The sequence below is a fragment of the Lolium perenne genome, chromosome 7 (genome assembly GCF_019359855.2).
Source record: "Lolium perenne isolate Kyuss_39 chromosome 7, Kyuss_2.0, whole genome shotgun sequence".
In the NCBI taxonomy this organism is placed as follows: Eukaryota; Viridiplantae; Streptophyta; class Magnoliopsida; order Poales; family Poaceae; genus Lolium; species Lolium perenne.
This window is the reverse complement of record NC_067250.2, coordinates 86,441,624-86,513,712: the sequence shown is the minus strand read 5'-3', so window position 1 is coordinate 86,513,712 and position 72,089 is coordinate 86,441,624. Positions and strand designations below refer to the sequence as shown.

Below are 72,089 nucleotides of genomic sequence, written 5' to 3'. Positions count from 1 at the left end.
GTAAGGGCCAAGCCACGGTGACTCGAGTTTTTCATGACTTTTGCGTGAGCCGAAGAACTAGGTCGCCCACTGAAAGATCTTGGCCGCAAACGTCGGCGTGGTAATTCTTCAAGTCCTGTTGATATTTGGTTACCCGAGATAATACTTCATCTCGAGCTTCATCAAGTGCGTCGACGTCGTCCTCTAGCGCTCTTCTCGATGTTTCTTCATCATATTCAGCGACACGTGGAGAGTTGTGCTCTATCTCGATTGGTAGTACTGCTTCTGCTCCATGAACCAGAAAAAACGGAGTTTCCTGCGTTCTTTGTGTTTGGTGTTGTTCGGATGCTCCACAACACGCTTGGTAGTTCTTACGGCCAGGTATGTCGAGCTTTTTCCAGTGGTCCTAACAAGCGCTTCTTGATGCCGTTGCAGATGATACCATTGGCTTTCTCGACTTGCCCATTGGTTTGAGGATGTGCAACTGACGCAAAGTTCAGCTTGATACCCACCTCTTCGCAATAATCTTTGAATTCATGGGATGTGAAGTTGCTGCCGTTGTCTGTGACGATGCTATGGGGCACTCCAAATCTAAAGACGAGGCCTTTTACGAATTTTACTGCGGATGCTCCATCTGGTGAATTTATCGGCTTCGCTTCTATCCACTTTGTAAACTTATCGACAGCCACTAGCATGTACTCCTTTCCTCCTGGCCAGGATTTGTGTAACTTACCCACCATATCAAGTCCCCATTGAGCAAAGGGCCATGACAATGGTATTGGTGCTAGCTCTGCTGCTGGAGAGTGAGGTTTTGCGGCAAATCTTTGACATGCGTCGCAAGTTCTTACTATGTCCTTAGCGTCCTTGATTGCTGTCAACCAGTAGAATCCTGCCCGAAAAACCTTGGCTGCGATAGCTCGACTACTTGCGTGGTGGCCACATATTCCTTCGTGTACATCCTTCAGGATTATTCTTCCTTCTTCGGGTGTGACGCATCTTTGCAAGACGCCTGAAATACTTCGCTTATACAGTTCTCCCTTGACCACCGTAAAAGCTTTGGAGCGTCGAATTACTCGCCTTGCCTCAACTGGATCGTCGGGTATTTCTTTCCTCAGGATGTATGATATGTATGGCTGCATCCACGGTACCTGTATCACCATGACCAGGTCCTGATCTTCTTCTTCGTCCTCTTGCTTTTCCTTGGTAGCCCCTGGGGGTTTCTTCTCCTTCTTTTTTGATTTTGTCGACTTAGTGGATCTCTCTGTTATTTCTTCCCAGAATACACCTGGCGGGACTGCAAGGCATTGCGACCCGATGTTTGCAAGAACATCGGCTTCGTCGTTGCTCAATCTGCTAATATGGTTTACTTCGCATCCATCGAACAACTTCTCGAGTTCGTTGTATACCTCCTTGTATGCCATCATGCTATCATTGACTGCGTCACATTGGTTCATAACTTGCTGTGCCACCAGCTGTGAGTCGCCAAAGATTTTTAGTCGAGTTGCACCGCAGGCTTTCGCCATCTTCATCCCGTGTATGAGAGCCTCATATTCTGCTTCATTGTTAGATGCGTTAGGGAACGTCATCCGAAGGATGTACTTCAACTTGTCGCCTTCAGGTGATATGAGTACTACTCCTGCGCCAGCCCCTTCTAGTCTCTTGGACCCATCAAAGTTCATGGTCCAGGTTCTCGATAAGTCTGGAGGTCCTGTATTTTGCAACTCCATCCACTCTGCGATGAAGTCCGGCAGTATTTGCGATTTTATTGCTTTTCTTTTTTCATACGTGATGTCCCGAGGGGAAAGTTCTATTCCCCAAAGGGAGACACGACCCGTAACTCTGGGTTGTTCGGTATATTTGACAAGGGAGCTTCATTGACCACTATGATCGGATGTGCCGAAAAATAGTGGCGCAATTTTCGTCTTTGTCGTGAACACTCCATATGCTATCTTTTGGTACTGCGGATACCTTTGTTTTGATGGCGATAAAACTTGTGACGAAGTATCTTGCAGCCTCTCTGTACGCCGTGGAGTTTTCCTTCTTCTTCCCTTTCGACAACTAGCACCGTGCTCACCACTTGTGGCGTGGCTGCGATATATAGCAGGAGAGGTTCCCTTTCTTTTGGTGCCACCAGAATTGGCGGTGTCGAAATTGTGCGCTTCAAATCCTCGAAAGCTCTGTCGGCTTCTTCGTTCCACTGAAATTTATCTCCTTGTTTTATCAAAGCGTAGAACGGCAGTGCTTTTTCTCCCAGCCTAGCGACGAATCTGCTCAGAGCTGCGACTCGCCCCGTTAGCTGTTGTATCTCCTTCAACTTTGTTGGCTTCCTCATTGTTACGATAGCCTGTATTTTGTCGGGATTTGCTTCAATCCCTCTTGCTGAGACTAGAAACCCCAAAAATTCTCCTGCTGGGACGCCAAAGGAACACTTCGTCGGGTTCAGTTTGAGGCAGAACTTATCAAGGTTGTCGAAGGTTTCCTTGAGATCCTCGATCAGAGTTGCCCCCTTTTTTGATGTTATGACAACATCATCAATGTATACTTGCACATTCTTCCCAATCTGTGTCGCCAAACACTTCTGCATCATCCTTTGATATGTTGCTCCCGCATTTTTTAGACCAAAGGGCATTGTTCTGTAGCAAAACACGCCGTAAGGTGTAATAAACGCGGTCTTTACTTCATCTTCTTCTTTCAATCTGATCTGGTTATAACCAGAATAAGCATCCAGGAAGGAAAGACGTTCACATCCAGCCGTGGAGTCGATAATTTGATCGATCCTCGGGAGGGGAAAGTGATCCTTTGGACAATGTTTATTGAGACACGTAAAGTCGACGCACATGCGAAGGACCTTAGTGTTTTTCTTCGGCACCAGACACGAGATTTGCTACCCATGTGGCTTCGTGAATATCTCTTTGATAAAACCAGCTTCTTGTAGTCGATTGATTTCTCGACGACATGGCTTTGCGGTTTGGTTCGAAAAACGCCGCAAAGGTTGTTTGATTGGTCTCGCTAGTGGATCCAAATTTAGGTGGTGCTCGGCAAGTTCCCTGGGTACTCCTGGCATGTCAGCTGGACACCATGCGAAGATTTTCCAGTGCTCACGGAGGAACTCGACGAGCGCGCTTTCCTATGCGATATCCATGTCGTTTGCGATAGATGTCGTCTTTTTTGGATCTGTCGGATGAATCTGCACCTCTTTTGAATTTTTCTCGGTATTGAAAGTTGATTCTTTGTTTGGCCTTCCAACGTACAGCGATGCGTCGTAATCGGTCATGCTTTTTGACGCCAAGTACTCGGCTTGCATCCCGAAAGTTTCGACAACCGGTGGAAATCCTTGTCGCATTTATCGGCTAAGGCAAAGCTTCCTTTAAGCGTGATTGGTCCCTTTGGTCCAGGCAACCTCCACAACAAGTATGTATAGTGTGGCACTGCCATAAATCTAGCATATGCTGGTCGTCCCAACAGAGCGTGATATTGCGACGGAAAATCCACGACTTCAAACTCGAGCCTCTCGATTCTATAATTTTCTCGGGTCCCAAACTGAACGTCGAGATTGATCTTTCCCAATGGATAACTTGGTTTCTCCGGTGTGATGCCGTGGAACCTTGTGTCTGTTGGTTTCAAGTTTGCTAAGGATATGTTCATCTTTCTCAATGTATCTGCATACATAAGGTTTAAGCTGCTGCCGCCGTCTATGAACACTCGAGAGACATCAAATCCCGCGATAAGCTATTTGCGAGAATAAGTCTTGACTGCCCTGGTCGAGGAACTTGTTGCGGATGATCTGCTATTGTGAAGCCGATATCTTGTCCTGACCAATTAAGGTACTCAAGCTTGTTGGTGGAGGCATTTTCTCTGCCATAAACACCTGTCGTGAGATTACTTTCTGAGCTCTATTGGACGGCCTTCCCTTCGAATCATCGACACTTTGCTCCATTGGAATTAGGATCAACATAAGGTGGTGGTGCGAGTCTTGCCGCTATTCCCGAGCTGATGCCGATTGTCGTCTGTAATCGCGGGAGGCGGCGGCAAGTGAATCTCGCTTATGGGTTCTCGAGGATTTCTCTGTGCTGCCCGCGCATTAGCGTTCTCTGCATACCGCAACATTGCTTGAAAATTTCGACAATCCTTCTGCAAGTGCCCTGACTGTCTTTTTCCGTTGCTGTCGAGGAAAAAATGCATCTGGCACGGTCCGTTCATCATCTCTTCAGGGGACACGAAAGGTCTTGGGAACCTAGGCCCGCTATTTTGCCTATTGCGTGAATCATCCCTGTTATCACCTCGCTGTTCACTGCTTCTCTGGTAATCATCTCTGTTGCTTCCTCCTGTATTTGTCCGAAAACCTGCCGAAATTTGTCCTGGAGCGTCGTAGTTCTGGTACGTCCGAGGAAATCTTCGCCTCGGTTGATAGTTTCGACCGCGGTCCTCCTCTGGCGACCTGTGTCGTTTGTTGTGGACAGCGTCTTCTCCATCTGCCCATTTATTTGCTATCTCCATTAACGCGGATACTGTCTTTGGATTGGTCCTTCCCAAGTCTTCGACGAAATCTCCACGCCTGACTCCTGCGACAAACGCATCTATTGCTCTCTCGTCAGATATATTTTCTGCCGAGTTTTTAATGATATTCCACCTCTGGATGTACTTCCTCATTGGCTCATCTGGCTTTTGTCGACACGCCCTCAACTCCTCTAACGACGCGGGTTTTTTGCACGTGGATCGAAAGTTCTTGACGAACACATCCTCGAAACTTTCCCAGCTGTCGATGGATCCTGGAGCAAGTTTCTTTATCCAAGATCGTGCGGCTCCACTCAAATGCACCTGGATGCTTTGCATGGCTGTTGCCCTAGTTCCTCCTGTCAGCTTCACCGTCTCTAGATAGTCGACTAGCCAGTCCTCTGGATCTTGAAGGCCGTCGAACTTCTTGAAATTATCGGGTAACTTGAATCCTGAGGGGACTCGAGTTTTCCGGACTCTCCTCGTGAAGCATGGCAAGCCACACATATCTTCGTCGGTCAATTCCGGAGATTGCCGATGATCCCTTCTGCTTTGCCGCGCTCTGTCGACTTTTGCTTGTGCTACTGTGTCTCTTGCTCCACTTGGCCCTTCAGGTGCTGCCGCTGTTGCTGCTACGGGTCGTGGACTATTTTGCCTTGCCGCTCCTTCGGGAGGCGTTGATACAAACGCTGTCCCCATAGCTCCAACTCCTGCTACCGCCATATTGTACAATGTTTCCCTTGGATCACCTGGAGGTGGTTTAGACGCAAGGATAAAAGCATGTGTCGCCATATACCCAGCCTCTGGTGTCTTAGGGATGATGTTTCCTCTTGTATCTATCGACATGAAGGACATGTCGAGGTTTACAGACCAAGTGCTCTCTTTACGCTTCGGGTATGTATTGCAGCCTTGATCTTGCTCATTCCGCGCCTCCCGATGGCTATCACCCGTAGTTCTAGATTGTCGACTTAAATCTGCCCTTCTCTGCTGGATGCGTAAGCTGCCTCCTTTCTCTGTTCAACTCAGGTATCTGTTTTCCAATTCACTGGCAGCTAAATCGTGCGAGCCTATATTGATATGCTTGCAGTTCTTACAGTGTGGCCGTGGTAGCCATTGGTTCTGTGCCGTTCATGGCTCTCGCGGCTCTGTCCTATGCTGCTTGTGAAAGTTGAACTCTATCTCGCGGCTCTGGCCCGACGTATTTGTTGCCCAGGCCTTGTCGCAGATTGGAGGGATCGACGTATGGATTTCCCAGACTGTCGAAAGCCTCAGATGTTTCCTCTTGATCTTCAATGGCGTAAATCTGATGATACTTTGTACTCAGATCTACGTTGGGTTTGGTGACATCATCATTGAGATTGATGAAGACCTTGCCCACTGTGAGAGATTTGTCGATGAAGTCGTAACTGTCGACATCGCTTGAGCCATCGCTTATATATGAGTCCGCGGATGACTCAAATGACATGTCGTTGAAGATCTTGGCGAGTTTCTCTCTTGTTCTGGTGCTGACGTAACGTGTCGCCGAGGTTTCTTCTTCTCCTGACTCGGTTGACGATGCATAGCTTGAAAAATCTGAATCGATCACCGACAATCCCGACGAAATCGGAATCTCGACACGATACGATCCTTCCTTCTCGACGCGAAAGTGAAACCTTCCGAACGTCATCTCCATGGGCTCCGCCAGATACGCATATGCATCCAAACGGGAGGGTGGGTGAGGAACAAAATCGACAAGACCAGCAGCGATCTGTTTACCTCGATCCATTGTGTTGCTTGCGGTTGACGATGTCGAAGATCTTGAGCGTGCCATCGAGATCAGCTCCTTACGCCTCTAGTTCCCACAGACGGCGCCAATTGACAAGGTATCAACTTGTCAATGCCTATGGATTGTAGGCTAGGGTTTAGTTGGAAGTAGAGGGTAAGTAGATCTCGAAGGTTTCAGCCGAAAAGTACTCGACGAATATGAAAACTAGGGTTCGCAGACAATGATTCGATTGATTCTTCGTCCCTCGACTCCCCCTTTATATAGGAGGTGGAGCCGAGGGATTCGTGCTATACAAGTTTACAGAGTCCGGGACGGTTTCTAACTCATCCCGCCAGATTACAAATAACACTTCCTATTACAACTCTATATTTTCCTTAAATACATCTTGGGCTCTCGAATCTTCTTATTCTTCGGGTAGTGGGCCTTCAATAAACCCCGGGTACTATATTCGGCAGGCCCATTTGGGATGCCTATGTCACCGCGTTCATGAGACTTGTTCCTCGTTCGACATGCAACTAGTATTGCATAAGAGGCTTTGCGGGTGTCTGTCTCTCCTACTATAGTGAAGATTCAATTTACTCTTCTATTGACAACACTAGTATCACCGTTGTGGTTCATGTTCGTAGGTAGATTAGATCTCTCTCGAAAACCCTAAACCACGTAAAATATGCAAACCAAATTAGAGACGTCTAACTTGTTTTTGCAGGGTTTGGTGATGTGATATGGCCATAATGAGATGATAAATATGTATGAGATGATCATTATTGTATTGTGGCAACCGGCAGGAGCCTTATGGTTGTCTTTAAATTTCATGTTGAGTAGTATTTCAAAGTAGTTGTAATAGTTGCTACATGAGGTGAACAACCATGAAGACGAAGCCATGGACCTTGACGCTACGCCGACGATGATGGAGATCATGCCCGTTGATGATGGAGATCATGTCCGTGCTTTGGATATGAGGATCAAAGGCGCAAAGAAAAAAGGGCCATATCATATCACATATGAATTGCATGTGATGTTAATCCTTTATGCATCTTATTTTGCTTAGAACGCGACGGTAGCATTATAAGATGATCCCTCACATTAATATCAAGATAATAAAGTGTTCTCCCCTCGTATGCACCGTTGTACAGTTCGTCGTTTCGAAGCATCTCGTGATGATCGGATGTGATAGACTCAACGTTCACATACAACGGGTGTAAGCCATGTTGCACACGCGGAATACTTGGGTTTGCTTGACGAGCCTAGCATGTACAGACATGGCCTCGGGACAACGGAAACCGAAAGGTTGAACACGAGTCATATGGATGATATGATCAACATGTTGATGTTCACCATTGAAGCTACATCATCTCACGTGATGATCGGTTTTGGTGTAGTAGATGTGGATCATGTATCACTTAACAACTATGAGGGATGTTGTATTAAGTGGGAGTTCATTAGTAATTAGATTAAAACATGAACTAATTATCATAAACATAGTCTGAGTAGTATTTTGAATTAATTTTGTAGTATTGGCATCCGTTTTCTACCATGCGCTAGTCTTGTAATTGAGATAGAAATACTGTTAAAATCTGATAAGAAACTTTACGGATTGGTACCGTATTGTTAATGAATCAAGAAATGATTAAGTCCTATTGCAAACTTTTAGTAAACCTCACATTGTTGATTCAAAGAACTATGGTTTCAATTAGTATCTAAAGTTATCTTGTCTCCGTAAAACTTAAAGTTCAAATCTGTTTGAGAAGTAAGGAGCTGAAAAATTTAGTTTTCAGAAATAATCAAGGTATGAGATATATGTGATATCTAAGACCTTTTTGCAAGATGATAGAATATAATTTAGTGAGACTACATAAACTCATAAGTTTTATGGGAATGTATGAAGGTTGAAGACGCCAGGCGTCACAATCCTCCAACTATTGGGGCACTAATAATACTCGCATATCCATGAAGTTATCATCCTTAGTATGCACCGTTGCTAAAACTCATCGTTTCGAAGCATCACGTGATGATCGGGTGTGATAGATTCTACGTGTGCATACAACGGGTGCAAACCAGATTTGCACATGCGAATACCAAGGTTAAAACTTTACGAGCCTAGCATGTACAGACATGGTCTCGAAAAGTCGTCATGATATGATGGATAAAATTATGAGTGAAATTGTTCATCATATTACAAAGTTACTAATAGTGAAATCTGAAACACTTGTCATATGATGATCAACTTAAAGTAAGAACCTCAAGGTTATTGGTATTTGACCAACAAACCTAGAAGTTAATAATGTTAAAGTGTTTTTCTGAATAATGAGGAAAGCTAAAAGAGAAACTGCAAAAGATATTTTGGCAAAAAGAAAAGAAAAGACTAGAAAGTCTAGCTCAGGTGTATATAAATGATATACATGTTATGGTTGTATTCCTAGTTAAGTCACACTATAAAATTCTTGGGTATTAGTACTATATTTTTTGGTATGAAGTGGCATACAAAACAACGCAATACAAGAATACAATGGCCTAAGTAACTGACAAGGAATATGATAGGAATGCACGTCTGGAACAAAATAAAGTGTTATTATGTTCATCGTTAGCATTCTATCTAATCCTTAGAATTTATAATAAAGAACTTAATAATTGTTATTTTGCTCTGGTCAAATGAAAACAATGAGTTGTTCAAATTATGACATTACTCCATATACGATGGATAAGTTATTATAAATCTTAATGGTGAAACACACATACATAACACTGACGCTAAAATGCCATAAGGCAAATGATTTGAATTCCACTTATTTGTGGAACCGCCATTTAGGTCATGTTAGAAAGGAACGCATGAAGGAACTCCATGCAAATGGATTTTTGGAGTCATTTGATTTTTGAATCATTTGGCGCTTGCAATTCTTTTCTAAAGAGAATGATTAAAATACCGTTCATAGGCCAAGAGTTGAACGGGCAACAAACTTAGTGGAAAAATACATGATGATGTATGTGGTTCACTGGGCATAGTTGTGTGCGGGAGATTCTTCTACTTCTTGAAAACTTCCAACAATGAACTGAGTATATATATGTGGATATATTTGATAAGGAAGAAGTTCGAAACATTTGAATAGATTCAAATAAATTTCAGCATGAAATGGAAATCATCGTAATAGAAAAGTCAAATATCTATGATTGGATCATGGTGAAAATATTTGAATTACGAGTTTTAGCGAACATCTAAGAGAGTTATGAAATTGTTCTACAACTCACGTTTCTTGGAGTATCATAGTGATGATGAAGTATCCAAGAGATGTATCCAAACTTTGTTGGATCAATGATGAGATAAAATATTGATGCCATTATATTTTTGTGGATTATGCTTTAGTGACTACCGCTTTTACACTGAAAAGAGCATCATCATGATCCGTTGAAATGACACCATACGAGTTATGGCATGGGTATGAAACCTGATAGTCTTTTCTTAAATTTTGGTCTAAGATTTACAACCAAAATCGGATGAATGTCTTTGTTGGTTATCCCAAAGTATTGATTGGGAATTCTTTCCACTATGAATACAAAGACAAAAGTGTTTGTCGATGTTTCTTATTTATTTCCAAGAAATTGTTTCTAGCGAAGTATTTTGAGTGGGAGGACAATAGAATTTGATAAGGTTTATGAACCTGAGCATAATGATCAGAGTAGCGCAGCATCGGAATTGGTTCCGGAAGCGGCCACGACGATCATGGCTCCCATGACTACAAAGTGTTTTAGCCATGGAGATCGAAGTACATATTGAACCTTGTAGGTATGGTTTACTTTGTGATCAAATAAATGATTTGTGGACAAAGGATTGATTTAGAACAATGATAAACCAACTACAAACAAAGAAGTTATGATGGGCCCTGACTCCGTTAAAATGGCTATATGCCATGAAATCCAAGATAGATGATATTTTTTGAAAGTAAATGGATCTATAAAATTGATAGACTTGGATGGAATATCCTTGAAGAAGCTCGACTTGTCGAAAAGATGTTTACGACAAAGTTCAAAAGGTTGACTACGATAAGATTAGATCTTCCGTAGTAATGCTTATAGTCTATGTGGATTATTCTAGTAATCACTACATATTTCTTTTATGAGATATATTAGTAGGATGGCAAAATACATTACTTAACAGAAGTGTGTATTAAAGGTGTATGATACGTCCAAAACGTATCTACTTTCCCGAACACTTTTGCTATTGTTTTGCCTCTAATTTGTGTATTTTGGATGCAACTAACACGGACTAACGCTGTTTTCAGCAGAACTGTTCTGGTGTCTCGTTTTTGTGCAGAAATCCAACTTTCGGGAAAATCCTCGGAATTTATGCAGAAGGCCCTATTTTCCCAGAAAACTAACGGAGCCAGAAGGACAAGTCAGGTGGAGGCCCGAGGGCCCCACACCATAGGGCGGCGCGGCCCAGGGGGGGCCCGCGCGGCCATGTGGTGTGGCCCCCTCGGCCGGCCTCCGACGCCCTCCTTCGGACTATTTATCGGCCTCGACCTAAAAATGCACGGAGAGAAGTCGAAGTCGCCAGAAACCCTCCAGAACGCCGCCACATCGCGAAACTCCGTCGCGGGAGCCAGAAGTCTCCGTTCTGGCACTCCGCCGAGACGGGGAATTGGAGGAGATCATCGCCGCCATCACCGCCAACGCCTCTACATCAACCAGCCATGTTTCCCCCATCCATGTGTGAGTAATTCCCCCGCTGTAGGCCGAAGGGGATGGTAGGGATTGGATGAGATTGGTCATGTAATAGCATAAGATTGTTAGGGCATAGTGCCTAGTGTCCGTAATTGGTACTTTGATGATATTGTTGCAACTTGTTATGCTTAATGCTTGTCACTAGGGCCCGAGTGCCATGATCTCAGATCTGAACATGTTATTGTTTCATCATGATATTCATTGTTTATTGATCTTACCTGCAAGTTGTATACACATGTCGCTGTCCGGAACCAATGGCCCCGAAGTGACAGAAATCGGGACAACCGGAGGGGATGGTAGTGATGTGAGGATCACATGTGTTCACGGAGTGTTAATGCTTTGCTCTGGTACTCTATTAAAAGGAGTACCTTAATATCCAGTAGTTTCCCTTGAGGCCCGGCTGCCACCGGCTGGTAGGACAAAAGATGTTGTGCAAGTTTCTCATTGCGAGCACGTACGACTATATATGGAACACATGCCTATTGATTGCTTTGTACTTGGACACCGTTTTATTATTATCTGCAAATGCCCTGCTATGATTGTTACATGAGTTTCTCTCATCCATGCAACGCCCGTTCATCCGTCCCTGTGCCTACAGTATTTTAATCCTGCTGTTTACTATAATCACTACTGCTGTCTGTGTTACTCTGCTGCTGTTATTTCACTACTGCTACTGCTATAAAACTGTTACTACTGATAAACTCTTGCGAGCAAGTCTGTTTCCAGGTGCAGCTGAATTGACAACTCCGCTGTTAAGGCTTCCAAGTGTTCTTTGTCTCCCCTTGTGTCGAATCAATAAATTGGGTTTTACTTCCCTCGAAAGGCATTGCGATCCCCTATACTTGTGGGTCATCAAGACTATTTTCTGGCGCCGTTGCCGGGGAGCATAGCTTTATTTGGAAGTTCACTTGGATTAATATTGTTCACTGCAAATTCTCCATCATGGGTAAACCTCGCGATACTAAGGTCGCCATATTACCATCCACTACAAGAAAAGGTACAATTCTGAATACCTCCGCTACACTTGATTCACCATCTGTGATTGATAAACTTGTTTCACCGCCACATGCTTCACATGCGGGTACTTCTGCTGAATCTGAAAACTCTCATAATATTGATAATATTTCTGCTGTGCTTGATGATAGTGGTTCATTGGGATCTTTTCTAGATGCTACAATTGCTAGGTCTAGACAAATTGAAAATACTGAAACTCCTAATGCTACTACACCTGTTAATTCACCTGAACTTGATTATTTTAGTGATGATCCTGATGAAGATTATGTGGAGCTTAATGATGATTTTATTGAAAAATGCAATGCTACTACTGATGCAAGAAAAATTAAAAAGTTGCTTGCAGAACATGCTGTTAGATATAAACTGTCTCCTGATCCTAAGTTTGCCACATCTCCTATAAACATTAAGGATAAAGATTATGATTTTTCTCTTGATCTATCTCATATAGCTATTGTTGAGAAAACACCCTTTTGTGGTACTGAAAAAGAAAGTGCTGTTGAACACATGATTGAGTTATCTACTCTAAGTAGCTTGTTTTCTGATGATGTCAAGATGCGTACTTACTTTGTTGCTAAAAATTTTCCATTCTCATTAAAGGATGACGCTAAAACTTGGTATAATAGTTTGCCACCTAATTCTATTAAAAGTCCAAAAGAATTGCTTGATGTTTTCTTCCGTAAATACTTTCCTGCTAGTGCTCAACATATTGCTTTGCAGAGAATTTATAATTTTAACCAGGAAGATGGAGAGAAACTGCCTGAGGCTTGGGCGAGATTTTGCTCTCTTATTAGAGCTCGGCCTGACCATGATTTGGAAAAGCATGATTTACTTGATATATTTTATAGTGGACTAACCATTGAGTCTAGGGCATACCTGGATAGTTGTGCTGGTTGTGTTTTCAGGAAAAGAACTCCAGATGACGCTTAAGAATTATTGGCTAAAATAGGCCGGAATCATGATGATTGGACTACGCCTGAACCAACTCCAATGCCAATATTAAAGAAGAGGGGTTTAATTAAATTGAATGATGAAGATATGAGGGAAGCCAAGAAGTCTCTCAAGGAGAAAGGTATTAAATCTGAAGATGTGAAGAATCTTCCTCCCATAGAAGATATATGTGAGATAATTCCCCCTTCATCCATGATTGAGGTAAACTCCCTTCAACGCTTTACTAGGGAAGATATTCCGTATTCAAAACCTCCTGCACAATGCTTAGATGAGTTTGATAATTATATTGTTAAGCAAGAAAATTTTAATATGAGAGTAGAGAATCATTTAATGGAAAATTCTCAAGCTATTAGCAATTTGCATGATATTGTGGAGAGAACCTCCAATGATGTTAAGGTGCTTGTTAAACATTTTCAAATGATTCAAACTCAAATTGATCAACTCACTAAAGTGCAAAATGACTTGTTGGGGAATAATTCTAAAGAGAAACATGCTTATGAAGTAACAACTAGAGGTGGTGTCTCTACCCAGGATCCTCTATATCCTGAAGGGCATCCCAAAAGAATTGAACAAGATTCTCAACACATTGAACCTAGTGCTCATTCTAAGAAGAAAAAGAAGAAGAAGCATAAAAATGTTGTAGAATCCTCTGAACCTGCTAATGATCCTAATAGTATTTCTATTTCTGATGCTGAAACTGAAAGTGGTAATGAACATGATAAAGATAATGATAAGAATGATACTCCTGATAAAGAAGAGGTTGAAGAAGAACCTGAAAAGCATGCTAAAAATAAAAAGTACACTAAAGAAGATTTTATTGCTGAGAAACATGGTAATGAAAGAGAACCTTGGGTTCAAAAGCAAATGCCTTTTCCTGCTAAGAAACTAAAATCAAAGGAAGAAGAACACAATAATAAATTTTGCAATTGGATGAAACCTTTATTCTTGCAAATCCCTTTGACTGATGCTATTAAATTGCCACCTTATTCAAAGTATATGAAAGATATTGTTACTAACAAAAGGAAAATCCCTAATGAGGAAATTTCCTCTATGCTTGCTAATTACTCTTTCAATGGCAAAGTTCCAAAGAAGTTGGGCGACCCAGGTATACCTACTATTCCTTGTTCTATTAAGAATAATTATGTTAAAACTGCTCTATGTGACTTGGGAGCCGGTGTTAGTGTTATGCCTTTTTCTCTTTACAAGAGACTTTACTTAGATAAGTTGATACCTACTGATATATCTTTGCAAATGGCTGATAAATCTACTGCTATTCCTGTTGGTATATGTGAGGATGTTCCTGTTCAAGTTACTACGAACTGCTTGATATTAACTGATTTTGTTGTGTTGGAAATGCATGAAGATGATAATATGTCTATTATTCTTGGGAGACCTTTTCTTAACACCGCAGGGGCTGTTATTGATTGCAATAAAGGAAAGGTTACTTTCAATGTTGATGATAGGGAGCATACCGTTTATTTTCCCAAGAGGATTGAGAAAGCGTGTGGAGTTAATACTATTTCTAATGTGAGAACTATCAAAGTGGGAACTATTGATTGTCCTATATATGAGCCTAAAGAAGAATATCAAACTCTCGTGATTGGATCCATATCAATACAATTCAAGGTAACATGATTGATTTGAGGTTTATTTCTTCTTATGCTATGTAAAATTTATTTGGTGGCAAGACCTGATCAACCTTGTTAACAAATACTTTTTATATGCATAGAGGAGGTAAACAACATCTCTTTCTTCCTCCACTTGCTCTAGTTGCTGTAGCACACTTTTAATTTGCAAAGTTCCTTAGTTAATTGGAGATTTCAAAATTTTTCCTGGCCAGTAATAATAAACTTAATACCCAGAAATGTGTATTTTTCAAAGTTTTCAAAAATTCACAAAAATTATACCGTTGGTCCTATTTTTAGACGAGGCACCTGGGAGCACCAGAGGATGACCTGTGGGGCACCACAGGGGGCCACACCACAGGCCGGCGCGGCCAAGGAGGGGGGCGCGCCACCCTGTGGTGTGGGCCCCTCCTTGCCCCACTACTTCATCTCTTTCTCCCAGCATCTTCTCTCTCCCGAAAAAACTCGCACCAGGTTCCTCTCACTCGCGTTTTTGCTCAAGAACTCCAGATTTCTCGATCTCTTTGCTCAGCCCAGATTTCTGTCTGAAATTTGGCACATTTGCTCTTCGGTAGGTGACTCCTCCGCCTATCCAAGTAGAATTTTGTTTGGTTGAGTATATCTTGAATATTTTGCTACTTTAGGTAACATGTTTAGTGAGCTTGCATGCTTGTTCTAAGTTGTATAGACTAGTTTTGATGCATGATTAGTACTCTAGCAAGTTCCTATAGTAGTTCCCCTTTATTATATGTCACCAAATCAAATTTTTATATTGTTTGTTGAAAATTTCAGAAAATGGAGTGGAATAGATATCAATTGAACCAACAAGAATTGGAGGTCCAACAAGTTATGAGAGTGAATCGTGAAGAGGGAGTATACCCCTCTTACTACCCGTGCGCGGATTTCATGAGAAGCGCGGGAATATTGGAAGACGTTCGGAGTCTAATCTCTCGAGCAGGGCTGAGTGATTTTGTTGAAGGAGAGCCAAGACAATATGCAAAATTAACTATGTCTTTTGTGCAGGACTTTAAGTTCAATTGGTCGCGATCTAACCCCACGGTTCAATATAAAATTTACAATAAAGCTGTCAACTTGCCGTTCAGTGATTTTTGTGCAGCAATTAGAGTACCGCAATGGGGGTCATGCGAGAAGATAAGGGGATCGCCGCAAGAACTCTTAAGCCTCTTCAAGATGATTTGCTATGGAAGGAGTTTCTCAGAGGATAGTGGTAAAATCACTAGCATTCAGCTCCCGGCTATCCGCTACTTCGCCTATTTCATTACTAAATGTGTCCTTGCTAGAAAGATTGGTGGTAAACTTTCTATCCCGGATTTAGCTTTTCTAGCTGCGGCACTGCAAGGTAGTAGGACTTATAATTTGGGGGCATTGATAGCTTATAGACTTGCTACTAACCGTGAGAAAGGTGGAATTTGTGGAGGTCTCATCGCCTCTCGTTTACTAGCTTTTCATAATGTAGAACCTCATCATTTTGATATTCCATTCCCCATAGAAAAACTTGACATAGCCTCTATGATTAAACATGAATTTGTTTCTGATTCCTCCAACTTGGGTAACCTGTTTTACAAGATGACATTTTATAAGAAAGTCTGGAGAATAATTAAGAAAACTGAGAAACTAGTAAAATTGCCTGCGCCTGTTTTGTCTAACCTTGATTCCAGGGGAGATTGGTCGGTCACAGAAGGTGCACTGGATGCACACATAGAGGGAGGAGGCCAACATGCAAGAGACGACACGGAAGTCGAGGAGCACCTCGACTCATCATCCGATGCAGCAAGTTCCTCGCATCAACATGTTGGACATGTGGAGCCTCCACGCTTTTCTTCTGCACAGGAACTTTACTATGACTACTCCATGAATTATCCACCGGCGAGAAACAGCGATCCTCGTTGGGGTTGAACTCCACTTAGGCCAAAAGCCTAAGCTTGGGGGGAGGTATACCGGCATCACTCATTCTTTGCATATTATGATTGCTGGATACTGGTACATATTTGTTTTGTTCGTTTGAGTGGTTTTCTAATAAGAGGAAGATGATATTTGGGGAAGTGCTGCCTGAAAACAGATTCTGGACTGTTACTAGAAAAATTCGTGCGCACAGCCAGAACTTTATTTTGAGCTGCCAATTTTTGTGCAGGTTCCCCAGGTTGTTATCTAACTTTCATTAGTTGAACACTTTTCGAGCTGAGCAACGTAAGATTTTTGTAAAAATCGATTTCTGTACTGCTGTCAGGATTTGGCAGATTTCTGCCATCTCGCTTTTCTCTGTTCCTTTTAGTTTGCTATTTCTTGTTTCCGCTTTGTTTCCTTCCCAAAACACAAAAAGACCAAAAATATTTCTGTTGTTTCTCTTCACCATTTGTTTATCTTGGTTTCTTGCATTTGTTTCGCTTTATTTGCTATTGCCAGTTTGCTATAAGAAAACCCAAAAAGATTTTGCTTTGTTTGTTTGCTTCCTTTTGTTCTTGTTCTCAAATTCGAAAACACCAAAAATATTTGCTGTTCTTCTTTGGTTTTGTAAAGTTCTTTATGAGTTCAATGGTCTTCGGTGGCTGGAGCGTGGTTTTCATTTCATATTATCCAAGTTGCACAAGTGAAAAGGCAATAATGACGATCTACGACAATTGGATTGTGGTGAGAGGCTGGTATGAACTCTATTTGTTTTCATTTTTGTACATATACTCATCCATGTGAGCATGCTTAGTTGGTTCATGTGAGGTATATGTTATTTGAGAAAGTCTAGAAGTTTATGATCTCTCATGATTAGCTCCAATTTATTAATATGAGTAGCATGTCATGGATGTTTGCTTGCATTGTTTTATTCATAAGTAAGTATGGCATTGTGGTATCCTCCTCTGAATAATTCGTTTATATCGACTTGGCACATGCTCACGCATGCATATGACTGAACAAAAAGTCAATTAAGCCTCGATGATCTATATTGCTTCAGAGTTCTTGTATCACTTTTATGCCTCCGTTAATTTATTTTGCCGCAAGCATGATTATGACGATTCTTGCTCTCTTGATTTGTCGCTCCCTAGTCTATTGCTAGCCTTCACTTGTACTGAGCGGGAACGCTGCTCGTGCTTCCAAACACCTGAAAACCAAGTTGTTCCAAAGTGTCCACCATAAATACCTATGCATGGCATTTCAAACCATTCCAAGTAAATTCTCATGCGCTACCTTTAAAACCTTCAAAATGCTTCTCAATTTGTGTTTATGTTTCATAGCTCATGAGGAAGTATGTGGTGTTTAGCTTTCAATCTTGTCATTTACTTTTGACGGACTCTCACATGGACTAGTGGCACATCCGCTTATCCAATAATTTTGCAAAAAGAGCTGGCAATGGGATTCCCAGTCCCAAATTAATTAACTTAATAGACACTCCTCCATGGTTTGTGATTGTTGGACGGCACCCGAAGGATTCGGTTAGCCATGGCTTGTGTAAGCAAAGGTTGGGGGGAGTGTCATCATCATAATAAAACTAAAATAGAAAGGCACTCCTTCATGGCATGTGATTGTTGGTAGGCACCCGAGGATTCGGTTAGCCATGGTTTGTGTAAGAAAGGTTGGAAGGAGTGCCAAATAAATATGCAATAATTCATGGGAGCCGCTCTTGAAAGTCCGGTTGGCGAGGTAGTTGGTGTACCCATTACCATTTGTTGACAACAACAAACACCTCTCAAAATAATTTTACTCCTGATTTCAAAAATGAAAAGCTCTAGCGCATGTTAATCCCTGCTTCCCTCTGCGAAGGGTCAATCTTTTACTTTTATGTTGTGTCTCCATTATTTCTTTGAGCACTATCTTGAGAGCACAACTGTCATTCTTAGTATAATATGCTTGTCTCAAAATATGATTGATTGTGGTATAACTTTGATGCTTTTATCTTTGACAATCACTACTTCTAGTCTTTCTATGAACTCCAGAGGTGCCTGGGCATTTATGTTTTGCCAATCAAATACAGGCAAGCGAGATACCACTTTATCATACTCTCTTATGAACATTGCAATCCTGCTTATATACATGATTCATGATGCTTATTATTAATTGTTGGTACCTCTCCATGATTGATATAGCTGTTAGATGATCTTATTTGCATGTATCTCATTATGAACTGCTTAAGTATTAGCCATAGCATGAGAATATATACATCATATGAGCAAATGTGTTCGTGAAAGTTCTTTTATCGCTCAGTTGTTAACTGAATTGCTTGAGGACAAGCAATAAGCTAAGCTTGGGGGAGTTGATACGTCCAAAACGTATCTACTTTCCCGAACACTTTTGCTATTGTTTTGCCTCTAATTTGTGTATTTTGGATGCAACTAACACGGACTAACGCTGTTTTCAGCAGAACTGTTCTGGTGTCTCGTTTTTGTGCAGAAATCCAACTTTCGGGAAAATCCTCGGAATTTATGCAGAAGGCCCTATTTTCCCAGAAAACTAACGGAGCCAGAAGGACAAGTCAGGTGGAGGCCCGAGGGCCCCACACCATAGGGCGGCGCGGCCCAGGGGGTCCCGCGCGGCCATGTGGTGTGGCCCCCTCGGCCGGCCTCCGACGCCCTCCTTCAGACTATTTATCGGCCTCGACCTAAAAACGCACGGAGAGAAGTCGAAGTCGCCAGAAACCCTCCAGAACGCCGCCACATCGCGAAACTCCGTCGCGGGAGCCAGAAGTCTCCGTTCTGGCACTCCGCCGGGACGGGGAACTGGAGGAGATCATCGCCGCCATCACCGCCAACGCCTCTACATCAACCAGCCATGTTTCCCCCATCCATGTGTGAGTAATTCCCCCGCTGTAGGCCGAAGGGGATGGTAGGGATTGGATGAGATTGGTCATGTAATAGCATAAGATTGTTAGGGCATAGTGCCTAGTGTCCGTAATTGGTACTTTGATGATATTGTTGCAACTTGTTATGCTTAATGCTTGTCACTAGGGCCCGAGTGCCATGATCTCAGATCTGAACATGTTATTGTTTCATCATGATATTCATTGTTTATTGATCTTACCTGCAAGTTGTATACACATGTCGCTGTCCGGAACCAATGGCCCCGAAGTGACAGAAATCGGGACAACCGGAGGGGATGGTAGTGATGTGAGGATCACATGTGTTCACGGAGTGTTAATGCTTTGCTCCGGTACTCTATTAAAAGGAGTACCTTAATATCCAGTAGTTTCCCTTGAGGCCCGGCTGCCACCGGCTGGTAGGACAAAAGATGTTGTGCAAGTTTCTCATTGCGAGCACGTACGACTATATATGGAACACATGCCTATTGATTGCTTTGTACTTGGACACCGTTTTATTATTATCTGCAAATGCCCTGCTATGATTGTTACATGAGTTTCTCTCATCCATGCAACGCCCGTTCATCCGTCCCCGTGCCTACAGTATTTTAATCCTGCTGTTTACTATAATCACTACTGCTGTCTGTGTTACTCTACTGCTGTTATTTCACTACTGCTACTGCTATAAAACTGTTACTACTGATAAACTCTTGCGAGCAAGTCTGTTTCCAGGTGCAGCTGAATTGACAACTCCGCTGTTAAGGCTTCCAAGTGTTCTTTGTCTCCCCTTGTGTCGAATCAATAAATTGGGTTTTACTTCCCTCGAAGACTGTTGCGATCCCCTATACTTGTGGGTCATCAGTGTATACAAGATACAACCTAGAGTTTTGCTAGTCCATGGAATACTAGATAGGTATACGAACTTCAATTGGATGAAGTAAGTATCGCGGAGTTGGAATCTTCACCAGATGAAATAATCAAAGAGTTTTTGATTTCATCAGAGGCGATGAAGAGGCTTGCATTTGCAAGAAATTAAGTGGGAGCGCTGAGACATATTTATAATACTTTATGTAGATAACATATAGTTGGTTATAAATGATGTAATTATATACTTGATTAAAAGGTTTCATTGAGAAATTAACTTCAATGAAAGGATATGGACTGAAATATATTTAGTGTCAAGATCTATGAAGATAGATTGAAACACATAATAAGTTTGAGTCAAAGTACATATAATGGATATTGAAGTAGTTCAATATAGAAATATTAAGAAAATGTTCCTGTCATGTGAAGTTTTAACAAGAATTGAGTGTATCTGACACTCAATGAGTAAAAACACATGAGTGATTATAGATCACAAATAATATGTACACAATCAGATGTCATGTGCTCTTAAAAATGTTATGAGCATGTACCAGAATGATTCATGTGATGATCATTAAAAAACAGTAAGAATATTCTTGAGTACTTGAGAAGAACCAAGGATATATATATATAGTTTTGTATGGACAAATGACAAAACAAATCGCTGTAAGGTGTTGCACCGACATTTGTTTTGTCACATATGAAAATAAAATTTCAATCTCAAATTAAACTAAGTGTTGTTTAAAAGGTAGCATAATGAGCTAGAAGTTGTCTATGCTAGATTTAGAAGAGTTCTAAATATTGTGACGGATTCTACAAAAGAAGGCAGAGTATGTCATTGTTTTAACAATGACAAAGGATGTTAAAGTCAAGAGGTTCTTTGAGAACTTGGTGTAGTTCCGACAGAGTCAGAACTTTGAAGCTATATTGTGTGTGACAATATTAGTGACATATTTCAGACCGCGGAATTAAGGTTCCACCAGAAGACCAAACATATTTAATGCCGACTCATTTGGAAATGAGTGATGCGTTGAGACGCAAATGAATTACAAAATACATACGGTTCTGAGCATGTCAGGTTCATTGACTAAAACCTCTCACGTGAGCAAAACATGATAAAGCACCGAAAGGCCAAGGTGTTATATCTTTACAAATGTAAACTAGATTATTGACTCTAGTGCAAGTGGGAGACTGTTGGAGATATGCCCAAGAGGCAATAATAAATGGTTATTATATATCTTTGTGTTTATGATAATGTTTACATACCATGCTATAATTGTATTAACCGAAACATTGATACATGTGTGTTATGTGAACAACAAGGAGTCCCTAGTAAGCCTCTTGTATAACTAGCTTGTTGATTAATAGATGATCATGGTTTCGTGATCATGAACATTGGATGTTATTAATAACAAGGTTATGTCATTATATGAATGATGTAATGGACACACCCAATTAAGCGTAGCATAAGATCACGTCATTAAGTTATTTGCTATAAACTTTCGATACATAGTTACATAGTCCTTTCGACCATGAGATCATGTAAATCACTTATACCGGAAAGGTACTTTGATTACATCAAACGCCACTGCGTAAATGGGTGGTTATAAAGGTGGGATTAAGTATCCGGAAAGTATGAGTTGAGGCATATGGATCAACAATGGGATTTGTCCATCCCAATGACAGATAGATATACTCTGGGCCCTCTCGGTGGAATGTCGTCTAATGTCTTGCAAGCATATGAATAAGTTCATAAGAGACCACATACCACGGTACGAGTAAAGAGTACTTGTCAGGAGACGAGGTTGAACAAGGTATAGAGTGATACCGATGATCAAACCTCGGACAAGTAAAATATCGCGTGACAAAGGGAATTGGTATCATATGTGAATGGTTCATTCGATCACTAAGTCATCGTTGAATATGTGGGAGCCATTATGGATCTCCAGATCCCGCTATTGGTTATTGGTCGGAGAGAAGTCTCAACCATGTCTACATAGTTCGCGAACCGTAGGGTGACACACTTAAGGTTTGATGTCGTTTAAGTAGATATGGAATATGGAATGGAGTTCGAAGTTTTGTTCGGAGTCTCGGATGGGATCCAGGACATCACGAGGAGTTTCGGAATGGTCCGGAGAATAAGATTCATATATAGGAAGTCATTTTCTAGGTTTGAAAATGATCCGGTATTTTCTCTGGAAGGTTCTAGAAGAGTCCGGAAGAAATAAGGATGGAAGGTGAGGGACTCCACCCACCTTGGCCGGCCAGCCTAAGGGAGGAGGAGTCCCAAGTGGACTCCCCACCATGGTGGCCGGCCACCCCACCAAGGAAAGGGGGGAGTCCCACTCCCCCTAGGTTTGGTTACTTGGAAGGTTTTTGTTGGGGTCTTATTCGGACACTTTGACCTAAACCTTGGGGCTTCCACCTATATAAAGAGGGCAGGAGAGGGGCTGGCCGGCCACCACAACACCACCATGGCCGCACCCCTCAAGGCTGCCCTAGCCGGCGCCCCTCTCCCAAACCCTAGCGGTTCCCTCCTACTTCTCTCTCCCACATAGCTTAGGCGAAGCTCTGTCGGAGATCTCCACCACCACCGCCACCACGCCGTCGTGCTGCCGGGATTCCGAGGAGGATCTACTACTTCCGCTGCCCGCTGGAACGGGGAGAAGGACGTCATCTTCATCAACACCGAATGTGTGACCGAGTACGGAGGTGCTGCCCGATTGTGGCACCGTGATCAAGATCTTCTACGCGCTTTTGCAAGCGGCAAGTGATCGTCTACCGCAACAATAAGAGCCTACTCTTATAGGCTTTGGAAATCTTCAAGGGTGAGTCTCGATCATCCCCTCGTTGCTACCGTCTTCTAGATTGCATCTTGGCTTGGATTGCGTTCTCGCGGTAGGAAATTTTTTGTTTTCTATGCAACGAATCCCTACAGAGACAACATAGCCTCCTCACAATGTAAAGGCATCGATGAAGTACTATTTTTTGCTTCCTGGTAAAGAACTGGATAATTTTGTGTTGTTTCTGATTGATGACATTGCCTGCAAGAAAAATGTCACAATACACAGATGGTGGAGTGGCCTAAGTGTTTGTTAAGTATCATGGTGAGGAGGATGAAGAAGAAGGCAGTGAGAAAAGTGGGAGTGACTTCGAAGATGAAATAGGAAGTGAAGAAGAGAATGGAGACAGTGATATCTTAGAGCCTGAAGCTGTTCTTACAACTAATGGCTAGCATTATTTTTGGTGGGAAGAATATTATTACAGAAGATAACATTCTCGGTCCTAATAATATAGGAGTTCTGAAGACAGTCATTAGTAGTCCGTCGAAGCAAAACATGAACCCAAGCTCAACATCAAACAAAATATCAGAGAAGAGACATGTTTGAATAGGGACATAGCTCACAAGGTGCTATGACTGGACGCTGTCAAGTGTTTAATCCAACCACACCATGGGGCAATCAAAGATATGCACAAACAAGTTCTGCAAGGGTGTAATTGGGTGATCGGAGTTGGAGAGGTGAAGTTGCAAAGGATCAAGAATCTGACAATGAGTCGGAAGATTTAGATTATGTGCCATGTTCAGATGACAGTCGCGAAAATGATGAAACAGTGCTGCTCAGAAAGTTTGTAAAGAAGTACAAGAAAAAACTGAGAGACTCTCAGAGGTTTGTGGAAAGTGAAGCTTCAAGTGCGGTTCCAATTGATCTAATGGCAAATGTTGAAGAAGTGATAGAATAACAAAACATAGAGGCGGAATATGACTTGGGTTCAGAAGACTTTTGTTATGATGAAGTTAGTGACGAGAAAGGGTACTGATCATGCTTTTACATTGTCATATTCTTAAAATTACAATTCCCTGCTCTTGTTGTTGCATTGCCATAAGATTGTCAGTAGTAGTGTAACCTAATGTAAATATGGCCAGTATATACACCAGCTCCTTGCACAAAGCTTTCAGTGACCACCACTGGGTACTGAGCAATGTCGTGTCTATCCTCCATCTTGCAAACCTTGTCTGGCATATCAACAGCAAAGCCCGTAGAAATTGGCTAGGCTGAGCATCCGGATGCAGATGGACGCAGGCTTCCACAGGCCCATTTGGCCGCGCCACGAAAAAAACGATTAGTGGCGTCGTGGACCACCTTCTTTGCTTATGCGGGCCTTGCAAATAATTAGCAGGTAGCCTGCTTGGCCCGCCTGGCCCGCACCGCTATCTCCTCCATAGCGAAGACGAGAACTCGAGAAGGTCTTCCGTCTTGCCGTTTCCCCGTAACGCTATCTCCTGCGCCGCCGGCGCCTTCTCACATCTCTTGCCCCCCTCCTCAGACTGCACCTCAGCCGGCCGGCGGTGTTCCCGTCGCCACCTGCCGATGGAGGAGGATGAGGAGATGCAAAGGGCGGCGGGGAAGGAGGAGGAGATATCGGGGAAGGAGGAGGAGATGCAAAGGGCGGTGGGGAAGGAGGAGGAGATGCTAGGGGTGGCGGGGAAGGAGGAGATGTCGAAGACGGCGGGGCTGGAAGAGGAGAAGATGCCGACAGGCTCCCAGGTAACAAATTTGAAGTCATGTTTGCTCTGTGTTGTCTGATCTATTGTACTGTTTCTTGGCTTGAGTGGAAACGAACGGAAGGAAGCTTGCCTTATGAACGGAAGGAGTCCATAAACACGCTGTGTGCTGCTCTGTTGTTTCCTTCGATTTTATATACCAGTAGTACCTGTTAGCATTCGGGAACATTTGTTGAGTAGGTTGCAGCTTTGGATAATCATCATAAGCCTTAAGTTACACGAAGGTGTTAAGTGCCCTGATTCGCTTCTCTTCTCTTGTTTGGTACCTACAGTACCATTTTAGTTTAACTCTAGTACAATCTACCTGCCCAAGTACCTACTACTCGTACAACCTAGCTGATGAATCCTCGTCCCTGCATTCCAGTACATATGAGGGTTATTTGTTTTACAATTCTGTACCATCTTCTTGCATATGAGTGTTAGAAAGTACATTTGCAAATTGTTCGACTTTCATTAGCTTAGTGGTAAGTCATTAAATCCTATCTTTTTCTTGTCGGGTCGAGCACTCCTTATATTACTTCCTTGTATACTGAGTTCTGTATGTTTTTTATCAGCTGTTATAATATAATGGCTTGCCTTTTATCTCTTTGCTTAGTTTGCAATACTGGTAAGAATTTAGTGCAGTTTGCAATACTGGTTACTCTCTTACGCCGCCTCCAAACAATATTTTTCTTAGATCCTGGTAACATTTACATAATTTTCTAAATAGGCGTTACCCAAGAGGTGGTGTGTTTCCTACACCACATTACTCATCTGCCGTAAGAAGCCGACACGCAAGGGCTTGATGATCCTGCGAGCCGACGTGAATCGCATCGTCTTGTACGACTCAGACAAAGATGTCATCGATGTATGCCCCTTAAAGGAAGGGGAGCTGATCTATCCGGGATCAGTGGTTTACTTCCCTTGCCACAAGGTTGATGTTGGCGAGTGCGTTTTTCAACCTGATAGCATCATTAAGAATGAGGATGTTCTTGCGCCCAGCCCAATTACTTGCCCTCAGGTAACCTATCATAGAGCTGTGGATTATATTTTGTGTACCTTTCTAGTACTAGTGAGCTAGTCTTATAATTTGTGTTCATTACTGTTAATGTTTGTGTAGCAGCTGAGTGAAGCCGTGGAGCACCAGTTGGCATCCAATGAAGACAAGGATGGGGATGGTCACTTGCTAGGCAATGTTGATGAGCCAGGTGTCGACAAGAAAAATAGTAAAAAGAGGAGGAACAAGAAGGATGAAAAAAAGGCAAAGAGGAGGAAGCTTTTGGAAGAGCAAGAGATGAGAGATGAGAAAAAGAGGAAGCTTGACGAAGAGCAAGAGTTGAGAGATGCGAAGAAGAATAAGAGGTTGAAGGCTACGGCAGGAATGAGATTGGTGAGATCTCCAGTGGCTATGATTGCGAAAGTGATGTCATTAAGGAAACAAATGTCCCCTCAAGCTAATAGTGGTATGTTTGCATATTTGTTCAGCACATATTTTTTGCTTTGTATGTTATATTATCTGTCCCAATTTATTGTATCCATTTTCCTACTGAAGCTGATCCGGATTTTTGAATCAACTAGGTTGTAGCCGAAAACCACGCAAATTGAAATCCATAGTCTGGAAAGAGGTGATTCCCATATACAAACATGGGAGACTTGTACAAGGACAATGCAAGCACTGCAATGATATATTTGCTGCTTCACGCAAATCAGGCACCAACCACATCCATAGACATTTGAGAATGTGCAAGGAAAGAAGTAGAATGCATCAGGTACTTGCAAAGATGGCTGCCTCTATATCGTCACCTCAAGTTTCTGATTTAGATAAATGGGAATTCAACCAAGATAAATCAAGGCGTGAGCTAGCAAACATGGTTGCTCTACATGATTTCCCATTCTCAATTGTAGAATATGCTGGATTCCAGAAGTTTGTGAAGTCCTTGAACCCTCTATTCAAACTAGTTTGTAGAACAACCGTCAGAGATGATTGTTTGGAGTCTTTCAGAGAGGAAAGGTCATCTTTAAGACAAATTATCAGCACTTCTGGTTGCCGTGTCTCCCTCACAGCTGACATGTGGACTTCAGTTCAGAGACTTGGATACCTCTGTGTTACTTGCCACTACATAGACAACAATTGGAAGCTTCAGAAACGGATAATAAGGTTTGCTCTTATGGAGTCGCCACATGACGATCTTCAAATGTACAATCTGATATTGAAGACTATCCAGTATTGGCACATTGAAGACAAGCTATGCATCATTACCTTGGATAACGCATCAGTCAATGGCTCTATGATGGATGATTTGAGAAATAATCTATCCAAAAGGAATCTCTTGATTGGTGGCGGTGCCCTTTTCCATATCAGGTGTGCTGCTCATGTGCTCAATCTAATAGTTCAAGATGGATTGCGAGTGATGGGTGGAATAATAGATAGCATCAGGGAATCTGTGAAGTACATCAGAAGCTCACAAGCCCGAGAGGAACTCTTTGACTCTGAGTTGAGAAGCTAGGAATTGAGTGTACCAAGAAGCCCTCATTAGATGTTGCATCTAGGTGGAACTCAACATATTTGATGATTGAGTCAGTTTTCCCTTACCAAGAAGCATTTGTGGAGTTAGGGAAACAAGACAAGCAATTTAAATTTGCGCCTTCAGAAAAAGAGTGGGCTTTGGCTGAAGAACTCCGAAAGTTATTACGGACCTTCTTTGCAGCAACAAAGGTGGTGTCAGGTACAAAATACCCTACATCAAACAGATATTTTCATGAAATATGGAATGTGAAGGTGTTGTTAGATAGACAAGCCAAGAATAAGAATGTTATCATTGCATCAATGGTACATGAAATGCATGAAAAATTTGATAAGTACCGGAAAGAATCCTATTTAGCAAATTGCATACCTCTTATCTTGGATCCAAGGTACAAGCGTGGGTTTGTTAAGTTCAGACTGGAACAAGCTTTTGGAAAGAAGGATTCAGAACATCATATTGCAAAAGTGGATGAGGTCATGCATACGATCTTCAAAGAATATTCTCTTCAAATAGGAGAATCTGCTGCTGATAACTCAGAAGAAGAAGATGACGCGGATGCAGTGCTAGGAGATGAGAATCCTTTGGCTGATTGGGAAGCCCATCTCAAAGTGCAAAAGAAACAGGTAGCATCAGAGCTTGATAGGTACTTGAATGAAGATCTATTTCCCAAAAGAAAAGTATTCGACATTTTGGGATGGTGGAAAATAAATGCACCTAAATTTCCTATCCTATCTTGTATTGCACGTGACCTGCTAGCTGTGCAAGCGTCTACTGTGGCGTCTGAATCAGCGTTTAGCATTGGTGGGAGAGTTGTTAGTGATTATAGGAGTAGGCTGAAAAGTGGTACGGTCGAGGGCTTGATTTGCTTGCAGGACTGGCTACGAGCTGCTGGTGAGTTTTCCACTACATTAGGGCACCAAATTATTGTCATTTTTGCATTGGTAAAATGTTTTTGGTGGAAATATAATGCTGCTTTGTTTTGAATATTGTAGACCCTTCATACATCAACAAAAAAACCAACACTGATGATGATGTGGATGAAGAATGTCAGGTAACAAGTTCAAACTGTTTAATTGAGCTTCTGTCATTTGAAAGGTATTATTGCCCTCAGGTAATCTCATTTGCTATTTCCAGATTCTTGTGACAGTGCCAGCTAATCCTGAAGAACATGTTCCGGAACAGTGAAAGGTATTAGTCAGAGCTATGTTGTTTTATTACTGTATTTATCAGATCATGTCTATTTCTCCCATCTGGTGACAATATATGTATTTGGACAACCTCTTTAGCTTAACTTGGATGCTGCAACAATTGCTATCCACCGGTTTGTGCTAATTCAGTTTGCAATGGTTGCGTGATTATGTAATAGCCAGCATAAATATTCAGTACCGTTGATAATCTACACACTTCTACAGTTAAACAGTTCTTCAATTAATACCATTTGCTGCTAGTGAAAAACATTGGAACTGAAAACCCAAATCAGCCCACTCATCTCAGTTCAGCTTCACAAATAAGATACTGTATGACTTGGCATACTGTAATTGTTTTGAATGAATGTGAGCAAAATTCAATGCAGCACTACATGAAAGCTAGTTTCCGCACATTAAATTATTTCCAAGTTTTATGCATCACTGTCTTCTTGATCTTGCTGTTGACTTGTTTTAGCAATATGGGATCATTGATCTGTTGCAACGGTTGCAGTTCATGTGGCATGATGCCTAACTTTTTCACCGATTTCTGCTAATACTGCTTCACTATTTCTGCTAATTCAGCAAACGGCGAGCCGCGACACCCGGATTTCAGTTGAGAGTAGAGGAAGACCAGAGCAGGTTTCCTTGCCTTACAGTTCACCTCTTCAGAAGTGTCGCTGCCTCAGGGATTCAACTGTTAATCATCTGACTATCGATAATGATTATGCTCTCATGCTACACGTACAGCTGTTCTGATGTTAGTGAGTGAAGAGTGTCTTTGTTTATCTTCTATGGAAAGATTATGGCTGCCACCTTTTGCCTGACTTTTCTTACTCATCTTGAATTTTTTTTAAGCTCAGTTTTTTTTTTTTTTTTAAACGAGGCAAAAGCTTTGCCTTTCATTAATATAGGAGAAAAGAGTTGGCCCGTTTATAAGGAAAACTGGCCGAAAAACCGTTACAACACGACACCACACACCAGCCCCGAGGCTGCGCTCCACACGGGTCGACGACCAACCAGGTCGACACCACACCTCAACGCAACAAACGGAGGCGAAAGACCAGAGCCACCGCTCCAACTACCACGCCGACCCCAAGGCCGCGCCCCGCCTGGCCGAAGACGAACCCGCCTCTGCCGAAACCACCAAAACCCTCCACAAGTCCCTCTGCCCGGTGGACGTCCAAAGCGAGGCCCCAAGAGGCAAAGCAACACAAAAGCGCCGCCCACGCCCGATCCCGCGAGGGATCTAGGGTTTCCCCCGGAGAGCCCGGGCGGAGATCAAGAAACACCCACTTCGACGACGCCTTCAAGAAGGATGCGGCGCCCACAGGCGTCACCGTCGTCGGTCCTGGCCGGCCGCCAAGACAGAGCTTTCGCCCAGCGAAGAGTCCCAAGACCTCGCGCCCGCCCAACAAGGACCGGCACAAACCACCACCTACTTCCACCGCATCGCAACCCCCGGAGAGCCGCCGAACGCACCCCGCCCCGCAGCCAGAAAACGCTCGTCTTCTAGCAGCAACCTCCTGGCCAACCTCTAGCCGCCGCCGCGTAGCGGGCTGCACACCCAGAAGCCAACGGAGCACCGCCGTAGAGCACCGTGGACGCCGCCGGAACGCCACATAGAGGGGACGCCGACCAACACCAACACGAGCTCGAGGACGAACGCCGAAAGCCGTAGACATGAGCTACCCGCACACCCGTAGCTGTCACCTTCGGTGGAAGGATGCAACACCCCAGTGGTGCCATTCATCTCCCGCAGACCTTGCCAGCGCGAAGCCCTGCCTCCACAGCCATCCGCACAGCACAGCTCCTCCACCCGGTGCGCTAGCATTCCTCCTTCCTCTTCCCCGCACTGAAACGAAGGATGCAACACCTGCAGCGGCGCCATTCGTCTCCGGAGGATGCAACACCCGTCGGTGCCATTCATCTCCGGAGGATGCAACCTGCAGCAGCGGCGCCAAACATCTCCTTCCAGCCACCACCAGGTCACGAGCACCTCCATGAACTTGCAGGACGAGCCCGGCAGAGGCCCAGATCGGGCCCGAGCGGACCCAGATCCGATCCGTGCGTGCAGCCGGAGCTGCCCAGCCGCCAGGCCATCCACCGGTGCCGCACACCGCGCGACCGCCCGTCTGCTCATCCACTGCCCCAGCACGCCGCGCATCACAGATCCTCCGCCCGCGACCCGCAGGACTCCATAGAATCCCCCGTCCGCCTCCTCCAAGCCAGCCGGGCCGGCCTCCTCACGACCAACCAAGCCGGCTGCCTCCTCCTCCTCGCCGACAACCGCGCACACCGACGAGGACCTCGGGCCGCCGCCCGGCTTCCGCATCTCCGGCCGCCAACGCCCCACACGCGCGACCTCCGCCTGCTGAGGGAACTCCGCCCCGCCACCTTCGGCAGAGGGGCCCGCCGCCACCGCGGCTCAGGCCGGCGGCAGCGGCGGCGGGGGGGGAGGCCAGGAACGGCGGCCTGGCGGCGCGGTCGCAAGGGTTCGCCCTCGCGTCGCCTGGGGAGCGACACGAGAGCCACTCGTTTTGCTCAGTTTTGCCATGTTAGTTATGAACTCCATGAGAGTATGCTTGGATTTTTCTTTTAAAGCTGATCATTAGTTCGGGTTTCATCTCGGGAGCTACAGTGATATTATGATTATGTATTTTAAATTCTGAAAAACTGTACCAAATAATAATTCAGCTACTTCCTACTGGATACTGAGTGAAGTGCAACAAAATAAATATATTTGAAGAATTTATTATTATTCTTTATAGTCTGCCAAAAGGATGTACACTGAAGTATATATTGTGTGAATTATTTCGTGTATATATAAGATAGGTCTGCTAGCTAGTGTGCACTGTGCAGTGAATCAAAGAAGCTGCGACAATGCGTAAGCTAGCTAATGTACGGTGGGCATGTCCGTATTGTCCAGCGGACACAGCGGGCAGGTGCATGTGGTTAGGCGGAATCCACGGACAAGTAAATTAGCTTAGGCGGCTCGTACGGCACGCGCAGCGGACTCCGCGGACGCGTCCACCTGCATCCTTAGAGAGCATCACGCCATATGTAGAAGCCACAGCCACCCACTGCTTCAGGTGTTTTTTTTTTTACAATTAGAGAAGAGAAAATAGTAACCAACAGAAATCGAAATCGTGGAAAAAATGCCAAGCTTTGTTGTGCATTCACGCACACATAGTACCTCATTCCTGGGTTTGCATCACTCTACGGAATCCACCGAGTCGCGTATGGCTTCTAGACGCAAACGCACAGCCAGGCCCGGCGACCTGCAGACGTTGCCATCGGCCTTGCATGTGACCTTGCAGAACTTGCCGGCGGTATTGCGGACCTTGCTGGCAGCCTTGCAGGCCATCTGGCAGACCTTTCCGATGACCTTGTCGCCGGTGGTGGCCCCTTCCGCGGACGATACAGCCGATGGCCACCACATCGGCGCCGCCGCCTCTCTGTATCCCCTTCTCTCCCTCGGATGATTTCATTCCCCACCAGGTACGAGACCACAACCCACATACGAGAGCAAAGGATAAGTGGACTGGTCTAGCCCACCTGTTACTACAACTGCCCTCCTAAGCCACCTAATGTAAACCGAACACACAAACGAGATTTCCTCGAAAAAGGATCAGGATCACCGGGATTTGGAAGATGAGGGTTCGAACATCAGGGATTTAAAGGTGAGGGTTCGATTCAGACGTGGTCTATAAACTAAAGGTTTGTTTCAGACTTTTGCCTATTGCATATATCGGTGCGGTGAGTTGGGTTCACGCGAGTGCACGCACCCATGTTGCGCTGGATTACTACCCATGCACGCGTTGGACGTACTAATGCAGAAGTCAGTTCTATAGTCCAAGACAGTTGCCTGCCAGATGAGACCCAAAAGGTCGTACAACGTGACTTGATCACTCGTGAGCCGTTTGGGTTGAGTGATCTCGGAACTAATAGACACTCATTTGCGAAGGAGAATCCTATTAGACGCTCAATGCGTCTCGGTAGCTATATGTAGGGAGTCATGTGATGGCCACTAGTGACGGCACTGGAGAGGAGGAAGATGGCCGGATTGGAGGAATATGAGGTGCACAAGCAGGCGGTGACCATAGGAGAGGACGGAGATGAGGCACACCTCACCATAGCCATCGTTGCCACGGTTCGCCGCGACAGGGAATTTGAAGGTGAGAAATAAAACTTAGGGTTTAGTGTGCGGATTGGGTAGACGATGCCAAAAATAAGGTGGGTGGGAGGATCTAGAGGGAAGCTGGGGGTGACGGTGTATCGGTGGCGGCAACACGACGTGGAGTGTTGCTGGGCGCTGGTGGCGAAGGAGGTCACGATCATCAGTGGCGACGCTGGGGAATCGACGTGTGAAGAATGGAGGCGACCAAGGGAATCAATGCCTGAAGAACGGAGGCGATCGAGAGAATTGTGTGGTAGAGGACAAAGATGATGGGGTTATTAGGTTGGTCGGCCCATAAGGTGGTTTCCTCCGACGTCTGTGAGCTAGCATGCGCATCGAGCGCTAAGTAGGAGATCCTCTTCGTGAAGGGAGCGATATATAGGATTACCGCACGCATGCAGAGCTCCTGCGTCCGCTCGGGCCGGCCCAGGTAAAGCATGTTCTCCAGATTTCTCTTTTTCATTTTTATTTAATTTACAAAAAAAATGAAATTTGGAAAACTTTCATTTGTTAGCAAAATAGTTATTCAGATTTGAAAATTTTCAAAATTAAAAATTGTTGAAAAAAAATGTTCTGCAACAAAAATTCCATTTAAAAAAAACAAATTTAAAATTTGTTCAATTTTTTAAAAAGGAAATTGAAAATTGTTCAAAATAAAAAATAAAAAATGTTCAAATAAATTAACATTTTCAAAAAACTCAATCAAAAGAAGAAACATAAAAGAAAAGAAAATATTAGGAAAACAAAAAAAAAGAAACAAAACCAGAAAAAATCCAACTCAGCCAAATAAACAGAAAGAGAAATGGAAAACCACACCTGAGATCTTCTACTCCCTCCGTCTATAAAAGATGTCTTAACTTCATCAAAATTTGAATTATCTAGATCTATTTTAATATCTGGATACATCAAAAATTATATAAAATTGAGACATTCTTTTATATTTTATATACGAAAGGAGTAGCGTATGTTTCCAAAGCCGGAAGCAACTGACGCTAGTGGGCTGCGCCCCATATCGTCCGTTAGCCACTAGCCAGCGGGGTGTACCGTCCCACTAGGAGACGATAAATAGGATTTACCCTTCGCCAACGTGATGAAAGCAGTGCGCGAACGGATTGTGCTAAGCTGCTGCTGCTGCTGCATAGACCAGATTGTTTCGAAGAGAAACAAAGGAGCACCTTCTGCGCAAACGCCACGTACGGCGGCAGTACGTAGCGGTTGTCTTGTCATGCTCATCAGTTTGGTAACTGTCCTTGGCGTGAGCGTCAGCAAATTTTGTGGGTACATACTTTAGCTCTTGAATATTGGTACTCGTGGCACACGCGTGCAGTTCAATACCCCAAAGCCTAAAGACTGATGAAGGTAGATTCAATATTACCGCTAGCAACGCTCCATTACCGTGCTACCTATGGCCCAATTACATGCATACTACCTCCGTTTCATATTAATTTACTCAACTTTCTCAAGATACAGTTGTATCTAATTAACAAATAAGTCTTGATATATTCGTATCTAGGTAAAATTTAGTTAATTAATTTGGATCAAAAGTTTTATTTGAATCTAGCATGTATTTTCACCACGAGTCTACGAACTTAATGTATTTGGAGAACTCACCCTTCGACAAATAAACAAAGCTCGCGCAGTATGCCCCAAGGGATGTAGCCGAGGACGGTGATGTGGTTTCCACTTTCGTTCTGCATGTGTAGTTGCAGGCTTGTAGCATATGGAGTTGTAGTCTGGAGATCTTGTGACAGTTGTAATGGCATTATTATGAAAACAAGAATTGTGATCTACCCCCTCAGTTTTAAATTAATTTGTAGTCTTCTCGTAAGTCAAAATACTTCAACTTTGATCAAGTTCATATACAAATCTATAAACATCAGACATAAGTTATATTCTCGTATCATATAGATTCGGTCTTGTAGATATAAGAAATTCTTAAAATATGGTCAAACCAAGAGAGATATTTGACTTACAAGTTACGACAAACTAAAACTTTAACTCTTTTGGAGCGGAGAGATTACAAAATAGTATAATACTTCAACCGTCTAATTTCCATGCATACACCATAGTGAAAATCATAATGCTACAATGGACTTTTTTTAAGGAGCCATTTTATGTAGGGACCAAGATATGTGGACCGTCCAGCCGGGAGATCATGTGGCCCATATTAATCAATACTACCTCCATCCCAAGGAATAAGGCGCCCGCGTATTCCAAGACAAACTTTGATCATAAAAATTGAGTAACAAAATCTTGATTATATTATATGTAATTAGTATCGTTAGATTCGTATTGAAAAGTACTTTCTAATGATGATAATTTCATACGAACAATCTTTACGTATTTGAAATAATTCTTGGTCAAATAAAAAGCACGTAAAACAAGAACGCCTTATTCCTTGAATCGAAGGTAGTATTAGTGTTCCACGGGAGTAGTAACTTTTCACTGAAGGGCAAATTTGGCAGTTAAAAAGATGGAAAATTATTCGAATCGGCCGACCGATTTGGGGCAAACATCGGTCACCTTGCGTGACGGCATCTCGCTGCCTTTTCTCCGCTTGCGCCTAGCTAACTTCCTTTTCCCCACGTGCACTGCTTTTCGTCGCTCTGTCTCTTCAGCCGCGTGTTTCCTCACGTGCATGGACCGGCTTTTGTTGCATCGCATACTCTTTTTTGTAACTATATATGCTCCTTCCATGTGTTCTAGCATACGTACCCACTTGCAAGATGATGTGGCGTGCAAGGCTATTACACGTATAGCTAGCTATTTTTATGTTGTCACGTATCTAAGCGAGACGAGCATGGAGAGTGCCACAATTATATTTTTCTATTTTACGGCGCTAAAGACTGCATGTATGATCGCTTGCCGTGGTGTTTTCTTATTCGCCACACCGTTATAGGGGCATGTCGGGGCCAGTCTAACCAAGACGACGCAATTCTACTTGAAGATGGAGCTCCCGAGAGAAAACCGCAACGCCGTCAGATTCCTAAGACAACCACGACTATCACGGTGGGGAGACGACGAAGTAGTTGAAATGGGCTCAGGTAGCCTTGATCGAATAGGCTCTATCGAGTTGGAATCATGGCTGACGGTGTCGAATAGGTGGGATTGGGCTACAATGGACGATGGTATAACTAGTTTTTTCTGAATTACTTGATGTTGCAAATGTCCATAAAATTATAACAAACGTGTGTGTGTGTTTTGTTGCGAAAGCATACCGGAGATGTGGCAATTTTATCTTGGCATTTACTATAAGTTGTGCTTTTCTTGGTTTTTCCTATTATGTACGCTGTGTTTGGATGCATAGAAAGTTGGTATGGAATTGAATTGGACTAAGATTCCAAATCTGAGATGGAAATGAACTGGCTTCTAATTCAATTCTATTGTTTGGATGTGTTTGGAATTTGGTATTGGAATCAAATGGTGTAACCAATTCCAAATCTTGTTTGGATGTACAAAGTATGGAATTTGATATTTTGTTGAATCTGGAAAATTTTAAACATAAAAATAAAACATGTATTCCTATTGACTCTGGAAGGGAGCTGCTAGAACGGCCGGAGCAGGGCACGACGGGGCTTCCAGGAGAATCTTCCGGCGGGCTCGCAGGAGAAGCCTGCTAGAATGGCCAGAGAAGGGCCGGACAAGGGGCGCGTAGGAGAGAAAGGCGCCGGCGACGGGAGCTGCCGGAGCGGGCGCTGGAGCGGTGTACGTAGGGGCATGCGGCGGCAGGGGAAAGTGGCGTGTGCAGGGGCATGCGGCGGCGGGAGTCCGAGCCGGCGAGGGGAAGCGACGGTGGGAGTCCAAGCCGGAGGGAAGCAGCGGCAGACACACGGGCATGCGGCGGCGGCGAGTCGGCAGCGGGCGGGAGGAGGGAGATGGGAGGGAGGCGGGGGAACGTGGTGGCGGGGGCACGCGCCGGCGGAGGGATGCGGGGAGGACGTGAGGGAGGCCAGAGGGTAGCGGAGCGGGGCGAACGTGGGGAGGGAGACGGGAAGGAGGCGGGCACGCAGGGAGCGGTCGAGCGGAGCACGTTTCCGAGCCTTTCCGAGGGTGAGTGCTCGGAAAGTTGTGCGCTCTGTTTGCACGGGAGGTTGGGGGGCTCGGAATTGAGTTGTCTTTCCGTATATCAATTCAGAGCGCAGTCCAAACGACAGAATTTGCGGAATTGACTCAAATTCCAATTTCATGCCTAGTTTCTATGCATCCAAACACAGCGTAAGTGTTTTTAAAATGTAAGAAACTCGTATGATTTCTATTGTGAAAGCATACATGAGATGTTGCAATGTCTTTTTTGGGTATTTGCTACAAGTTGTACTTAATTTTAAATTCAAATATTGCATTAGTGATTTAAAATTGTAACAAAGATGTATACGTTTTGTTATAAAAGCGAGGTGTTGAAAGATTTCTCTAGGAGTTTGCTACAAGTTGTGTTTTTTTCCTCAGATTTTCGACGTTGCTTTCATGCTTCCAAAAATGTTGCAAACACATAATATTTTTTGCCATATTCCTTTTGAAAATGTTATTATGAATCTTTTATTTGCAGAGTTTTGGCAACATCTTTTGAAAATTATTGCGTAACCATTTTTGTTGCATTGTATTAATGTTGTGAAGCCATTTTGTAGGGAGGTAACATATTTATGAAAAAATGTTGTGAATAATTATGTATATCATTTTTCTGTATTATTGTTACGAAATGTTGCAGGACTATTTGGCATTTTACAGTTTCTTCTAAAATAATATCGCGATAATTTGTTGCAAATGTATATTTTCCCTTGTAAAAAAACTAACATTGTGACAATTTGTACAAGTTTAAGTGTTTTATTATATTATTGGTTTTATTTTATTTTTCTATTTTTATGTGCATGGCTGCAAACGCAGATATCATCCTTTTAGGTGTAGCTTTATTGCTTGTGTGTATAGCAATTAGATTATCGAGGAAGGAAAATCAGAGCAGTACGTCAGCGCAAATAGCCACATCGTAGAGCTCCTGCTCATGATCCAATTACTCAAACAGTGGGAGACGACATGCAAAGGCAGCACTGAATAAGGTGACGTGACACACCGCATGTAGGGCAGCGGTGCGAAAAGCGACGGCACCTTCAACCTAACACATCGTACTAGCAAAGATCGATTCCCAATCGTACGATGTGACAAATCAAATGACGTATCCTTAAAAAAACAAATCAAATGACGCTAGGTGCGACCGATCTCCGGGCGCGGATCGGCCGAGCAACGGCTGGCGCACCTGAAAAGATACGGGAGGGTATTTGGTGTGAATGTGTGATCATTCTTTCAGCACTCACCATCCTTTTCAGTTTGCGTCTTTTGTTTTTGAGAATTCGGCAGGTGAGCTGCTCGATATATTAATAGAAGAGGGTTCCGAATACAACGACAAGCGACGGCATCAACAACACGATCAAGCAGGTGGATGCCAAGCCACTGCTGAGAAAAACTAGGCGACTACTCGCGAGGTGAGGAGATCTTCGCGCCAGCGCGGTCCCAAGCCGCGGCCTCGTCAGCAATCTTGGCGATCAGGGACTCCAGCGTCGAGGTAGACGCCCGGAAGGTACGGGCATTGCGCTCAAGCCAAATATGCCAGAGGACAAGCATAGCCCAGGACCGCACCCGAGATACTTCGGCGTTTGGTAGCCCCGTGGCCAGGCCGCCCATCCAGTCGACGACCCTGTGGTGCACGTCCCAGGTGGCAGGGTTCAGGGTTGGCGCCGCCGCAAGCGTGGCAACCCTCTCCCAAATCGTGCGCGAAAGGGGGCACTCGACGAACAAATGTGCTGTGGTCTCGAGGTTGCGCATGCAAACCGGGCAGAAGTAGTCATTTGTCCATTGCCGCGCCAGAAGTCTATCAGCCGTCATCAACCGATTCTGAGCGAGCAACCAAGCGAAGAGCCGACACCTAGGGGTAGCCCAGGGCTTCCAAATGAGCTGGACAAGGGGTGACTCCACCGCGCCTGCAAACTGGAGACGGTAAGCGGAGGAGCCCGAGTAGACACCGTCGCTGGAGAAGCGCCAAGTGAACTTGTCTCGCGTCCCCGGGGAGAGCTGCACCAGCTCCAGCAACGCTCGAAGAGCCACGAAAGACTCCAAAAGAGGCGGGGAGACCCGCGCGTGCAGGTCCTGCACCCAGGTCCCATTACGCAGGGCATCTCGCACGCAGCGATGTTTGCGACGCGAGAGGCCGTAGAGGGCTGGGGCCAAGGACCTAGGGGATGCCCCGAAGAGCCAGGAATCGTGCCAGAAACTAGCTGTGGCACCTCCCCAATGTCCACAGAGGTAGCCATGGAAAACAACTGGCGGTCCGAATCGTTGCAGGGGACCGGGAGGCCAACCCAGGGCCTCTCAGACTGGGTGTGCTGGAACCACAACCAGCGGAGGCGAAGCGCGCGGCTGAAACGCTCAAGATCGAGGACACCCAGGCCACCAAGATCGCATGGGCGGCAGACCCTAGCCCAGGCGACCTTGCAGCGCCCGCCAGAGCAGGTATCAGTAGGACACAGCGGAGAGAATAGCCCTGTACCGTAAAACACCTCTTATTAAGAATACGTTGCATCATCAAACTGGAACACACGGATACATGTTCTTGCGAGGATGCATGCAATCGACGTGAGCTCTCCGGCATATGCCATCGTGTTGATAGATTCAATCACACATCAGAAGGTGAGACCAGAACCTCTCAGCTTTTCCTCAACGATGCAGTCCACCTTCTTCGCCATCTCCTCAGTCAAGTGTGTCCTCCAGTCACCCACCTTCCCTGTCCTGAAGTAGGAAGAGTTCTCCATCGGCATCCCACCGATCCGATCGGACACTCCGGACGAGTTCACCGGCAGGCTCTTCAGCGTCTCGAAGCTACACAGGCTCACGATCTCCTCCACTGCCCCACCGCTCACCTCCTCGTCGGTGAACGGCACGCGGAGGAACTTGGCGAGCATCCTGACGTGCTTGCTGGTGTCGGCCATCATCTCGTCGTACTTGAGGAAGAGCACCCTGTCGGGCTCCGCCACGCTCTGGTTCCAGTACCCGAGGTAGTGCTCCCAGAGAGGGCCGCACAGGGTCATCCCCTCGCAGAAGAGCTCGAAGGACGCGCCCATGTCGATGTGGAAGCCCTCGCCCACCTTGTTCATGTAGTGCCAGGTGGACACGAACACGTCCTTGGGCTCCCGGCACAGGTACACGACGCGACAGCCGAGGGCGGACACGCCCGGAGGCAGCAGCGACAGCGACATGTGGGTGGAGAGGAGCCTCGGGGACGGGAGCGCGTCGAGGTCGGAGACCGGGTGGACGTCGCGGTGGGGCAGCTCGAGGAACGGTACGAGATCCTGCGGGTGGGTGGTGAGCAGCGGGTGGGCGCCGGAGCCGGAGACGATGGGGTGGACGGTGCGGTTGGCGACGGCGAAGGCGAGCGCCTTGAGCCAGGTGGTGCCGCACTTGGGGTACGTGGCGAGGAAGACGTCGTCGGGGCGCGGCGTGAACTGGGACTGCACGAGCGCAACGCTAGTCACGGAGCGGGGCGTGAGCCAGCAGCCGCGGTAGAGGAAGAATGGCTTCCACATTCCTTGCCTCGTCGGGAGCGTGGACAGGAGCTGGCTGTCCCCTTCCTCTGCGGCGTCATGGTTGCTCTCGGCCATGGCAGAGTGATCGAGAGCAGGAGTCATTTTGCTGGGTATATATGGGCGTGTGCGTGTCAGGTGAGGCCAGGTGGTTACTGATGCAATCAAATTAATTCCTTCCTTTTTTTGCAACAAGTGCACCGTCGCTAATGTGTGTACTCCAGTGACGTGTCGGTCTGGTCGTCATTGCTGCACCTAACTGAGCTGTTTAAGTGATACCAAATGCAATCAGCTAATCACAGGTCATCTTCCCAAAGATAGTGTAATCACAGGCGGATCCAGCACTGAGGCTAAAGATCTTTTGTAATTTTCTTGCTAGGGATTTGCTAGAAGCCTAGAACTAAATTCGTGCCCAGTTAAGTTTACACCGTTTGATTACATCGTGATTCGTGCATATGAGTTGCAAGTTGGATTGTACCTGGGTTTTTTAGTGGAGTTGCAACTAAGTTTTTTGCGGTTGCAAGTGAAGTTGATACTGAGAAAAATTATCTAGACCGTTAGATTTGATTCGTAATCTATACTAGTTATGAGTTGCAACATGAATTGCAACTTAGATTTGGTGTCATCTAACTGAGGATAAAATTAGTTCTGAGTCGACTGAAAAATCTATACGTCACCTCAAGTTAAACTAATATACTGATGAAGCCCAAAAAAAAAAGGGTTTTGCTAGTTTCCTGTTGACCAAGAATAGTTCAGAGCTCGGTCGATTCTAGGTCGTTGGATTTACACCATGGTTCAAGTGAGTTTTTTTTTTCCGGTTACAACTAGGTTGTAGTTGAGAAATAGTATCGCTAATCATTTAATTTCATTAATTCCCCTAGTGATTCGTGTAGCCGAGAAGTGAAAATAGGTTGCAATTAACTAAACAAAAACTAAGCTAATTTTGGATCGATTGACAACTAGTTGCTCCAAAAAAAAAGAATACCGAGGGCAACAAGAAAACACCAATTCCCATGGGCTAGCGGTTGTACCGCCCTAAGCCAAATCATTTCAACTCCAAGATCACTGCTTATTTGGTGTGATTGAGCAGTAGCTCTCGGTTAAGATAATTAATCACGATATAATTGTGTTTCCTACATATAGGCCTACGCTGCACGGTCGATGGCCAGCACAAGAAATTAAAGTAAAGTCCAGTTTATGCTTTATAATTCCACAATTATGACACAAGCGATTTTTCTAAGAAATGACATGATTTTTTATTAAAAAATTAGAAATAATACATATTTGGAGAATTTTTTCAAAAATAGGGTCTAGTCGGCAGAGCATGTGGGCCGACACGCACCGGCCGGTAGGCTGTGAGCCGATAGCCCGTCATAGGGCCCGCCATGTTGGCTCACCAAAGTGCCCGTCGGCTCACAAGCTGCCGATATGTGCATGTCGGCCACTAGTAGAAAAATGGTCTTTACTCCCGGTTTGTGAGGGCTTTTATATCGGTTGTCCATCCGGAAGTAAATGCCATCCTTTAGTCTCAGTTGGTTGGCCCCCACGTGGTGGTGGTGGAACGCTTGGCTAGAGGATTTTTAGTCCAGGTTGGGTAACACACACACACCAATCGGGACTAAAGGCATCCACATATATTTTTTTCTATTTTCCTCTGCACGACCTTTATTCAATTGTTTTCAATTTTTTTTGAAATTTTCTAGTATTTAAGTTATTCGAACAATTTAGTCTGTAACTACACTTAATCTCTAGTTAAAGTACTTACTGTTAAACTTCCCAATCAGTCACCCATCATCAAACTACACCAGCAAGTACGCTTAATTTTTTATTTCTTTTCAAAGAATCTTGCAAGTACATCAACACACCTTATTGATATTTGTATCATATCAATCATATTAACCTCTATGGTTACGATGTCACACTTCTTTATTGTTTGAACACAAATAAATATTTGAATAAAATAATGAAGTAATAATAATTGAATAAATAAATAATAATTAAAACAATTTATATTTTTTAGCAAACCCAAATTTTGATTATTTTATATTTATCTTTGGCAGTTTGAAAATCTAAAAAGTCGCTAAATGATCGAAAGTCTCTTAATTCAGATGTAACTTTTTTATGTAGATAGATTTTCATATATTAAAAAATTTCTCCGAGTTCATATGCAAAAATTATTGCCATCTTACCAAAAATACATTTTTTTTTGCAAAATAAGTCGAAATTCAGGTTTGTTATTTTTACTAGATCACCTAACCTACCTATATCTGAAAGGATTTTTAGTTTTCAACTCTATATTATTTTTCTTTTGTATTTTACAAAGCTAAAATAAGGCGATCCAAGGGAGGGAGGGGGTGTTTAGAAAAAAAAAAGTCTTTAGTTCCCATTGGTACACCAACCAAGACTAAAGGTAGACTTCTAGAACCAGTTGAGGAGACCAACCGGGAGTCTGGGACTAAAGAACACCAACCAAGACTAAAGGTAGACTTCTAGTACCAGTTGAGGAGACCAACCGGGAGTCTGGGACTAAAGACTTTCGCACAAGCCGCAACATTTCGCAACCGCTTTAGTACCGATTGGTATCTCTGATGCATATATGATGTTATTTCCATGTTTATATTGATTTGCGGGGATTTACCAATGATCTCCTTTATTTGGGTTATAACTCTGCAGAACAGGAAACCCCTGTTTTGTGTATTTTTCACTTTCAGAGACCTATTCGAAGTCAAATTATATGATTTCTAGGACGTCATTTTTACATCAGGGAAGCAACATGGACTTTTGGACATGACCTGGAGGGGCCTGAGGCCCAAATAGATGAGGTAGCGCCCGCCACCAACCCTCTTTTCACCATCAATCGTCTGATTCGATTGATTCTTTGGTGAACCGACTTCTTTAGACCTAAAACCCCTATATATATGACCCCCGAGGGTTCTCTAGAAGAGTGCGCCACAGAAACACATAAACACGAAAACAGAGGATGCAACAGCGAAGATTGGAGGGGGAAACTCTGCCGGAGCTGCCACTAGAGAGATCTCCACCTTGTCCAACGTATTCCTAATCAACACCATGATCAAGGGGGAGTAGTACACCTCTGGACTACGGGTTTGTGGCAGTAAATTGATCTATTTCTCCCATGTGCATCATAGATCTTAGTACCATATGAGTTGCCTGATACGTCCAAAACGTATCTACTTTCCCGAACACTTTTGCTATTGTTTTGCCTCTAATTTGTGTATTTTGGATACAACTAACACGGACTAACGCTGTTTTTAGCAGAACTGTTCTGGTGTCTCGTTTTTATGCAGAAATCCAACTTTCGGGAAAATCCTCGGAATTTATGCAGAAGGCCCTATTTTCCCAGAATACTGACGGAGCCAGAAGGACAATTAAGGTGGAGGCCCGAGGGCCCCACACCATAAGGCGGCGCGGCCTAGGGGGGGCCCGCGCGGCCCTATGGTGTGGCCCCCTCGGCCGGCCTCCGACGCCCTCCTTCGGACTATTTATCGGGCTCGACCTAAAAACGCACGGGGAGAAGTCGAAGTCGCCAGAAACCCTCCAGAACGCCGCCACATCGCGAAACTCCATCGCGGGAGCCAGAAGTCTCCGTTCTGGCACTCCGCCGGGACGGGGAATTGGAGGAGATCATCGCCGCCATCACCGCCAACGCCTCTACATCAACCAGCCATGTTTTCCCCATCCATGTGTGAGTAATTCCCCCACTGTAGGCCGAAGGGGATGGTAGGGATTGGATGAGATTGGTCATGTAATAGCATAAGATTGTTAGGGCATAGTGCCTAGTGTCCGTAATTGGTACTTTGATGATATTGTTGCAACTTGTTATGCTTAATGCTTGTCACTAGGGCCCGAGTGCCATGATCTCAGATCTGAACATGTTATTGTTTCATCATGATATTCATTGTTTATTGATCTTACCTGCAAGTTGTATACACATGTCGCTGTCCGGAACCGATGGCCCCAAAGTGACAGAAATCGGGACAACCGGAGGGAATGGTAGCGATGTGAGGATCACATGTGTTCACGGAGTGTTAATGCTTTGCTCCGGTACTCTATTAAAAGGAGTACCTTAATATCCAGTAGTTTCCCTTGAGGCCCGGCTGCCACCGGCTGGTAGGACAAAAGATGTTGTGCAAGTTTCTCATTGCGAGCACGCACGACTATATATGGAACACATGCCTATTGATTGCTTTGTACTTGGACACCGTTTTATTATTATCTGCAAATGCCCTGCTATGATTGTTACATGAGTTTCTCTCATCCATGCAACGCCCATCATCCGTCCCCGTGCCTACAGTATTTTAATCCTGTTGTTTACTAAAATCACTACTGCTGTCTCTGTTACTCTGCTGCTGTTATTTCACTATCGCTATCGCTATAAACTGTTACTACTGATAAACTCTTGCGAGCAAGTCTGTTTCCAGGTGCAGCTGAATTGACAACTCCGCTGTTAAGGCTTCCAAGTGTTCTTTGTCTCCCCTTGTGTCGAATCAATAAATTGGGTTTTACTTCCCTCGAAGACTGTTGCGATCCCCTATACTTGTGGGTCATCAAGACTATTTTCTGGCGCCGTTGCCGGGGACCATAGCTTTATTTGGAAGTTCACTTGGATTAATATTGTTCGCTGCAAATTCTCCATCATGGGTAAACCTCGCGATACTAAGATCGCCATATTACCATCCACTACAAGAAAAGGTACAATTCTGAGTACCTCCGCTACACTTGATTCACCATCTGTGATTGATAAACTTGTTTCACCGCTGCATGCTTCAAATGCGGGTACTTCTGCTGAATCTGAAAAATCTCATAATATTGACAATATTTCTGCTGTGCTTGATGATAGTGGTTCATTGGGATCTTTTCTAGATGCTACAATTGCTAGGTCTAGACAAATTGAAAATACTGAAACTCCTAATGCTACTACACCTGTTAATTCACCTGAACTTGATTATTTTAGTGATGATCCTGATGAAGATTATGTGGAGCTTAATGATGATTTTATTGAAAAATGCAATGCTACTACTGATGCAAGAAAAATTAAAAAGTTACTTGCAGAACATGCTGTTAGATATAAACTGTCTCCTGATCCTAAATTTGCCACATCTCCTATAAACATTAAGGATAAAGATTATGATTTTTCTCTTGATTTATCTCATATAGCTATTGTTGAGAAAACACCCTTTTGTGGTACTGAAAAAGAAAGTGCTGTTGAACACATGATTGAGTTATCTACTCTAAGTAGCTTGTTTTCTGATGATGTCAAGATGCGTACTTACTTTGTTGCTAAAATCTTTCCATTCTCATTAAAGGATGACGCTAAAACTTGGTATAATAGTTTGCCACCTAATTCTATTAAAAGTCCAAAAGAACTGCTTGATGTTTTCTTCCGCAAATACTTTCCTGCTAGTGCTCAACATATAGCTTTGCAGAGAATTTATAATTTTAACCAGGAAGATGGAGAGAAATTGCCTGAGGCTTGGGCGAGATTTTGCTCTCTTATTAGAGCTCAGCCTGACCATGATTTGGAAAAGCATGATTTACTTGATATATTTTATAGTGGACTAACCATTGAGTCTAGGGCATACCTGGATAGTTGTGCTGGTTGTGTTTTCAGGAAAAGAACTCCAGACGACGCTGAAGAATTATTGGCTAAAATAGGCCGGAATCATGATGATTGGACTACGCCTGAACCAACTCCAACGCCAATATTGAAGAAGAGGGGTTTAATTAAACTGAATGATGAAGATATGAGGGAAGCCAAGAAGTCTCTCAAGGAGAAAGGTATTAAATCTGAAGATGTGAAGAATCTTCCTCCCATAGAAGATATATGTGAGATAATTTCCCCTTCATCCATGATTGAGGTAAACTCCCTTCAACGCTTTACTAGGGAAGATATTCCGTATTCAAAACCTCCTGCACAATGCTTAGATGAGTTTGATAATTATATTGTTAAGCAAGAAAATTTTAATATGAGAGTAGAGAATCATTTAATGGAAAATTCTCGAGCTATTAGTGAATTGCATGATATTGTAGAGAGAACCTCCAATGATGTTAAGATGCTTGTTAAACATTTTCATATGATTCAAACACAAATTGATGAACTCACTAAAGTGCAAAATGACTTGTTAGGGAATAATTCTAAAGAGAAACATGCTTATGAAGTAACAACTAGAGGTGGTGTCTCTACCCAGGATCCTCTATATCCTGAAGGGCATCCCAAAAGAATTGAACAAGATTCTCAACACATTGAACCTAGTGCTCCTTCTAAGAAGAAAAAGAAGAAGAAACATAAAAATGTTGTAGAATCCTTTGAGCCTGCTAATGATCCTAATAGTATTTCTATTTCTGATGCTGAAACTGAAAGTGGTAATGAACATGATAGAGATAATGATAAGAATGATGCTCCTGATAAAGAAGAGGTTGAAGAAGAACCTGAAAAGCATGCTAAAAATAAAAAGTACACTAAAGAAGATTTTATTGCTGAGAAACATGGTAATGAAAAAGAACCTTGGGTGCAAAAGCAAATGCCTTTTCCTGCTAAGAAACTAAAATCAAAGGAAGAAGAACACTATAATAAATTTTGCGATTGGATGAAACCTTTATTCTTGCAAATTCCTTTGACTGATGCTATTAAATTGCCTCCTTATTCAAAGTATATGAAAGATATTGTTACTAACAAAAGGAAAATCCCCAATGAGGAAATTTCCACTATGCTTGCTAATTACTCTTTCAATGGCAAAGTACCAAAGAAGTTGGCCGACCCAGGTATACCTACTATTCCTTGTTCTATTAAGAATAATTATGTTAAAACTGCTCTATGTGACTTGGGAGCCGGTGTTAGTGTTATGCCTTTTTCTCTTTATAAGAGACTTTACTTAGATAAGTTGATACCTACTGATATATCTTTGCAAATGGCTGATAAATCTACTGCTATTCCTGTTGGTATATGTGAGAATGTTCCTGTTCAAGTTGCTACTAACTGCTTGATATTAACTGATTTTGTTGTATTGGAAATGCCTGAAGATGATAATATGTCTATTATTCTTGGGAGACCTTTTCTTAACACCGCAGGGGCTGTTATTGATTGCAATAAAGGAAAGGTTACTTTCAATGTTGATGATAAAGAGCATACCGTCTATTTCCCCAAGAAGATTGATAAAGTATGTGGAGTCAATACTATTTCTAATGTGAGAACTATCAAAGTGGGAACTATTGATTGTCCTATATATGAGCCTAAAGAAGAATATCAAACTCTCGTGATTGGATCCATATCAATACAATTCAAGGTAACATGATTGATTTGAGGTTTATTTCTTCTTATGCTATGTAAAATTTATTTGGTGGCAAGACTTGATCAACCTTGTTAACAAATACTTTTTATATGCATAGAGGAGGTAAACAACATATCTTTCTTCCTCCACTTGCTCTAGTTGCTATAGCACTTTTAATTTGCAAAGTTCCTTAGTTAATTGGGGATTTCAAAAAATTTCCTGGCCAGTAATAATAAATTAAATACCCAGAAATGTGCATTTTTCAAAGTTTTCAAAAATTCATAAAAATTATACCGTTGGTCCTATTTTTCGACGAGGCACCTGGGAGCACCAGAGGATGACCTGTGGGGCACCAGAGGGTGCCACACCACAGGCCGGCACGGCCAAGGAGGGGGGCGCGCCACCCTGTGGTGTGGGCCCCTCCTTGCCCCACTTTGCCATCTCTTTCTCCCAGCACCTTCTCTCTCCCGAAAAAACTCGTACCAGGTTCCTCTCACTCGCGTTTTTGCTCAAGAGCTCCAGATTTCTCGATCTCTTTGCTCAGCCCAGATTTCTTGCTGAAATTTGGCACATTTGCTCCTTGGTATGTGACTCCTCCACCCATCCAAGTAGAATTTTGTTTGGTTGAGTATATCTTGAATATTTTGCTACTGTAGGTAACATGTTTAGTGAGCTTGCATTCTTGTTCTAAGTGGTAGAAACTAGTTTTGATGCATGATTAGTACTCTAGCAAGTTCTTATGGTAGTTTCCCTCGATTATATGTCACCAAATCAAATTTTTATATTGTTTGTTGAAAATTTCAGAAAATGGAGTGGAATAGATATCAATTGAACCAACAAGAATTGGAAGTCCAACAAGTTATGAGAGTCAATCGTGAAGAGGGAGTATACCCCTCTTACTACCCGTGCGCGGATTTCATGAGAAGCGCGGGAATATTTGAAGATGTTCAACGTCTAATTTCTCGTGCAGGGCTGAGTGACTTTGTTGAAGGAGAGCCAAGACAATATGCAAAATTAACTATGTCTTTTGTGCAGGACTTTAAGTTCAATTGGTCGCGATCTAACCCCACGGTCCAGTATAAAATTTACAATAAAGCTGTCAACTTGCCATTTAGTGCATTTTGTGCAGCAATTAGAGTACCGCAATGGGGATCATGCGAGAAGATAAGGGGATCGCCGCAAGAACTCTTAGACCTCTTCAAGATGATTTGCTATGGAAGGAGTTTCTCAGAGGAGAATGGTAAAATCACTAGCATTCAGCTCCCGGCTATCCGCTACTTTGCCTATTTTATTACTAAATGCGTTCTTGCTAAAAAGATTGGTGGTAAACTTTCTATCCCGGATTTAGCTTTTCTAGCTGCGGCACTTCAAGGTAGTAAGACTTATAATTTGGGGGCATTGATAGCTTATAGACTTGCTACTAACCGTGAGAAAGGTGGAATTTGTGGAGGTCTCATCGCCTCTTGTTTACTAACTTTTCATAATGTAGAACCTCATCATTTTGATATTCCATTCCCCATAGAAAAACTTGACATAGCCTCTATGATTAAACATGAATTTGTTTCTGATTCCTCCAACTTGGGTAACCTGTTTTACAAGATGACATTTTATAAGAAAGTCTGGAGAATAACTAAGAAAACTGAGAAATTAGTAAGATTGCCTGCGTCTGTTCTGTCTAACCTTGATTCCAGGGGAGATTGGTCGGTCACAGAAGGTGCACTGGATGCACACATAGAGAGAGGAGGCCAACATGCAAGAGACGACACGGAGGTTGAGGAGCACCTCGACTCATCATCCGATGCAGCAAGTTCCTCGCATCAACATGGTGGACATGTGGAGCCTCCACGCTTTTCTTCTGCACAGGAACTTTACTATGACTACTCCATGAATTATCCACCGGCGAGAAACAGCGACCCTCGTTGGGGTTGAACTCCACTTAGGCCAAAAGCCTAAGCTTGGGGGGAGGTATACCGGCATCACTCATTCTTTGCATATTATGATTGCTGGATACTTGTACATATTTGTTTTGTTCGTTTGAGTGGTTTTCTAATGAGAGGGAGATGATATTTGGGGAAGTGCTGCCTGAAAACAGATTCTGGACTGTTACTAGAAAAATTCGTGCGCACAGCCAGAGCGTTATTTTGAGCTGCCAATTTTTGTGCAGGTTCCCCAGGTTGTTATCTAACTTTCATTAGTTGAACACTTTTCGAGCTGAGCAACGTAAGATTTTTTTAAAAATCGATTTCTGTACTGCTGTCAGGTTTTGGCAGATTTCTGCGATCTCGCTTTTCTGTGTTTCTTTTAGTTTGCTATTTCTTGCTTTTGCTTTGTTTCTTTCCCAAAACACAAAAAGACCAAAAATATTTCTGTTATTTCTCTTCACCATTTGTTTGCTTTGGTTTCTTGCATTTGTTTCGCTTTATTTGCTATTGCCAGTTTGCTATAAGAAAACCCAAAAAGATTTTGCTTTGTTTGTTTGTTTCCTCTTGTTCTTGTTCTCAAAATCGAAAATACCAAAAATATTTGCTGTTCTTCTTTGGTTTGTAAAGTTCATTATGAGTTCAATGGTTTTCGGTGGCTGGAGCGTGGTTTTCATTTCATATTATCCAAGCTACACAAGTGAAAAGGCAATAATGACGATCCACGACAATTGGATTGTGGTGAGAGGCTGGTATGAACTCTATTTGTTTTCATTTTTGTACATATACTCATCCATGTGAGCATGCTTAGTTGGTTCATGTGAGGTATATGTTATTTGAGAAAGTCTAGTAGTTTATGATCTCTCATGTTTAGCTCCAATCTATTAATATGAGTAGCATGTCATGGATGTTTGCTTGCATTGTTTTATTCATAAGTAAGTATGGCATTGTGGTATCCTCCTCTGAATAATTCATTTATATCGACTTGGCACATGCTCACGCATGCATATGGCTGAACCAAAGTCAATTAAGCCTCGATGATCTATATTGCTTCAGAGTTCTTGTATCACTTTTATGCCTCCGTTAATTTATTTTGCCGCAAGCATGATTATGACAGTTACTGCTCTCTTGATTTGTCGCTCCCTAGTCTATTGCTAGCCTTCACTTGTACTGAGCGGGAACGCTGCTCGTGCTTCCAAACACATGAAAACCAAGTTATTCCAGAGTGTCCACCATAAATACCTATGCATGGCATTTCAAACCATTCCAAGTAAATTCTCATGCGCTACCTTTAAAACCTTCAAAGTGCTTCTCAATTTGTGTTTATGTTTCATAGCTCATGAGGAAGTATGTGGTGTTTAGCTTTCAACCTTGTCATTTACTTTTGACGGACTCTCATATGGACTAGTGGCACATCCGCTTATCCAATAATTTTGCAAAAAGAGCTGGCAATGGGATTCCCAGTCCCAAATTAATTAACTTAAATAGACACTCCTCCATGGTTTGTGATTGTTGGACGGCACCCGAAGGATTCGGTTAGCCATGGCTTGTGTAAGCAAAGGTTGGGGGAGTGTCATCATCATAATAAAACTAAAATAAAAAGGCACTCCTTCATGGTATGAGATTGTTGGCAGGCACCCGAGGATTCGGTTAGCCATGGTTTGTGTAAGAAAGGTTGGAAGGAGTGCCAAATAAATATGCAATAATTCATGGGAGCCGCTCTTGAAAGTCCGGTTGGCGAGGTAGTTAGTGTACCCATTACCATTCGTTGACAACAACAAACACCTCTCAAAATAATTTTACTCCTGTCTTTATAAAAATGAAAAGCTCTAGCGCATGTTAATCCCTGCTTCCCTCTGCGAAGGGTCAATCTTTTACTTTTATGTTGTGTCTCCATTATTTCTTTGAGCACTATCTTGAGAGCACAACTGTCATTCTTAGTATAATATGCTTGTCTCAAAATATGATTGATTGTGGTATAACTTTGATGCATTTATCTTTTGACAATCACTACTTCTAGTCTTTCTATGAACTCCAGAGGTGCCCGGGCATTTATGTTTTGCCAATCAAATACAGGCAAGCGAGATACCACTTTATCATACTCTCTTATGAACATTGCAATCCTGCTTACATTCATGATTCATGATGCTTATTATTAATTGTTGGTACCTCTCCATGATTGACATAGCTATTAGATGATCTTATTTGCATGTATCTCATTATGAACTGCTTAAGTATTAGCCATAGCATGAGAATATATACATCATATGAGCAAATGTGTTCGTGAAAGTCCTTTTATCGCTCAGTTGTTAACTGAATTGCTTGAGGACAAGCAATAAGCTAAGCTTGGGGGGAGTTGATACGTCCAAAACGTATCTACTTTCCCGAACACTTTTGCTATTGTTTTGCCTCTAATTTGTGTATTTTGGATACAACTAACACGGACTAACGCTGTTTTCAGCAGAACTGTTCTGGTGTCTCGTTTTTGTGCAGAAATCCAACTTTCGGGAAAATCCTCGGAATTTATGCAGAAGGCCCTATTTTCCCAGAATCATGACGGAGCCAGAAGGACAATTAAGGTGGAGGCCCGAGGGCCCCACACCATAAGGCGGCGCGGCCTAGGGGGGGCCCGCGCGGCCCTATGGTGTGGCCCCCTCGGCCGGCCTCCGACGCCCTCCTTCGGACTATTTATCGGGCTCGACCTAAAAACGCACGGGGAGAAGTCGAAGTCGCCAGAAACCCTCCAGAACGCCGCCACATCGCGAAACTCCGTCGCGGGAGCCAGAAGTCTCCGTTCTGGCACTCCGCCGGGACGGGGAATTGGAGGAGATCATCGCCGCCATCACCGCCAACGCCTCTACATCAACCAGCCATGTTTCCCCATCCATGTGTGAGTAATTCCCCCGCTGTAGGCCGAAGGGGATGGTAGGGATTGGATGAGATTGGTCATGTAATAGCATAAGATTGTTAGGGCATAGTGCCTAGTGTCCGTAATTGGTACTTTGATGATATTGTTGCAACTTGTTATGCTTAATGCTTGTCACTAGGGCCCGAGTACCATGATCTCAGATCTGAACATGTTATTGTTTCATCATGATATTCATTGTTTATTGATCTTACCTGCAAGTTGTATACACATGTCGCTGTCCGGAACCGATGGCCCCGAAGTGACAGAAATCGGGACAACCGGAGGGAATGGTAGCGATGTGAGGATCACATGTGTTCACGGAGTGTTAATGCTTTGCTCCGGTACTCTATTAAAAGGAGTACCTTAATATCCAGTAGTTTCCCTTGAGGCCCGGCTGCCACCGGCTGGTAGGACAAAAGATGTTGTGCAAGTTTCTCATTGCGAGCACGCACGACTATATATGGAACACATGCCTATTGATTGCTTTGTACTTGGACACCGTTTTATTATTATCTGCAAATGCCCTGCTATGATTGTTACATGAGTTTCTCTCATCCATGCAACGCCCGTCATCCGTCCCCGTGCCTACAGTATTTTAATCCCGCTGTTTACTAAAATCACTACTGCTGTCTCTCAATTACTCTTGCTGTTATTTCACTACTGCTACTGCTATAAAACTGTTACTACTGATAAACTCTTGCGAGCAAGTCTGTTTCCAGGTGCAGCTGAATTGACAACTCCGCTGTTAAGGCTTCCAAGTGTTCTTTGTCTCCCCTTGTGTCGAATCAATAAATTGGGTTTTACTTCCCTCGAAGACTGTTGCGATCCCCTATACTTGTGGGTCATCATTGCCCAACATGATTATGGTCATATATGTATTTCTTATGTGGTGGATCTTTATTCTATGATATTGTGCTATAAGATTTGACTTTACTTTGTGTAAGATGTAGTGATGGATGCATATTATGTACCCCGTTCTTAAGTATTACTTCTGATCCAACTTGTATGCAATAACATGTGTGGGGAGATGTGTGTGTTAGATGGAATAGCATGGTTGTAGTGAATTAATAGTGACAATAAATTCATAATCTATTGTGGTTTTTCATTTTCCTTTGTTATCTCACTAGGGATCAAGGTAGCATATTTGATATTCAAACATCTTGTCAAAGTATTTATGTCTATGCTCTGTTAATTCTTAATACAAGATTGCATGGAGTTTTTCCTTTCTTGTGGAGTGTAAGAGAAATGTGTTGCATCATCTCTATGTTAGGAAGTGATGCTGATACATCTCAAGTGTATCTAATTTTCCAGGAGCTTTGCTCGAAGATTTGCTCCAGAATCTCACCATACTTGGATAAAAACTGCTATATCTGATGTTGTTGTTAGTAAAGTCTCGCTTTTGTCAGTTTTCGCAGGAAACAAAATCGGGAAAAAATATCAGGAGAGTTTTTCATGAAAAAAGAGGGCTTGGAGCTTTGGATCACGAGAGGGGAGCCACGAGGCCTAAACAGAGCTAGGTGGCGCGCCCAACTTCTTAGGGCGTGCAACTAGGGCCCGTTTGGCCCTCGGTCACCGTCTCGCCTCCCCCTTCATGTGGTGCCTTATATACCCGAAAAACCTACCCCCTAGGGGGCGATGTTTCGTGAAACTGAGCGCCGCTGAGACCACGATCTTCGTTTCGGGGTCCAGATTGATCCTGGTCTCCACCCCGGAGAGAGGAATTTCGAGGGCTTCTTCATCATCACCGCCACCGACATCATCACCAACCATCATGGACTCACTCTCTCCATCACCATGAGTGAGTAGTTCTCTGTAGGATTAAGACGTGGATGGATTTTGGATGAGATTGATCATGTAATCATCCATATGTATTGAGGATTGAGGTGTTTTTCTTGAAGATATTCTTGTATGAGTGTTGGTACACCTTTGCTGTGTTTAATGATTGTTACTAGGGCCCGAGTGACATGATTACAATATTGAACCTACATTTCTTTATCATATATATGGGGTTGGTATCTATTTTCAAGGTGTATTACTTGTTATTCTATTGACCCTTTCGAATCCCTAAGGTGATAGATAGGAAAAAAACAAGAGGAATATGAGATAGTTCCAGGATTATGTGTGGTCATGAATATTAATGCTTTGTTCCGGTCTATTCGAGAGGGTAGACCTTAATTACTTGTAGTACCAAGTTTGCCCGGGTAAAATGGGCAAGCAGGATAAACGATGTTATGCAAATTCTCTTAGTTAGTATGCATGACTATATTTGATCACACACCTACACACAACTGAATTAGAGATGAATTCTATGTTAGTTGGATTACATTATATGATTAATATCGTCCATACATTACCCCATTGCTGCCACATGCCTACGATTTTAGCCACTGAAAGTTACATGATGTTACTTCTGGTGAAAATTGGAAATCTACTGATTTTATTTACTGTCTACTTTTACTGCTTTGAATCAATTGCTATAAAATCACCACTTGATTTGTGAGTTTACTGATATACAGGTATGGTTGAGAGTGATGTCTCAATTGCTAAAGTCTTATTGGTATTCTTGTGTTCCCCTTGAGTTGAACTATAAATTTGGGTAATACTTCCCATCGAAGATCTCAGCGATCCCCTATACTTGTGGGCATCGAGACATTTTATGGCGCCGTTGCCGGGAGCGTAGCTTTATTGGTAAGACAACTTGTTATCATTTAATTGATGCACTTATTTATTTCTCATCATGGGAAAGGATAAGGAACCTGCTAAGAAGGTCATTGTGCCTTCAACTACAAGGAGAGGTACGAATTTTCCTTCTGGACCACATTTTCGAATAATGATGCTACTACTCATGCTATTAAAAATAAATGTATTTCTCAAACAAGCTCACCATTATATATTATGTCAACTAGGAATGAAGAAGATTTGTTGGATATTGACAAGGATACACAAGGTACACCTGATTTATCTTAGTCTATGTGTGATGAACATACGGTATCTGAATTCGAAGATGATGAACTTTATAATGAAAATGGTAGTTCACTGAGTCCTAAAATATCAAATGATAAAGAAGATGGTACCTTTAGTGAAACTTTTATGAATGTTGAGTTAGATGATTGATACGTCTCCAACGTATCTATAATTTCTGATTTTCCATGCTAGTTTTATGACAATACCTACATGTTTTGCTCACACTTTATAATGATTTCATGCATTTTCCGGAACTAACCTATTAACAAGATGCCGAAGTGCCAGTTCCTGTTTTCGGCTGTTTTTGGTTCCAGAAAGGCTGTTCGGGAAATATTCTCGGAATTCGACGAAATGAAGACCTAATATCTTATTTTTCCCGGAAGGCTCCAGAACACCGAAGGAGAGTCGGAGGCGGGCCAGGGGGCCACCACACCACACCTGGGCGCGGGCCCAGGCCTGGCTGCGCCGCCAGGTGGGGAGGGCGCACTGGTGCCCCTCCTGCGCCGCCTCTTCGCCTATATAAGCCCTTTCGACCTAAAAACGCGATACCAATTGATGAAACTCCAGAAAGACTCCACGGACGCCACCGCCATCACGAAACTCCGTTTCGGGGACAGAAGTCTCTGTTCCGGCACGCCGCCGGGACGGGGAATTGCCCCCGGAGTCATCTCCATCGACACCACCGCCATCTTCATCGCCGTTGCTATCTCCCATGATGAGGAGGGAGTAGTTCTCCCCCGAGGCTGAGGGCTCTATCGGTAGCTATGTGGTTCATCTCTCTCTCCCATGTGATTTTATGTGATCATGAGCTTTGTATCACTATTAATCTATGAGCCACTCTAGTGATGTTATTAAAGTAGTCTATTCCTCCTCCATGATGTAATGTTGACAGTGTGTGCATCATGTAGTACTTGGCGTAGGTTATGATTGTAATCTCTTGTAGATTATGAAGTTAACTATTACTATGATAGTATTGATGCGATCTATTCCCCCTTTCATACTATTGTTGACAGTGTGTATGCTATGTTAGTACTCGGTCTAAATTGCAACGGTCTATTATGCACTCTAGAGGTTACTTAAATATGAACTCCGGATGTTGTGGAGCTTGTTTACTCCGGCTTGAGGTGTGCTTTTGTAGCCCTACACAATGAATGGTGTTTGTTATCCAACAAGAGAGTGTTTGAAAGTAGCATTTATTTATTCAATTATGTGATCATTGTTGAGAGTGTCCACTAGTGAAAGTATGATCCCTAGGCCTTGTTTCTAAGCACTGAAACACCATTTCCAACAAGTTCTGTTACATGTTCGCTTGCTGCCATTTATATTTCAGATTGCAATTCCTACTTACAATCATCCATATTACTTGTATTTCACTATCTCTTCGCCGAACTAGTGCACCTATACATCTGACAAGTGTATTAGGTGTGTTGGGGACACAAGAGACTTCTTGTATCGTAATTGCAGGGTTGCTTGAGAGGGATATCTTTGACCTCTACCTCCCTGAGTTCGATAAACCTTGGGTGATTCACTTAAGGGAAACTTGCTGCAGTTCTACAAACCTCTGCTCTTGGAGGCCCAACACTGTCTACAGGAATAGAAGCGTGCGTAGACATCAAGCTATTTTCTGGCGCCGTTGCCGGGGAGGTAAGGTAAAAGGTATTCACATCCTCCGACTACTAAGCTATTTCCTAGCACTGTTGCCGGTGTGTGAGTGCTCGAAGCTATTTCCTTTAGATCCTGCAATTGCATCTTTTTGTTTCTTGTTTTTATTTTTCACTAGTTAGGCATAATGGAAAATAACAATGAGCTTTTTAATTTATTTCCTGAGTTAAGACATGAATTGTGTGATGCGAAAATTAAAAAACCTATGGAACCTTATTTGCATGCTAGTAGCAATGTTATTGGTATGAACGCAATTACTGCTAATGCTATGGAGAAGTCTAAGCTTGGGGAAGCTAGTTTGTATGATCTTTTTAGCTTCCCATCTTTAGGGGAGAAAATTTGCTCTGATAATGCTTTATCTCCCATATGCGATAACTCTAATGATGCTTGTGATATTTTAAATCCACCTACTGAAAGTATTCCTTTCAAGATACCTATGAAAATTATTGAACGTGTTATGGATAACCGCTATGAAGGGGATGGAACTGTCCATCCTGGAGATCATTTACTATTTTTGCATGAATTATGCGGGTTATTCAAGTGCGCAGGTATCTCTATGGATGAAGTGGGGAAGAAACTATTCTCTATGTCGTTGTCTGGTAAAGCGGCACATTGGTATAAATTGCTGAAGAATAGGCATTCTCTTGATTGGAAGGATATTATGCCTCTATTTTATTCTAAATTCTATCCTCCAAGTGAAATTCACGAAGACCGAAACCGCATATATAATTTCTGGCCTCATGATGGAGAGAGTATTGCCCAAGCATGGGGAAGATTGAAGTCTTTAATGCTCAAATGCCCCATTCATGAGCTTCCTCGTAATATCATCATTGATAATTTCTATGCAAAACTTTCTTTTCAAGATAAAACCTCGCTGGATACTACTTGTTCTGGATCATTCACGCGCAATAAAGAAGAGTTTAAATGAGATCTTCTTGATCGGATTCAGGAGAACGCTGAAGATTGGGAGAACGACAAAGGTAAAGAATGAGGTATAAACTATGAATATGAATGCATTAAGTCTTTCATTGAAACTGTTGATTTTCAAGAGCTTAGTGCTAAATATGGTCTTGATCCTCAAATTATGGTCGATTACTATAAAGCCTTTGCTTCTCATATTAACGTTCCTAAAGAAAATTGGTACATGTATCATGAACCTTTCAAAGACACTTGCATGGAAAATGAAATTTTTATTAATGATTGCAATAAACATGCCCAAACTTCTGAAAATACTATTTCGTATAAGCATGTTAATTTTTGTGGAATGCATAGACCTTGTGGAATTAATCAAATCGAAGATGAATATTGTATCCATCATAGGAATGAAAAAACTAGAAAGTGGTCTAGGGCTCTAGATGATGTTGGTAAAAAAGTTTGTGCCCTCTATCCTTTTATTTGTGAACTTTGCCATAGAGTGGGTCATTTTAATTTTCAATGCTCATCCAATGATAATTCGAACCCCATGAGTGCTGCAAATTTGTATTGTGATGATGAAATCACTCCTAATCAACATGATGAACTTACTTTATTTTTGTGGTGTGAAGAGTTATCAAGAAAAATCTCTTTGTTACATATGAGTGATCTTGATATTGATGATGTCCTGCATGGGTGTCTTTCTTATTGCATTGATAATTGCCATACAAATACTTACATACAAAATATTTTAGAAGATGACACTTTGCCAAAATATGATAGGACCGCTGTGTGTTTTAAATTTATTAATAAAAAGGAGGAATCCTCCCAAGTTTCTTCTATTGTTTCTGAAAATAAATTAGGTTATGTGGAGAAGCCTCCCTTCAAGCCTCTTCCTCCTAAAGAAGGGAACGAGGAGAAGGAAAAGGAGAAGAAGAAGGGAACGAAGAAGAAGAAGAGGGGAAATAAAAAGAAAGAGGTAACGGCATATCCCCACGTGTATGAGATAACAATAGGTAACCATAAGTATGTTGCTCCTAATGATTATTATGATAATGAATCTGAGTACAATGATCTTCCTATGCCCTTTACCTACATTATTGATCATGATTTAGAAGAGCACACTACTTTTGATATTGAAAATCTCTGGGAAACTAATTCTGAAAATGATGATGTTAATAATTGCCATAGTATTAGTATTATCCATGCTTCTTCCCATAATGATATAGAAAGCTCTAAGCTTGGGGATGAGGTGTTTGAAAATCCTTTTGCTACTGATGATTATATGTTTGATACATCACCTTCTAGTAACAATGATGGTATGGTTACAGATGAACATACTGTGGAAGATAACTATTCTATTTCTCATGATGACACTATGCCTCCAATCTTTGATAATTATTATAAAGAATTCTATGACATAGGTTATAATTATCCTTATGAAACTTGTCATAGTTATGATGGGATTGCCAAAAACAATTCCCTTAACATGCAACTTGTCTATCATGTTCAAATTCTTGATAATGATCCTGCTCCAATTGCTATTAATGAGAAGAATTCTTCTTATGCCAAAATTAATGGTACTTTTATGCATATGAACCATGATAAGAATGTTTTAAGTGATGGTTATATTGTGGATTTCATCAATGATGCTACTGAAAGTTATGATGAGAGAGGGAAACATGGTTACTCGTGTTTTATCTTCCTATGCTTGTCACTTTGTTCTTCATGAACTTGTTTATTTACAAGATTCCTTTTCATAGGAAGTGGTTTAGGCTTAAATTTGTTTCATACTTGCTTTTTTATGCTCTCTTCGCTTCAACTCTCATCCTTATGTGAGCATCATTAAAATTGTTGAGCCCATCTTAATGGCCATAAAGAAAGCTCTTCTTGGGAGATAACCCATGTGTTTATTTTGCTACTGTTTTGTTGTGTCTTGGAAGTTGTTACTACTGTAGCAACCTCTAATTATCTTTATTTTATTGCCTTGGTGTGCCAAGTAAAGTCTCTAATGTAAGGTTGATGCTAGATTTGGATTTCTGCGCAGAAACAGATTTCTATCTGTCACGAATTTGAGTATGTTTCTCTGTAGGTAACTCAGAAAAATCTGCAAATTTACATGCGTGTTCCTCAGATATGTATGCAACTTTCATTAGTTTTGAGTTTTCTGATTTGAGCAACGTAAGTACCTCTTAAAAATTCGTATTTACTGGCTGTTCTGTTTTGGCAGATTCTGTCTCTGTTTTTTTGCATTGTCTCTTGTGGACTTTAAGCAAGGCTTTCTAGACATGGAGAGCTGTAGCTAATGTTTTTTTGAGATCTTGCAATGTGTCACTACAGGACTAAAGTGGATTATAGTTTTTTGAGTACTAACCCCTCTAATGAAGTTTATGAGAAGTTTGGTGTGAAGGAAGTTTTCAAGGGTCAAGAGAGGAGGATGATATATGGTCAAGAAGAGTGAAAAGTCTAAGCTTGGGGATGCCCCCGTGGTTCATCCCTGCATATTTCAAGAAGACTCAAGCGTCTAAGCTTGGGGATGCCCAAGGCATCCCCTTCTTCATCAACAACTTATCATGTCACCTCTATTGAAACTATATTTTTATTCGGTCACATCTTATGTGCTTTACTTGGAGCGTCTGTGTGCTTTTGTTTTTGTTTGTGTTTGAATAAGATCGGATCCTAGCAATCCTTGTGTGGGAGAGAGGCACGCTCCGCTTTTTCATAAGAACACTGGTGTTCTTCGTTTTACTTTTAATGTTCAATGATAAAAGTTGGAAGCTATTGCATTTATTGCTATTTGGTTGGAAACAGAAAATGCCTCATATTGTCTTGAATAATTTGATACTTGGCAATTGTTTTGAGCTCTCAAGTAGATCATGTTTACTCATGCATCATGTAGTTTGAACCTATTAGTGGAGAACTACCGTAGAGCTTGTTGAAATTGGTTTGCATGATTGGTCTCTCTAAGGTCTAGATATTTTCTGGTAAAGTGTTTGAGCAACAAGGAAGACAGTATAGAGTCTTATAATGCTTGCAATGTGTTCTTATGTAAGTTTTGCTGTACCGGTTCATACTTGTGTTTGTTTCAAACAACTTTGCTAGCCAAAGCCTTGTACTGAGAGGAAATTCTTCTCGTGCATCCAAAACCTTGAGCCAAAACCTATGCCATTTGTGTCCACCATACCTACCTACTATGTGATATTTCTCTGCCATTCCGAGTAAATACTTCATGTGCTACCTTTAAACAACTCAAAAGTTATCATCTCTTATTTGTGTCAATGTTTTATAGCTCATGAGGAAGTATGTGGTGTTTTATCTTTCAATCTTGTTGGGCAGACTTTCACCAATGGACTAGTGGCTTCATCCGCTTATCCAATAATTTTGCAAAAAGAGCTGGCAGCGGGGTTCCCAGCCCCAATTAATTAACTTTCATTAATAATTCTCTTCACATGTTTTGCCCTGATTCATCAGTAAGCAACTTAATTTTGCAATAGACACTCCTCCATGGTATGTGAAATGTTGGAAGGCACCCGAGGATTCGGTTAGCCATGGCTTGAGAAAGCAAAGGTTGGGAGGAGTGTCATCTCTAAATAAAACTAAAATAAATAGACACTCCTTCATGGTATGTGAATGTTGGAAGGCACCCGAGGATTCGGTTAGCCATGGCTTGTGAAAGCAAAAGGTTAGAAGGAGTGTCATCCATAAATAAAAGAAAAACTAAACTAAAGTACGTGTGTAAACAAAATAGAAGAGGGATGATCTACCTTGCTGGTAGAGATAACGTCCTTCATGAGAGCCGCTTTTTGAAAGTCTGTTTGATGAGGGGGTTAGAGTGCCCACTACCATTCGTTGACAACAACAAACACCTCTCAAAACTTTACTTTTATGCTCTCTATATGATTTCAAAACTTAAAAAGCTCTAGCACATCATTTAATCCCTGCTTCCCTCTGCGAAGGGCCTTTCTTTTACTTTATGTTGAGTCAGTTTACCCACTTCCTTCCATCTTAGAAGCAAACACTTGTGTCAACTGTGCATTGATTCTTACATACTTGCTTATTTGCATTCATCATATTACTTTGTGTTGACAATTATCCATGAGATATAAATGTTGAAGTTGAAAGCAACTGCTGAAACTTATATCTTCCTTTGTGTTGCTTCAAAACTTTCTACTAAGAATTTATTGCTTTATGAGTTAACTCTTATGCAAGACTTTTTGATGCTTGTCTTGAAAGTACTATTCATGAAAAGTTTTGCTATATGTTATCTATTTGTTAGCAACTATAGATCATTGCCTTGGGTCACTTCGTTCATCTCATATGCTTTACAATAGTATGATCAAGATTATGTAAGTAGCATGTCACTACAGAAATTATTCTTTTTATCGTTTACCTACACGAGGGCGAGCAGGAACTAAGCTTGGGGATGCTGATACGTCTCCAACGTATCTATAATTTCTGATGTTCCATGCTAGTTTTATGACAATACCTACATGTTTTGCTCACACTTTATAATGATTTCATGCATTTTTCGGAACTAACCTATTAACAAGATGCCAAAGTGCCAGTTCCTGTTTTCTGCTGTTTTTGGTTCCAGAAAGGCTATTCGGGCAATATTCTCGGAATTCGACGAAACAAAGACCAAATATCTTATTTTTCCCGGAAGGCTCCAGAACACCGAAGGAGAGTTGGAGGCGGGCCAGGGGGCCACCACACCACACCTGGGCGCGGGCCCAGGCCTGGTCGCGCCGCCAGGTGGGGAGGGCGCCCTGGTGCCCCTCCTGCGCCGCCTCTTCGCCTATATAATCCCTTTCGACCTAAAAACGCGATACCAATTGACGAAACTCCAGAAAGACTCCAGGGACGCCGCCGCCATCGCGAAACTCCGTTTCGGGGACAGAAGTCTCTGTTCCGGCACGCCGCCGGTACGGGGAATTTCCCCCGGAGTCATCTCCATCGACACCACGGCCATCTTCATCGCCGTTGCTGTCTCCCATGATGAGGAGGGAGTAGTTCTCCCCCGAGGCTGAGGGCTCTACCGGTAGCTATGTGGTTCATCTCTCTCTCCCATGTGATCTTTATGTGATCGTGAGCTTTGTATCACTATTAATCTATGAGCTACTCTAGTGATGTTATTAAAGTAGTCTATTCCTCCTCCATGATGTAATGTTGACAGTGTGTGCATCATGTAGTACTTGGCGTAGGTTATGATTGTAATCTCTTGTAGATTATGAAGTTAACTATTATTATGATAGTATTGATGCGATCTATTCCCCCTTTCATAGCTATTGTTGACAGTGTGTATGCTATGTTAGTACTCGGTCTAAATTGCAACGGTCTATTATGCACTCTAGAGGTTACTTAAATATGAACTCCGGATGTTGTGGAGCTTGTTTACTCCGGCTTGAGGTGTGCTTTTGTAGCCCTACACAATGAATGGTGTTTGTTATCCAACAAGAGAGTGTTTGAAAGTAGCATTTATTTATTCAATTATGTGATCATTGTTGAGAGTGTCCACTAGTGAAAGTATGATCCCTAGGCCTTGTTTCTAAGCACTGAAACACCATTTCCAACAAGTTCTGTTACATGTTCGCTTGCTGCCATTTATATTTCAGATTGCAATTCCTACTTGCAATCATCCATATTACTTGTATTTCACTATCTCTTCGCCGAACTAGTGCACCTATACATCTGACAAGTGTATTAGGTGTGTTGGGGACACAAGAGACTTCTTGTATCGTAATTGCAGGGTTGCTTGAGAGGGATATCTTTGACCTCTACCTCCCTGAGTTCGATAAACCTTGGGTGATTCACTTAAGGGAAACTTGCTGCTGTTCTACAAACCTCTGCTCTTGGAGGCCCAACACTGTCTACAGGAATAGAAGCGTGTGTAGACATCAATGATTTGGATGAACTTGAGGCTAGTTTGGGTTCTTGCTTAGATGATTTATTCCCCGATGGTAGAAAAACTAAAGCACCTGTGATACACATTAAAGATAAAGACTATGAATTTAATGTTGATCCTGAGAAAATAGAGAAAGCTGAAGCTATTAAGTTTAATGGTAGAGAGTGCTTTGCTGGCGTGTAGTTGACGTGGGAGGTAGAAATCTCTGTGGTGTAACTTTTCTTCGTTCCCCAGCAACGGCGCCAGAAAACGTGCTTGATACGCGTAAAGCACGCGTCCGTTGGGAACCTCAAGAGGAAGGTGTGATGCGTACAGCAGCAAGTTTTCCCTCAGTAAGAAACCAAGGTTATCGAACCAGAGGAGTCAAGAAGCACGTGAAGGTTGTTGGTGGCGGAGTGTAGTGCGGCGCAACACCAGGGATTCCGGGGCCAACGTGGAACCTTCACAACACAATCAAAGTACTTTGCCCCAACGTAACAGTGAGGTTGTCAATCTCAGCGGCTTCCTGTAACAAAGGATTAGATGTATAGTGTGGAAGATGATGTTTGCGAAGAACAGTAAGAACAATGTTTGCAGTAGATTGTATTCAGATGTAAAAGAATGGACCGGGGTCCACCGTTCACTAGTGGTGTCTCTCCCATAAGATATAGCATGTTGGGTGAACAAATTACAGTTGGGCAATTGACAAATAAAGAGGGCATAACAATGCACATACATATCATGATGAGTAGTGTGAAATTCAATTGGGCATTACGACAAAGTACATAGACCGCTATCCATCATGCATCTATGCCTAATGTCAACACCCGGATTTTTAAGTCCAAGTGCCTGTTATGCCATACATCGCAATCCCAGGAATATTGTTGTTGCGAGACATAACAATTGAATATCATAAGTCATCATCCATTACATACCATAGTCGTCTTACAAATAGAGATCACATGATCCAATATTACAATAATAGTTGAACTATTGTTTCAACACACATCACAAATACATAGCGGAAGCGTAGTAGTAGTAGTGGACTATCTAATCCACAGGCCAACGTCTGACGTCAGAAGATTCCCTAGTTGTCGTAGGCGTCCTGCTGGTCGTCCTCTTGATAGTTCTGCTCCTCTTCATAGTCTGACCATTTGAATAGCCAGGGACACAGCCGTGAGTACTTTAAAGTACTCGCAAACTAATACTAATGTAAGTGCTAACAATTCTAGTAAGGGGGTGCTAAGCTCTAGTTTATTTTGCATAAAGCCAATTTTTGTTCACAAACCTTTTAGTAAACTACTCTTCATGTACTAACTAACTCAAGTGGGAACATTAGTGTCATTCCCACAACTCTGTTATGATTCGAAGTCAAAGTCACCTTTCCAATTCAAATTCACAAGTCACCATTCACCATTCATAGTTTTTAGAAAAGTTCTGATGACGGAACAGTATGGCCTTTCCATCTGTCCATGACCGCGGACGCGGCTATTCGAATAGGTTAAACTCTGCAGAGGTTGTACACTTGTGCCACAACAATTGCAATAGCTCATCAGGGGTAACTGGCCCTGATTTATCGTACGCAGTACGCGAACTACCAATCCTAACCTTTCATTTACATACCCTAGTATAGGCACCTCTCCCCATGAGCTTGGCCTCCCGGTGATAGCCAACTGTTATCCCAGGAACTGCACAGGGCTTGGCCGTACAATTCACCTCAGTTCACGTCATTTCACTTTCAACGGAGGCAGCCTCGGCATAACCCCTATGACGCTTGTTCAGAGGGAACCCATACTAAGACACATAACTTTCCAGCTAAGCCTTACCCAGATTCAGGTATTGTGGGGGTACATGTAAAATTGGAATGGTATTGCATCCGAACCCAACCATCAGTTTTTGTAAAGTTCACCGAGTCATTCACAGATCATATTCACCTTCAAAATCTTTCAATAGAATGACTCATCATTCCAAGGTTTTCAAAGTCATTTCATTTCACAAGTTCCCAACTAAGGTAGTCACTTTTAATTTAGCACTAGCATCTAAGTATGAGGGGTGCTAAGTACTTTGCTTTGCTTCTAGGCTAACCTTGATACTCTTGTACTAATCCAATACTAATCAAGTGAATCATAAATCAGAAGTACTTTGATAAAACAAAAGTAAATAAAGCTTGTAAAGTAAAACTGGGAAATAGGATCACAAGCATAAAGTAAATGGGGTAATGCCTTGCTCATGGTGAGCTTTGCACTTTGCAGGAGTATTATCTTGCATTGGTGTTAGCTTGCAACATTATAACTTGCAATAGTCTAGCTTGCCTTGGTTGAGGTGGTGGTCAAAGTTCTCTTCTCCTTCCTCTTTGTAGAAGACCTCCTCCTCCTGATAGTCTCCGGTACTAGCGTCTAAAATACGAATATGGGGTATACAATCATCATACCAAACTTACATACTAAACTAAGCACACACAAGATTTACACAACTTAAACTAGCATCACACACTACTATTAAGTGGGTGGATGTGTTCCTTTCTTATTTTAAGACAAATAATTTCCTCTCATACTAACTTAGGTGTTACTTTCAATTACTTAGAGAAATAATTTCCTCTCATTATCTTATTAAGATTTAATTTCTCTCATGAACAATATATGACCTAGGTTGACCAAAGTCAACCTCTTCATACTCATCATTTAAGAAAATGATTTAAATGAGGTTCCATACCTCATGCAATTTAATACTAACATGGTAGTGATTTAATGTCACCAAATAACTCAATATGATATTTTATAGACCATGGTCACTACCTCATGTTGAATTACTTGAGAACAAGATTTAAATGAGAGGAAAACCTCTCATATGATTTAACACATAGTTGTAACTAAGTTAAAAACTACTATTGAGGTGATTTAATATCATCAACAATTCATATGAGACCTATACGACCAGAGTCTCTACCTCATTTTGAATTGTTCATGACAAGATTTAAGTGAGACAAAAACTCCCCCTATGATTTATTAATAGTTTTGGACAATATCTTTGACTAGAAATAGCCATATAGTCCTTTAATTAATCTAGGCCATGATCATTCAAATTAAGCATGATATATTTTTGCATAAACAATTAGTACAAGTGTAATGTGATTTATAGGAGTTGGAATTAACTTAAAATCATTTGTGGTTGATTTTTAATAATTATTCTAAGGCAGAAAAGTCCCTGTCTTGTTTATTTTGCTACTTTAATTCTACAGAAGATATGGGTTTGAATCCAATGGAATTGTGTAGAGAAAACTCTAAGCTTTCCAAATATATAAAATTTGTAAAATTGGGCCAAGTAGATTTGGAGTTATTCAATTTTAAACACAGCATCAGTTTGCAATTTAACTGAAAAAGAATTAACGAAATTTGAAATCAAACTGGGGGCGGGAAACGAAGTGGGCCGGCCCAGCTGCGGCCTGGGCCACGCGTGCATGGCGCATGCACGTCGGGCGCGGGCGACGCACGCGGAGCGTCGGATCAGGATCCGACGGCACTGGGCCGTCGTCTTCCTCCCGATGCTGCCAACTTGCGGGGGCCACAACTTTCACCTCAGAGCTCGGATTGCGGCGGGGTTGGTGGCGTTGGAAAGCTCTTTCCAAGGGCTTCAAAGTGGTATAGGTGTTAGAGGCTAGGGTGGCGAAAGTTTGGGCGGTTTTGAGGGTTGCCGCCGGTGGCCGTGGCGAGCTTCTTGCTCCGGTGTGCGGCAGGGAGGGAGAGAGGGAGGCTCTAGGAGGGAGAGGAGGATGCTGCTAGGTGGTGTGGTGTTGTCCAAGAGCAGGGGCAGGGTTTATATAGTGTCCAGGGGCGGGAACGCGGCGTGGAGGCCATGGCGCGACGTTGACGGTTCCGGCGCGTGCGCCGGTCACGGGAGCGTGTCTGGCGGCTGCTGTTGTCCAGGGGAGTGCGTGGGAGAAGGGACAGGGCGAGAGGGGGCCTGGGTCGACGGCGCTGGTCGACGCACGGGCGTGTCCAGAGCGTGTCGGGCGCGCGCCTGGCGCGTTCTGGCCGCGTCGGGCACGACCCGTTCCCGGCGGTGCAGGGTTCCTCTTCGACCGTGGCTAGGATAGGCAGGCTCAGTAGAGTGTGGAGAAGCAGAGGGACATGGTCGGCCAAGCTAGATAGGTGGGGAGAGAGGGGAAGCATGTCCATGGGGGACATGGCCGGCATGGCATGGCATTGCCATGTCTGCCTAGTTCCTAGGGTGTGAGCAGGTGGCATTGGGGTTGGAGGGGACCAGGGGACAAGGCCTGGGCAAGTGGTGACCAGAATTTGGCCATACACTATTGCAAAATAGTGAAATTGGATTTGGGTAAGATTTGCTCACAAGGTGTTTGCTATAATGGCCGAAAGAAGAAATGTTTGAATTTTGCAATTCTTTTTGGTGGAGTTCATTTATATAATTCATGTGATGGAATGGTGGTGGTGGTGTTCATTTTGGTGTTGTTTTGCAAGGTTTCAAATTTGGAGTTATCTTCACTTTATTTCAAAGTCTCCACTTGTCAATTCTATTCTGGTCAACCTGGTCAAAGTTAGCATGTGGGGTCAACATGAAAGTTGTTCACCTTGACAAGGTCTTGGATGACATGGCAAGTGTTGACCATGTTTGGTTGAAGAAAAGTCAAAAACCAGGGGGTAAAGTGGGGAACATTTTATAGAACTCAATTTTGACCATTATCCCATGTAAGTTGATTTTGAGATTTCCTTTGATTTGATTCTTGTTTCTTTGATGCATTTGTGTTTGTTTATCATATATAAGTATTCTCCAAGCAATAGATCAAGCAATGGTGGCCTTTGGTGAAGATTTGCAAAATTGGCCTTATGTGTATGTGAGTGAAATTGGGATTTCCTCACTATTTGATTTCTCTCCATTTGATTTGACTTTTCTTGACTCTAATGTGGTTCTTATTAGTTTAGAAACATTTTCAAACCATTGAAACCATTTCAAATGGTCTTGTTCAAAGATTTGCAAAAATGGCCCTAACACATAAGAGGTGATGTGTCAATTTTCATTATTCTTTGTAAATTGTTCATCTTGCTTTACTTGGGCATGGGTTAGGGTCAATTTAGTATTAGATTAGATTTAGAGATGGTTTCACATCATTTGGTCAAGGTTTAGAGTCATAGGGCAAGAATTGGGTATTATGGCTATGTGTCACATATGCCTCTATGCATATGTGGCATTTGATTTTTAATTTGACTAGGCTTGACCTAATTGATGTTGTTGAGTGTTGAAATGGTATCTAGGAGTGATCCAACCATTCACTACAAGTCTTAGGGTCAAGATCCTCAATTTCACAAGTTTGATATTTTGCTCTCATATGCCTCTATGGCATTATTACTTTCTTTTTAAAATCTTTTGTTTCACTTTGGATTGGGTTTGAGAAGTAATAGATAAGATTTATGAAGGTTTTCCAATCCTCTAAATAAAGTAGAAAGACCTAGGGTAAAGTTTTACAAAAATAGCCATAGGCACATATGCCTCTATGCATATGTTTGATTTTATTTTGTTTCACACTTGAATTGGTTGGTAAGTGATTTGTTGAGTGTGTTGAGGTATTTCAATTCATCTACTCAAGGTAGACAAGGCAAAGCTCATCCTTTTCAACAAGTATCCATAGGCTTGCATATGCCTTTTTCTTAAATAAGATCTTTTCTTTTTATTTTATTTTTCAAAGATTGATGACAAGAGGGATGAGGTTTAGGGTTTAGTAAGTTTTGCAAGGCTTCACCACCATTTTAGCAAAGTAAGAAAAGTAGAGTTCAAAACCTCCATATTAGGGCTATAGGCCCACATATGTATTTTTCTTCTATTTTGGTTTCTCAAAATAGATCCAAAGGATTTTTGAGGAGGTTAGGGTTTAGGGTTTTTCTTATTTGATTTCTTTCTCTTTTAATTTTATTTGGTTTGTGATCTTCACTTGATCACTTTAGGGTTTTAGGGTTTATCACATAAGCATAATAACACTCGTCATGGCAAAAACACAAGTAATAGGTAGGAGCACTAAGCATAGCACCCTATATAGGAAAAGTTTTTGTTGGTTCTCATTTTTGGAAAAAGGAATTTTATTTTCTCTTTGTTTTGAAATTTGGGGTGTTACAAACCCTTCCCCCTTAAACAAATCTCGTCCCGAGATTTTAAGAAAAGTTAGGTTCCTAAGAGAGATTGGGCGATATGATTTAGCAGGGACATACTTGGCATGTTCTGAGGTGCTTCTTGAGCTTCGGTGGCCGTCATGTTGTAGTAGCGGCCGTTGTTGTTCGGGTTCTTTCTTGCGGCAAAACGGCGTTGGTTCTGAGCAGGTGCTGCGGTATTGGCGGCAATCTTGGCAAGCTTCTTGGGGCACTCATTGGAGTAGTGACCCACAACTCCACATTCATAGCAGTTGAGGGTGGACTTGTCTTTGGGGTTGACGGGAATGGTGTTGCTTCCAGTCCTAGGGCCAGTGTTGTTGTTGTTGTTGTTGTTCCCGTTGTGGTTGTTGTTGGGGTTGTTGTTGCTGGTGTGATTGGTGTTGTTGTTGTTGTTGTTGCCTCCGGGCTTCGGGGGTCCTCCGTGGTTGTTGGTGTTGCGGTTGGTGGGGCCATCTGAACATCGGAGGGGATGATAAGATAAGAGGGAAATTTCTACGGTTTGTTTTTAATTAGAGTTCACGAAGTTCAAAACTTAAACATTTGAGTAGTGTTGAGGGGGTATAACCAACAACACTTTTTCATTCATACCAAACATCACACATTACAAATCTAACACACCGTTGGTTTGAAGAACAATTCATTCGCTCTACGATACAAGGGGATCCTGATACAACTCACACCTACTTAAGTGATGGGGTGATACTACTCTTCCGGGGGGATTCTTCGTCTTCACGGGTGATGTGCTTGGCGAGAGGCGAGGGCGTTGTCCAAATCCCTGCGAGTTTTGTACAGCCTGAAGTCCTGGTGTGCTACATAGGGGTTCATCTCCGTGTGTGGGGGCATGGTCATCGATCGTCCCATGGAGTCATGTCATGGGTAGTAGATGAAGCGAGTGTTCTTGATCTTGTTCTAATTTTGTCCACACAGACGGGAAATTGCTTCTTGCATAGCTCTGACTAGTCCTTCCTTCCAAGTGTTTCCCGTTACAGAAATCCAGATGGTTTCCCATACCGGGGCTCCAAGCTTTCTTCGTAGATCAGTAGAAACTTCCCACCGAGGTGTTTCTCCGGAGTGGTTGTTGAGGGGTATTCTGAAGAACTCGGGATACGGGTGTCCTAGATATTCCACTAGTTGCTTCAAATCCTTTTCGAACCTTAGGTCGCCTCCGGGACCAAGCTGATAGAACTCCCATTGGTACTCCATCTGTGAGCAATTAGGATGAGTAAGTTAAAGAAGTAGTCAAGTGTGCAAAGTTTTAGGTAGTTCTACAAGGAAAAATTAGGGCATGAATTTCTCATTTTTGAAAAAGATCTCAAGGATGAGAGGGAGAATAAGTTTTTCCAAGTATTCACTTCTTTGGTTTTGAAACTAAGTTTTTCAGACGTCCATTCTAACTAGGGTCTTCTAAGGTCAAACAATGGCTCTGATACCAACTTGTCAACACCCGGATTTTTAAGTCCAGGTGCCTGTTATGCCATACATCGCAATCCCAGGAATATTGTTGTTGCGAGACATAACAGTTGAATATCATAAGTCATCATCCATTACATACCATAGTCGTCTTACAAATAGAGATCACATGATCCAATATTACAATAATAGTTGAACTATTGTTTCAACACACATCACAAATACATAGCGGAAGCGTAGTAGTAGTAGTGGACTATCTAATCCACAGGCCAACGTCTGACGTCAGAAGATTCCCTAGTTGTCGTAGGCATCCTGCTGGTCATCCTCTTGATAGTTCTGCTCCTCTTCATAGTCTGGCCATTTGAATAGCCAGGGACACAGCCATGAGTACTTTAAAGTACTCGCAAACTAATACTAATGTAAGGGCTAACAAATCTAGTAAGGGGGTGCTAAGCTCTAGTTTATTTTGCATAAAGCCAATTTTTGTTCACAAACCTTTTAGTAAACTACTCTTCATGTACTAACTAACTCAAGTGGGAACATTAGTGTCATTCCCACAACTCTGTTATGATTCGAAGTCAAAGTCACCTTTCCAATTCAAATTCACAAGTCACCATTCACCATTCATAGTTTTTAGAAAAGTTCTGATGACGGAACAGTATGGCCTTTCCAACTGTCCATGACCGCGGACGCGGCTATTCGAATAGGTTAAACTCTGCAGAGGTTGTACACTTGTGCCACAACAATTGCAATAGCTCGTCAGGGGTAACTGGCCCTGATTTATCG

The 72,089-nt window shown here is 42.6% G+C and overlaps 1 protein-coding gene, 1 long non-coding RNA gene and 1 pseudogene across 2 annotated transcripts; 1 reads left to right on the top strand and 2 right to left on the bottom strand.

Moving 5' to 3' along the window:
* The first annotated feature begins 25,484 nt into the window (after nucleotides 1–25,484).
* Nucleotides 25,485–29,217, top strand: LOC127312861 (zinc finger BED domain-containing protein RICESLEEPER 2-like; annotated as a pseudogene).
* Nucleotides 29,218–31,249: 2,032 nt separating this feature from the next.
* Nucleotides 31,250–32,089, bottom strand: LOC127312862 (uncharacterized). The gene is made up of 2 exons (XR_007858624.2): nucleotides 31,655–32,089; nucleotides 31,250–31,541 (listed from the first exon to the last, which is right to left on the bottom strand). It is a non-coding gene; the product is annotated as an uncharacterized lncRNA (long non-coding RNA).
* Nucleotides 32,090–39,271: 7,182 nt separating this feature from the next.
* LOC127312863 (cytosolic sulfotransferase 8-like) lies at nucleotides 39,272–40,305 on the bottom strand. Its single transcript, XM_051343409.2, has one exon. The coding sequence runs from the start codon at nucleotides 40,303–40,305 to the stop codon at nucleotides 39,304–39,306; it is 1,002 nt and encodes a 333-aa protein (XP_051199369.1). The 3' UTR covers nucleotides 39,272–39,303.
* Between the last annotated feature and the right edge of the window lie 31,784 nt (nucleotides 40,306–72,089).

What these genes read in the sequence shown, in the direction of transcription:
- LOC127312863 (XM_051343409.2), bottom strand. Translation starts at nt 40,305, where the DNA reads ATGACTCCTGCTCTCGATCACTCTGCCATGGCCGAGAGCAACCATGAC.